This window comes from Lygodium microphyllum, chromosome 17, assembly GCF_053477565.2.
Source record: "Lygodium microphyllum isolate KBCC chromosome 17, Lygodium_microphyllum_v1.1.10, whole genome shotgun sequence".
Taxonomy (NCBI): Eukaryota; Viridiplantae; Streptophyta; class Polypodiopsida; order Schizaeales; family Lygodiaceae; genus Lygodium; species Lygodium microphyllum.
In genome coordinates, this window is record NC_141151.1 from 64,926,693 (window position 1) to 64,998,781 (window position 72,089).

The window sequence follows — 72,089 nt, forward strand, 5'->3', positions numbered from 1 at the left end:
TGAGTTACCCTAACCCTAACTCTATTCTTTGTTATTAGTTTGTACTTTATCGTATGATTAGTTCAGTGTTATTTGCATTTAGAGTATTTCTTCACACCTCAAACTCTTGTGTTTGGAGGATCGAGGCAAAGGTAATTGACAGGAGAGTGTCATACTCTTGATGGATCTTGAAACACAAAAAGGAAGCCTCCAAGATGTTGCACAACAGAAAATGCATCAGATGATGTGTTGATCAAACATCCAAAGGAGAGAGAAAACTAGCAAACGCAGATTCATGAGGTTGCCTATATGGTGCTTGTGTAGTAAACATAGACCAAGATGATGATGTGGCTGCCTATTGCTGCAGTAAACCGAGAGTTTCAATAGTCATCTAGGGCTAGGCGACAGCTAGCAAGTATGAACGCAACGGTAGAGTGCCATGTGGCAATTGGCGACAGCAAATGGATAGGCAACAGTAGCTTTTAGGGCTGGACAGCAGTTGTTGGTGGCATAACAACCAGAAACATTAGAAACAAAACATCAGAAACATGTTTCGTAAGTTTCTTTCAAGAGGGGGTAAAATAAGAAACACGAGTTTTTTTATATAGGGATTTTTAATCGTTTTGGCTGGGAAAAGAGGTTCTAAACCTCTATAGAGCTCCCTTAAACAAAGAATGGCTAATTGAGCTTGAGTGATAATAGAGTCAATTGAGAATAATACATTATACGTTACATATCCATGATCCATTATTGACTTGTCACCTATGTCAAAGTTAGTCTTTGGACAAGCTATACTATGGTTTAGAACTCAAACATTATGATTCATACATATCATACAATAAAAATTGAAATTAACATGTAAATAGACTATCTATAATATGGATTGGGTCAAGTTGCAACATCATGATTCTCATTTCAAAATAATATGACAGAATGTCAAAATCAAGAATGAATCCTAATATATCATAAATAACTTATAAATGAGACTAAAGTCATATAATCTTCAAATCTCAAGACAAGAATAAATACTAGATTGGCAAAGTCCAATAACTTTAAAAAATCACAAAAATATCAATCTCTCATCCAAAATCTTGAGCCCTCACAAGTCATTACACATCATCATCGTGTTTAACATTGACCAATAGTTTTTGTCAAAAAACAATGTATTGGGTTCCAACTCACCAAAAAATAAATTAATAAATAAAAGCGCCCACATTTTTTACTCTGAAAAACGTTTTGTAAGTTTCAAATTCAAAGAAACACGTTTCTTAGCTGTTATGGTCGGTGGTTTGGGCTGCATGATGAAGGTTGGAAATAGGCCTTGGATGGATGTAGATGATGTTGGGGCAGATGTCATTCGTGAATGGGGTGTGGGCAGCGAAGCTAGAAGGTTGAAACCTATAGAAACAAGATTGGGTTAAATGGAGGGCAGTCTATCCTCAAGACTATATCGCACGTGTATTCAATGAAGGGGAGAGTTGGGATCGACGATTGAAAAGGCACCACTCGTCTCGAAGAGATCTGGGACATTGAAATGGACATATGTGCAGTTTATCGGCACAGCCAAAGTAAACTAGGCCAAAATAGTAAACGAGGCCCAAAAAGTAAACGAGGCCACAAAATCAACTACTTAAGAATTCAACGAATACCTCCTCAAACTGCTCATTGATGAATTTAATGCTTTAGCCACCACTGATGTCCCTCGAGGGTTTCCAGTACTCTATTTCATCTTACAATCCCTACTTGTGCCATTCTTTCTCCCCAAGGGCACCCATGGCAAGCTATCATTCCCTTCCTTTCCCTTTCCCCTCAATAGCCTCATCGTTAGCTACCAACACATGGACTGACGGGTTGCGTCAAGTCTTAATAATGGAATGATAATCAGCTGTTGGTTGCGCTTGGATGCTTGATCAGGTCACAAGTTATAGTTACATCAGTTTCAACAGAACCTATTTTCAAGGCTGTATATTGAACATCACAGAGCGGACTTTAGTTTGGAAACATATATCAATCTACATAATCAGTACGTCTCTCCGCTTGGGCTATAAATCTAAATGTAGCTGATAATATTTTTAGATAATCAGTGGAAGCCAGAACACATAAGATTGTAACAATAGGGTCCCTTGTGCATCTCCCCTATGTAGAACTGGATATGATTGGAGTCCATGATGATGAAGCCATGGAGTAGGCCATCAGAGAGGATTAAAGTGAAGAGACAAAAGGGGGGTCAAGAAAGGGGGGGTGTGCTTGACTTTGAGCCCTTCCTCTTGTTTGTCATCCAATATATGTATTGATTGGAGTTTCTTTCTGTGCTTGACTTTAAGCTCTTTGTTTCTCATGTCAAATGCACGCATCTATTAGAGTTTCTTTATGAGGGTATGTTCTTGGCAAATTATAACTGGAGGGATGGATTCCCCTTCTGCATTGTGTATGTAGCAAAGCTTTGTTTGATTAGTAGGATTTTTGTAGCTTCTAAATGGTACCTCTACCTATAAACAACAAAGAGTGGTTTTTTATGAGACTGTCCAGTGATGATGATGTTGCATGTTGTAATACATTGACAGCATGGAAGAGTTTTCAACCTCCTGCTTGTATTGTAGTTGGCTTGTTCTCTAATGGAAATCTTTCATGCTTGTCATGTGATCATGCTCGATGAAGTACTTGTTGTGGCCACGCTGTGATCATGGTATACTCATGCCATACTGTTTTTTGTTCTGTTTAAGGGATCAAACCATATAATCTAGCTAGAATATGAGTTGTCTAACATTTTTGTGAGATTGCTTTCAAAAAAATCTTGTGCAATTTCCTTGTCTTGACATTGAGTCAAGCTGTAAAGCTAAATACATGGTAACCTTTATAGCTATGAGGGACTATGTTCAATTCTGCTACTTGTTACCAAATCTTCATGTATTAAATGTCTAGATTTGTAAATGACAAATTTTTTATGTAGTTATTCATTTGTAATAAGACTTGGTTATGTCAAGCGAATATCTTGCAGGCAGTGATGACACGTACACGCTCCCAAAAGAGATCAAATGAGGTTGCCTTCAAGGCTAAATATGAAGCCTTTGGAGCATTGACAACAGACCACGTTGATATCGGAGCATCCGATGATGTTGATGTGGGTTATGATGGGGCTACTACAAATACATACACTGTAAGTTTGTTTATTGACATTGAATTACATTTCTTTCATTATAGACATGAAATAGTTATTATGCTTAACATTGTGCTTGCCTTTGTGTTCTTTCCATTTCAGAAGCCTCTACATGAGGAGATTGTGTGCCCAAATGGTAGGGTGGCACAGTAGTGTCATGCTTGAATGAATTCAAAAGATTAAGGATAATACAACACTTGAAGAAAGAGCATGGCTTGGATGTGGGCATTCCTCTATGTAAGGTTGTAGTCCTAGTACAGATGATGCTATCCATGCCAATGTCGCAGAGTACTCTACCGATACCTCTATGCGACAGAGTCAGAAGTGCTTTTTCCAAAAGGAGAGAAAGTTTAAAATGGCAAGGAAGAATTTTGAGACTGCTACCCTTAAGAGGGTTGAATTTGCATGGGACTTGATCCTTGCAAATTAAAAGACTTTTATGGATATGGCTAGCTATATTTCACAAATTTTGAAGAAAGCCATGAGCAAATACATAGGTAAAAAGTCCATCAAGTTGAAAAGAATTGAAGACAGAATAAACAAGGGATACGAGAAGCATTTAAGCCATATTTCTTATTTTAATTGTTGTCGTCATCTTGTGTACACACACACACACACAATGAGTTTGTTTTATTCAATGCTTCTCAATATAGGCACGGAAAAAGGTTGTTCATGGAGACCTAGAACTTGTAACTGGGGGTGTTGCTAAGGGTGTTGACAATTATGAAGATGGTGATGATGGTGTAGTCAATAATGATGATATAGCCGAGGTTCGCAAGTGTTTACCGACTGTGCACCATGCGCTAGAGAGTCTTGTGAGCTTTGCAACAAAAATAGAGCTTATTAATGACTTGAAGAGGCTAGACGAGTTAGATCTAGTTGTACCTACTTGCCCTCAGCAACCTAATAGCATTGATTGCAGTTTCTATGCTATGACCTACATGAAGTTTTTGATTGAGGGGGCACTACAAGACAAGGTGTCAAGGCATTGGATAAGTGGTCTTTTTATAGCACATTATGTAATTATAGCACATTTGTTGATGCGTTAATTTGATTGGTGGTCTTTTAATTGTGCAGCTTTCAAAATCTTGGTTCACTCATTTAGCTGTAGAAGATTTATAGAGAGGTTTACAAGATTGGTGCACTAGTGTGCTGTAGATGGAGTCGTGTAGCAATACTAGTTATGGTTGCTAGAAGAGTCCATTTTCTATAGTGGATTTTCATTCCATTTTGTATGATCGTGCTAATGCTCATGTGCCTTCAAGGACCCCTTCCTATTTTCTCATGTCCATGCCACATACCTTATACATATGGGTTGTTTTGGGTAGTATTAAAATGACAATATCTCTTTTGCCTTTGTGTGGGGTTGTTATGATCTAAGGTTAGCATATGAGCTATTTTGGCTAGTATTAAAATGACAATATTTCTTTTGCAATTGCATTAAGCTTTTTAATATGGTTTTAGCATACATGATATTCAATATTTAATTCATTTGTACTTCAAAACACTTTTTATTATGTGTAGAGTTTGTGTAGGTCTTGCATGTACATTTTGTCCCATGATATTCGATCAATCTATATTGAAGGCTGCAACATCTCAAAGAGGTGAGGGTGTTTGCACATTGTTGTTGTTATATTTGCTAATTGTGGTTGTGCTCGTATTGAAGCTTGGCTAACATTCGTATTGTTCATGCAAGCCAAATTCCGATTATGGATACTATTGTTTGCAGGTGATTGTGTTGCTTGAACAAGGGCAGTGTATGTCAACAATGCTAGGGGGCAGAAATGCTCTCATGGGGGTATGTCAACAACGCAGAGAAATTCATTGAGGATGGTGGTTGGAAATTTTGAAAATTCTGAGGAATCGGACGAAGGATATTAGCCCTTTGATGTGGAAGAGCCTTTTGAATCTAAAGATGGGATCAATAGCTGAAATGGTTGACATTGCAGAAGCATACCAGATGTTTAATAAACCATCCATTGGATATGTATGCTCATGGAATGCATTGATTGCAGGATATGTATGCAACTATAAGGCATATCTCCTAATTCTGTGACAATTGTCTGCACTTTGAAGGCTTGTGGCACCATAGGATCCCTAGAAATAAGCCACAAAGTACACTCTGAAATTTTGAAAAGAGGATTGGAAATAAAACTTTATGTCAACAATACTTTAGTAGATGTCTATCCAAAATGTGGCTCACTAGCAGAAGCATGGCAGGCTTTTGGCAGACTGCAAGTTCGAGATGTAGTTTTGTGGAATGCACTTGTTGCAGGATATACTGAACAAGGGAATGATACAGAAGCATGGAACTACTTTCGACAAATGCAACTCGAAGGTGTGTCTACAGATGGTGTTTCAAGCTTTGTTGGACATGGCTTTGATTTGGAGGTCAAAAGTTGTTTCAAATAGATGCAGCTGGAAGGAATCTCAGTTGATGCAGTTACATTTGTTCTCTACTTGAAATCCTATGGTATTATAGAAGCCTTAGAAACTGGCCAAGTAATACATGTGGAAATGACCAAGAGAGGATTGGAAAAATAACATTTTGATGGCAAATGTGGGTTGGTTGGAGAGTGGATGTCTATCTGAAATGTGGCTCACTAGTAGAAGCATGGCATGCTTTTGACAGATTGCAAGTTCGAAATGTGGTCTTATAGAATGCAATCATTGCAGGATATACTGAACAAGGGAATGATACAGAAGCATGGAATTTCTTACGACAAATGCAACTTGAAGGTGTATCTACAGATGGTGTTTCAGGCTTTGCTGAACAATGCTTTGATTTGGAGGTCGAAAGTCGTTTCAAATAGATGCAGCTGGAAGGAATCTCAGTTGATGTAGTTACATCTATTCTCTACTTGAAATCCTGTGGTATTATAGAAGCCTTAGAAATTGGCCAAGTAATACATGTGGAACCGACCAAGAGAGGATTGGAAAAATAACCTTTTGTTGGCAAAAGCGAGTAGGTAATGTTATGGTAGATATGTATGGCAGATGCGGGTTGGTGAAGCATGGAGTGTATTCAATAGTATTCCTATCCGAGATATGCTAACTTGGAATGCAATGATAAAGGATTTTGGTGAGAATCATTATGGATACTTGGTTGTACAATGTTTTGAGGACATGCAAGAGCATGGTGTACAACCAAATTCCATCATGTTCGCCTATGTTCTTGCTGCATGCAACCATTCTAGTCTGGTATACAACGGCCACACTTATTTCAAGCTGATGAAAGAAAAATGGGGTGCAGGAGCAACATTAGAGCACTATGCTTGTATGGTTGATTTACTTGGCAGATCATGGCATGCCCTCCATGCTTGTAAGATTTATGGGGAAGTGGAACTGAGTGAAAGATGCTTTCAACAGCTAGTGGAGACAAATCAAGAAGATGCTTTTGCATACTTGCTGATGACAGACATGTATGCATGTGCTGGCAAGTGTTTGGATACAAAGAGAGTAGAGGAGATGAGATTATATGCAGGTGCCAAAAAAAAAAAAAAAGCAAGTAATGTGTCTCTTGAGGTGGATGGCAGTTTGTAGGTATTTGTTGTGGATATCGAGCAAAGCAAGGAGATAACCCAAATCCTATGCCTTGTAAGCTCTTCCACAAGGCATGAAGGTTATGTGCCAAAATTAGATATGACTGCAAAGTTCTCACTTGATGAAAAAGGATTGCATTTTGATTATACGCACCATTAATTTAATGATCAGTAAGTTAGAATTGCCATGAATGTAGTATCACCCTTCTTAGCAAAGTTTCACTCTGTCTATCATTGAAAGCCCTGGACACTTATGTTGGATGCTCGAATAGCATTAAAAGAGGGATCTAACCCTGATACTGAATATGCTATCTACTGCTCTGGAGAAGATTCTATAGCACCACTCTGTAGTGATGAGTTAAGAAATTTGATGTATGAAAGATTAGGGCTTTGTGATAATGTATTTTAAGGTTGGAGAAGTGCTAGCTTGGGAACCCTTTGCTAGTCTTTGTACTTGTATCATCTCTTCTAAGAATTGAAGCCTACATGTGGGCACCGAGTGGTTCAGCCATGGTTGTTAGGCATGAGGTATTAGTCTGTATCCTTTAGTAAGACCCCTCAATCTCTCTCTCTCTCTCTCTCTCTCTCTCTCTCTCTCTATATATATATATATATATATATATATATATATATATATATATAATCAAAGGAATTTTGTCGCATTATTAGCATGCACGTCATTCAATTACCAACGATCAACATCCCGGTATTGTGAGTATGGATAATGCCTTGTCTCGTTTGTATGTCTCACCCGGGACTAGCATCTTTACAAGTCTCTCTACAAGATGTTCAGTTCTATCAAATGATATGTGGATGATTCCACCATTCCTTCTAGATAGATGTTTGTCAATCCGATAGTAGGAATGTGATTGATAATTGTGGTTATCTAATCCCGAGCCAGGCTATGGAGGACATTTCCTTGCTCAAAATGAAATGGTCAATGGACTTTTCTTGTTGTTCCAGCATGCCTGAGTGCAAGACACTAAGAATTTAAGGTTGTGCCAAGTAACTCACACATGCAACCAGTTGTTGAGGAGTCTTAAAATGTACACTAGCACAAGTGAGAATTTGAGTCTCAACTTTTGTGTGTCTCACCTTCGAATAAAGAGGAGATTTATCATGAAACAATGCCTAAACCAAATACCCCCCCCCCCCCCAGAAACACACACACCCCCAAAAAAACACCCTCTTCCCTTTATCCTATAGAAGCTATTCCCAGGATGCTAGTGGCTGTGTTTGCATTTGTTGCCATCATGCTCTTGCATTGTGCTCACAAATTGACTCCTACTGCTCAAGTCTCTAACATCACATTCTTCATCCTCTTTGGAAGTGCTACTTGTGACAGTCCTCTATCATTTTCCTACCAGAGTAGTCTGCATTAGATTTCAACATCAAGCATTAGTGTTTTCAGCATTCATTCATTTCCTCCATTTTTGTTTCGTTGAGTTCATTGAGCTAATCTTGTTTGTGGGAATGTTTAAGCTATCTATACACAAGCTCAACTCAATGAATGCATAAAAGTAATTAGTAGCTTTTTTGTTAGTAGGTTCCTTTTGAATATCAGAACATCACATCCTACAATTGCAGCCTACTTAAGTACTTAAATGGGTATAGTTTCAATTATCGATAAAGAAATTGAGAACATATATTGCAATTTAAGACTACCATACACTAGATAATTAGGTGCTGCTGACAATGCTGATATGGTTTGACACCAACATCCAATCAGGGGACTTGGTACAAATGTGATTCTGGTCCAGACTCCTCTATGCTGCCTTCCTTGGCTCTTCTTAAGAGGCTATATGGTCATATGTTGCATTAGATTTGGGTATGTCTCAAAATATCTCACTCCCTACACTAGAGAAGGGAAGACTAGTGTAGCATTAATGTATTAAAAACATGCTAAGTGCATAGGTTTATGCACATTATTAAAAGGAAAGTGGAGGCAAATTTTGTGTTAATTACAGAACTAAAACATGACATTTTTCCTTCTAGACCCTACCGAACTGTTTTGTCAATGTGAGTGAAAATTTGCCTCTCTCTCTCTCTCTCTCTCTCTCTCTCTCTCTCTCTCTCTCTCTCTCTCTCTCTCTCTCTCTCTCTCTCTCTCTCTCTCTCTCTCTCTCTCTCTCTCTAGCTTTTGTAACTAAACAAGTTCTCTCCCTCCCACTCCTTGGCCCCCACAAGAGACTACCCTAACCACAATTACAACAGTTTGACCAACTCAAAATTATAGCGATGGAATATAAACTATTAACAAGATGATTTGCATAAAACCACAAATCATTAATAACATGTTGCATATAGGTTCTGATCACCAAACTCAGAAGAAATTGCCTAGATAGCAGGAACAAGAATAGATTAAGCACATCAAATCGGTACAAATTTTGTCTTTTTAGTAAGATAATAGTCATGGCTATACATTAGCTATCAATAGCAGTAGGTATTTGGATGCATTAACGTTTTCCAACACATGGCCATTTGGGAAAGACAAAGTAAGGTGCTGCTGATCATCTAGACTTGGTCCCATGGCAGAACAGGTGATTGTGCATGAGAAGGTGTGGTCAGCATCAACTAATTACACAACCCTCCCAATGAGTTGGGCACGGGAACAATCAAGGGTGTGCCTTCGAGATAGTGGAAGTAAGGCATGGCATGTGTGGCAAGCCAATGTGACTGAAGGGTCCAATAACAATGTCTTGCTGTAGAAGTGAGGGCAATAAATATGATGCCTATTTGGAAACCGCACACGACTTCTCCCTCTTTGCTGCTTGTGCCTCAAAACACCGGTCACACATGCATGCTTGCCAGGTTGGCATAATGTGTCATTGATATCTTGTGCACTTGTATCTGTTGCTTTCTTTCCATGCCCTAGTCTTGTTTGTGTGACATTTGCCTATACTTGCCATATGCCCCCTCTAACGAGCATGTCAATTTCTTTTGGAGCCATTTGTTTCAAAAGATTATCTCTTGATACTTGGAGTTGTCGAAGGGTTGCCTCCTTCACTTTTCTTGTACATTGTTGGAAGGCCATCTTGAATCTTTCTAAGTATCCTATTCAATTCGGCAATACAAGTATTTATGTCCCCATCAATACAATCCTCTTGACATGGATAAATTGGATCATCACACTCCAACATAACATCATCCTTTTGCATTATAGGCATGCCTTCCAAGGCATGCGCATTGTCTATGATGGGTAAAATGGAGTGAAGCTATGGAAAGTCCTCTTTTAGTATAAGGCGAATGCCATATAAATGCTTGCATTCTGAAGACCAATCTAGGCATTCACACTAGTTGGATTGCAAACTCACATTGTACCATTGAGAGGGAATAGAAGTGCTTTGTATTTTCAATAACATTGAAAGCTCATTCATGACTTGAAGACTTAATTGGTATTTCTTATACCTTTGTAATATCATCTCCCCTACAGCCAATCTAGATGTGTGGCTCTTGCTTGTATCGTACATACTAAAATGAGCCGAGTCCACTACAAAAGGAAAACTTAAAAAAAAAAACTACATGGTCATTAATATAATAAAAAAGAGGAATAATTGGGGTTTGATTTCAACATTTATCTATTTCTTGCTTCTATTTGAAAAATTCAAGTAATGTTCCTCCCATACGAGTCCCTGTACGAGAGTCCCCCACAAGGGCACAAAGCAAGTCTAAAATGGACCTATTTATTCTTGCATCCAAGAGAGTATGTTTCACATATTGCCATAACCTCTCAACCAAATTTGTTGTATCCACATTTCCATGTTGGAAGAGACGACCAAACCTAGTCCATCTTCTTTGCCATATGCAAGTCTTTGCACACCATCCATTGGACATGTAACATTGCACATTTAGATGGGAGGAGAATTGTTGCAATAACCCTTTATATTTCACATCAAATTTTGCCTTTGCAGAAGCGTGCATCAAACTCATCATTGAGCTATATATAACATCTCTCATGCCTTTTGGAACCTATACAAGCATGCCATAACAAAGATATCATTGGTTCATTATGAGAGAGATTAGTTCCATACCAAAAACAAAACTTGCATGATATTAAAATCACAAAGTCATACCTCTAGAAGTAAGTTCTCCACCCATACTTTTTTGACATGAAACCAACATAAAAGAACATGGCAATAAGTTTGCACTTGGCATCCTTGTTGATCTTTCTTGAAGCAATGTGGATCTTCATTAACGACCTTTGAGATTGCTTCAAGCTCTTGTGAACATTTGTCAATAACAATGGATTTAGGACAAGCACCATTCATTTTAGAGATATACCATCTTTAGTGTTAGTTCCAAAGCTAGTCTCTCTTGACTTGTGCTAGGGTCATTTGTACATAACATAAGCCAAATAGGAATCCCATTACCATGTTGGTTTGGTAAAATAATGGCATACAATGGAAGGCCAAATACATTAGTTTTGAAAGTGCTATCAAGTGCCCATGCATTATGTGGGGAGAAGCGAGCTGCCATTTCTAACATCCATTTATCTTGAATGATGGGAATGAATGGCCTATCCTTTTCTTCATTTGATGCATTTGGAGTATAAGGTTGTACATACAACAACTGCACAAATGCATTTGCAAGTATCTTATAGTGAGCACATTGGATATTTGTGATAACAATCTTTCCTGCATACAAAGTGATTGTATACATAAACCTTGTTTTGTGCCCTCAATTTTAGAGCCTTCGCATACATTGCCATCCAATCATCACTCAAGAGCTTTTCTATTCACAAAAAAAGGTTGTGACCACTAATGTATGATTCACATACATAGAAACATTTGTAGACAAATATGCTATTTTCAATTCAACTTGGTTGCGTATTTGATGTGACAACATTTGAACTTCCTTTGGGATCATGAAAAATCAAAAGGTTACCCGATCCAACAGTGTAGAGTTTTGTATATGAAAATTTTCCTTGGAAACCAACATCTTTGCAACATGACGACAAGTGCCCACATCCAGTCGTTTGTGCAACATTGAATGACTCTCGAATGCACAGGTAAGTGATATAGGTCCGCACGTGTGCCAGGAATATGCCCATCATGAATTGCCCATAATAAAATGGTCACTTCATCCACACCATCAATGTACTCTACGTGTACCTTGAATGGACAACCACACTTTTTTCGATTTCCTCAATCTTCGGATGTTATCTCCCTTTTGTTTAGTCCTTCCACCTCGATGGCATACATACTCATCAACTGCCTTGAGCATGACATTGTTCTTTGAGGTGTGGAGCAAAACATACTCATCAACTGTCTTGAGCATGACATTGTTCTTTGAGGTGTGGAGCAAAACCAATCTTACTTTGTGCTTGATGATTATATCGATCAAGCTCTCATCCACACAAGTTCTATTTATCAAAGTTGTTTTGCATGGTTGTATTTTGTTATCCTTCTTAGCATGAGAGGTACCATAGGCGATTTTCTTATTGTCATTTTTACAATTGCATGCATTCACTATCTCGTGCACATAAGGAATAGGAATACCATGCTTTCTCATGTCAGTGCACCATTCTAGCTTGATTGCATTGATTGTGGCAATAACACCTTGATGATGTCCATTTGAGCCATGGCATTGGCATGATATCTTGAATATCAAGCTCCATGAGCTTGTAGATTTCCCTATCAAATGTGAAATATTTAGGTGACACATAGAGAAATGGGCTCAACAAACCATGGGTTGCTACATTAGGCCTTTGACCACCGCACTCTAAAATCTCTGCAGCATCCTGATCATCGCTCGATGGACTGCTATTATCATGTTCAGAGTATTCTTTGAATTCAAAGTCACTAACAATTCCTCCATTATGGTCCATCATCTAGCAAAGTAGATACGAAACAAGTGCATTGCAATGAGCAAGCATCTCCCATCAATCCAAACTAGTAGACAAATCACAAAATACCATGATGTAAGAACTATAGCATCTCAATATTTCTTCAATAAGTGCATAAATTACAAATCATTTAGGCTCACCTTATTGCTTTGGATTCAAGCTCCCAACTCGTCTAGATTTGCAGAAACTTGAATGAAACCGTTTTGTGAGCCCTTTTGCCTGAAACTATCCCATAGACATCCGTCCTAGTTTACTTTTACTAGGACCCTGAAATTTTTAGGGATTAAAAGTGTAGCAGCTATAAAACCAATTACATTAATTACACCACATGTTCCCTCTTCAAAATCAGACTAGTAGGCTAAGTAAAACCAAGTTGCATTAATAGCACTTATTATAACCCATTCCACGATCCATCTCGAAAAATGGAAAGGAATGCCTGGTTTTTTGGCCTAGTTTACTTTGGTCGCGCCGATAAAGTGCACAGACTTCCATTTCAATGTCCCAGATCTCTTCGAGATGATTGGTGCCTTTTCATTTGTTGATCCTAGCTATCCCCTTCATTGAATACTTGTGCGATACAATGCTGAGGGCAGCCTACCTATTTATAAAAAGTTTTGGGGCCTTGAATTGTGCACCATTTTAAACTCTCTTGGACCACGCACCACTTTAGGGTTCTCATTTAATTAAGCATTTTAGCTTGCATAAACTTGGCTCGGCCACGTCTGCATCAATCCTGTGCAAGGTTTGCTCTCTCTCTCTCTCTCTCTCTCGTAATGCAACAGCAACACACAGACGCTCGTAATGCAACAGCAACACAGACGCGCACGCACAACACGCAGAGAGAGAGAGAGAGAGAGAGACGCTCGCCTGCGCCACTTTGCCTTCGCCTTAATAATCATCGTCACCATACCTTTTTTTTGTTTGTTTTGGTTTTGTTTTGTGTGAATCTGCACGGTCCTGATTCATTTTTGGTGTCTCATGCAGGCGTGCCTTGACTCGGGCTTCTTCTACGTCATCAGCCATGGCGTCGATGAGTGGAACGAAGCTTTCAGGCAGAGCAGGAGGTTTTTCTCCCTCAGCCGAGAGAAGAAGATGAAGGTCTTCCGCAACAAGAAGAATCGAGGCTACACCCCCTACGGCGGCGAGACCTTGGACCCTGCACGGCAAACCAAAGGTATCACAGAACCCCACAAATTAGCCATGAGCCTGATTAATGGGACAAGAATTATGGTTGATCCATAGTATCAGAGGCTTTTGGCTCATCCAAAATATAGTGCAGCCGCAATTGTTGAGTTCTAAAGCCGGTTTTGATTACCCATATGCTGGTTTTTGCTTCTTCAAAATCTCTTAATCATTCTCAAGTCAGGGTTGGCGGGCTGATTAACCGGCAGATTAAGTAAGTATCAAGGAGGTTTGTAGATTTTTTTAAATGGCTAATAGATGACCACATTCTTGGTTTCCGGGCACCACTTCAGAAATGGGAATATAAAGGTTAGACTTTTTTATGGAGTGATGGTGCTAAAATATTGCTCACACATGCCTGCTTGCCCACCTGCCTACATGCATTGCATGTGTGCACACCACACACACGTATAAAGTGGTGCATAGAGCAAGGCTCCAAAACTTTTTATAAATAGGTAGGCTGCTCTCCATTCAGCCCAATCTCGTTTCCGCAGGTTTCAACCTTCTAGCTTTGTTGCCTACACTCCATTGATGAAGGATATCTCAACTGAGGTTTGCCAACCTTATCTACATTCATTCAAGGCCTATTTCCAACCTTCATTATCATGCAGTTCACACCACCGACCGATCGTAGTAGCTAAGAAACACGTTTCTTTGAATTTGAAATTTATGAAACATTTCTTAAAGTACGAAACGTTTCTGAGAGTAAAAAATGTGGGTTTTTTTTTGGTGAGTTAGAACTCAAAACATGGTTTTTTTTTTTTTTTGACAAAAACTATTGGGCAATGTTAAATATGATGTTGATGTGTAATGGCTCGTGAGGGTTGAAGATTTTGAATAGGAGATTGATATTTTTGTGATTTTGTTTAGTTATTGGACTTTGTCAATCTAGGATCTATTCTTGTTTTGAGATTTGAATATTATACGACTTTAGTCTCATTTATGAGTTATTTATGAGATATTAAGATTCATTCTCAATTTTGACATTTTGTCAGATTGTTTTGAAATGAGAATCATGATGTTGCAACTTGACTCAATTCATATTATAGATAGGTTATTTATATTATAATTTTTTTTGTATGATATGTATGAATGATAATGTTTGAGTTCTAGACCATAGTATAGCTTTTCCAAAGACTAACTTTGACATAGGTGACAAGTCAATAATGGATCATGGATATATAACGTATAATGTATTATTCTCAATTGACTCTATTATCACTCTAGCTCAATTAGTCATTCTTTGTTTAAGGGAGTTCTATAGAGGTTTAGAATCTCTTTTTACGGCCAAAACTATTAAAAATCCCTATATAAAAAAACTCGTGTTTTTTATTTTCTCCCCTCTTGAAAGAAACTTACGAAACACATTTTTGACGTTTTGTTTTTGACGTTTCTGGTTGCTATGCCACCGACCACTGTTGTTCAGCCCTAAAAGCTATTGCTACCCGTCCATTTGTTGTTGCCACAATTGCCACATGATACTCTACTGTTGTGTTCATACATGCTAGCTGCCGCTTGATCCTAGATGACTGTTGAAAATCTCGGTTTATTGCAGCAATAGGCAGCCACATCACCATCTTGGTCTATGTTTACTACACTGGCACCGTATGGGCAACCTTATCATTAGTTGGATCTGCGTTTACTGGTTTTTTCTCTCCTTTGGATGTTTGATCAACACATCATTCGTTGCGTTTGTTGTTGTCCAACATCATGGAGGTTGCCTTGTAGCATTTCAAGATCCATCAAGAGTATGACACTCTCCGGTTCATTATCTTTGCATTGATCCTTCAAACATGAGAGTTCGAGGCGTGAAAAAATTCTCTAAATGCAAAAAAATATAGAATCAGTCGTACGATAAAGCACGAACTAATAACAAAGAGTAAAGCTTGGGTTAGGGTAACTCAGAGACAGTGAACACAATGAAAAAGGATCCTGAAATACTGCAAGGCAACGTTCGTGTGGAGAATAGTAGCAAATATAGTCTATAATACGAGCAAGTTTTGGAAACATGGAAGACTCGAGATTTGGAGTTTCAATCAAATTTTGAAAATGGGGAAATGATATTCTAGATTGTGCACAAAAATAAATATATTATTACATGGATATGTATATATATTAATCCTATAATAATATGTATTCAAAGTTTATACAAAACTTTTGAGTCTTCATGTCATATTATCGAAATCATGATTCATTATACGTGTCACGAGTGAAGACTCAATGGCTAAGACAATTTAACATAGTTAAAATATTTTTAAAAACTTTAAACAACAAAATAAATTATAATTTAAGACTTGTGAATCATCTAAAGACTGAGATCAAGAACGGTGGAACCAAGATGCATAATTAGTAAAATTAAGATACATGTAATTGTGTGATGTGAGTAAACTGTCCAAAGTCTAAATGGCATGACTAAAAATTCATAGAGACTAAATGTCGTATTAAAAGCAGTCTTATATGGATATCCTTTGGTCTAATTCTGATCTGATGGTATCCACTTTTCAAATCTATCATGCTAAACATTTTTGCTCCCTGTAATCGATCAAGAATATCATCTATCCTCGGAATCAGAAACCTATTCTTGATCGCGTTCTTATTCAAGGCTCTATAGTCAATACACATTCGCCAAGAGTTGTCATTTTTCTAAACTAGCAACACAAGTGAACAAAACGGAGAACCATTGGGCTGAATTAGTCTCTTCTCTAAAAGCTCATTAATGTGTATCATAATCTCTTTCTTCTGCGCTGCACTGACCCTGTATGGTGGTCTATGGACTAGTCCTTGGAATAAGATCTATGGTATGATCTTTAGGTCTCTCAGGGGGTAACTCTTCCGTTAATGAATCTGAGAAACAATCATTGAATTTATTCAAGAAGGCCCTTCTACTTTCTTCTAGTACATACATATTAGTGTCAGCTTCATTAACTTGCTTTGCAAAAACCAAGCATGCAGAAATATGATTTTTCAATATAGAAGTAATTGCAAAAGGAGAAACAATTGGGATAGACTCTCCTTTAAGCTTCACATTTAATACATGAGTCTTGCCCTTATGTACAAGAGTAATTGTTCTATTGTAAATATTCAAGATAGCATGCTTCCCGTGGCACCATGGAATACCCAATAGAACATCACAGCCCTGTAAAGGCATAAGATGGAACTCCTCCATATCCACATAGCTTTGAAGGTGCATACAGAGTTTGCCAAGAATGGGGGTGACAGGTTCAGTATGTCTTGGACATGCCAAATCAGCCTGTCCAACTGGTCCCATTTCCTCGGGACGTAAATCTAGCTTAGCTGCCAATGCCGGCGAGAAAGTTTCCACGAGCTCTAGGATCAAAGAAAATAAGCACTGTGGAATATTTGATTTTTCCCCAAGCTCTGCATAATTCTATAGCATCATTTGTTGATTGATCTCCCACCATATCAGGCACTAAGGCAATGCTGGGCTTCTTTTTACTTGGCGCATCTTTATCCTCTGCATCTTTAGAAGATTGCTGTGGGCACTTAGAAGCAATATATGGCCTTTTTGTTCACATATAAAGCATTTCCCAGCCATCATTAAAGCCTTTCTTTCTTCAAATGATTTGCCAAAAAGTGGCCTCTTCTGTCCTTTGCCCTGTTTAAAAGAAGCTTGAGGTTGTTGCTGAAATCTTTTCTTCCAAAAAGACTTCTTTGTAAAGCTGGTCTTTTCTGGAAATTGCTTCTTCATGCCATGATTCTGCTTAAACTGAGAATCCTTCTTTTTCAATGCCTTTAAAGTTGTCAGCTTTTCCTTTCAACAATGCATTTGCCACACTAACATTTTCAATTAATTGTACCATATTTGTAACCTTGGTCTTGGTACAATAATCCCTTATGGCTTCGGGCAAACCGTAACAATACTTTTCAATTTGTTCTGATGGGGGCTCTATCCTGTAAGAACTCGGGGGCAAAAGTGCTTTTCAAAATTTCTTATAAAGCATTACCTTTCAAAAAAGTTGCAACCTTCGGCACCTTAGAAGTCTCAATAAAATTCCCTCCAGTGTAAGCCGCATCAAACTGTTGTATAAATGTCAAAGCTTTCAGCTTATCTTGCATACCATTGAAGGTTTCAAACTTTAATGCCTGACCACCCTCTTTATAGTCTTTAGGCTTTGCACTTTTTGGTGTCAAGTTGTCATAGATGGGTGGCTGTAAAAAGGGGAGTCCCTTAGGCGCATTATCAGCAATAATTTCACCTGTCTTAGCTGCCATATGCCTACTAGGCTGAGAAAAACCAGCCGCTGCATTTTGTACTCCAGGCATCAAATAAGAACTCTGCAAAGTCTGACAACCGAGCTGTAGACTAATATTAGCATAAAGTGGGTTCATTGTCTCAATAAGCATCATTCTTGGTGGCCCTCTGGGCAAGTATCCCTCATAACTAGTGGGTAATCGAGCCATTGCTTGAAAAACTGACCCATTACCAAAGTAACTAAAATAAGTAGCAAATTGAGGAGAAATAGTGTGTTGTGCCACTTGTGCATTACTGCCATTCAGTTCTTGGACCTGTGCTTGTGCTTCTTGTTGCACTGGACTTGTCTTCATGTTTGGTGTCTTTTCTGCATGACATGCATTAGAGGTTTGCCTTTTTGAGCGCTCCATGGTATGATGTGATGACTCAGCTTGAGAATTCTCATTATGCGACTTCAAATTTTTTTGCATCCGAGGATTCTTTACAAGTCGTTCAAAAGAGCCAACCATATTGAGGAGTTGTGCCATAAACAAGTTCTCTTGTTCTTGCTCCTCATCCTGTGGTTCAATCTCGGTTCTAGAAGGTGTTGACACCTGTGCACCAATACTCTCTTCGGTGTCTATGAGCAGAAGAAAAACTCTCTTAGTCATGAGGGTGTTTTTCTTTGCCTTTGTCCATGTTTGCCATTTCTCTAGTCCTGTAATCTCTATAAGATTTGTGTGTATGGCCTTTTCACCTAAAACTGTCCGAGCTTAAATTCTTACAGAAAATAATTTAAATCTCGGGGATGGAACCACGAAACCGGTCTATGACTCACATAAAGCGATAGTCCCTTCAATTAATACCTAGTCTTTTCACATATACACACAAATAGAGACCTCACTCCCTCGCTCCACCAGATTGGCCTCGAAGTCCGGCATCCCTCTCGGTATTTCTTTATCGATTAAAAGATGGAAGGTTACAAAAAAAAAAAGAAATGTTCCAAAGTACAAAACCTGTGAACAGTTGGCTTTCATCTTTTCTGAGTAAATTTCAGTTGCATAAGGACAGTACATCATATCCAGAACAATATCCCAAGTAGGAAAACACTTTCTGTGAGCATAACTCAATAATTCAAGCGTAGAATTGTAATCTGCAGAACTCTATATTTACTGTTTTTCACTTGTTTCTTGATCTGTTCTCAGCCTTATTCCATTCCAGATCTGTTCCATACCAGTTGGACTAAAAATCCGCTGACCTTGGCATCATTCCAGCAGTAAGAAAGTCCCACAAACAACATCAAATCAGAGTTAAAAAACCCCTGTTCCTGTGTGGCGTGGTCATCACTTTATTTAGTTCCTGCATTGGAGATGTAATCAACTGCTCCTAATTCTGGACAGTGAGGCTCTTTCCTCAGCAGAAGTGCAAAGAAAACACAGAACTATACATTCGATGGAATCAGCCCATTACGCAAAGCATTTCCTTTGAGAATAGAAAGAGATTTGAGCAGAGGGAGCAAGCTCTACCTCCATACATGAGTCAGAGACAAAGAAGTACTCTTCATAGTTGATGTAACAGCTGCTCCTAAACTTGGACAGCGAGGCTCTTGCCTCAGCAGAAGTGCAAAGAAAACACAGAACTGTACTGGAATCAGCCCATCATGCAGAGCATTTCCTCCGAGAATAGAAAGAGAGTTGACCAAAGGGAGCAAGCTCTACCTCCATACATGAGTCAAAGACGAAGAAATACTCTCCATAGTTGATGTACTTGCAGAGCAATCTGTCCTCAGTCCTTGAAAACATAATGCTCAGATTTGTCCCTCTTGCCTATTACATTTTTTTCAAATGCTCTCTCTCTCTCTCTCTCTCTCTCTCTCTCTTTGGGAATTTGTGCCCAAATTGTGACACATGGCATACATGTGACAATTTTTCCGTTTAAACCTTCCGGTCTAAAATTCTCCATGATCGGTGCAAAATTTGACATCGGCACAGACTAGAGAATTAATCATCGTGCAAAAACGAAGATAATGACGTGAACAAATCTGGGGTCCAAAAATAGTAACTCCCTAAATTCTAGAGATGGTGACCCTTGCATTCCTCAAGTTGTTCTGAGTAACTTTTATCATTGCAACCACATGAAAAAGTGTAATGTGGCTCAGTTACGGTGACTTTTATTCTGCGAGCATTCTCACATGTGCATCTTCTGTGGCTGAGGATAAAGGTAATGAAGTAACCCTTGGTGTCTAGCTGCCCAACAAAAAGCAAGCTCTTCTTGATGCTTGGTTCATACCTAACATCATGAAGAATCAATTCTTGAACATTTTCAAGAGCCAAGTGTATGGTGCCCATTCCTTCAATATCAATGCATGGTTATTTTTTAGGTAGACTTTCCCAAGGTTACCTTCTGCATAAAAAGAAAAACACTTTAAAGATGGAGTTACATGAAATGAGACACCACTGTCAACAATCCATGATTGTGACAAACCATCATGAGTAGACAACAAGGCATCTATCACATCGCTTTTAGTGATATATATGCCTTCCACTATCATAGCATGTGGGTCTGAAGATGCAACCGGCAAGTCAACATCTGTATCTTCTTCTATCTCCTCAATAATAACATTAGATACTACATTTGTCTTTTTTTGTTTCTTTAGGGGTAGAGCTGCTATCCTTCTCATTCTTTTTGCCTTTTGCATTAGCTTGCTTCTTGCATTCTTGCTTCTTTTTAAAGTACCTGCAATCGGGCTTTTTATGCCCTTTGCGTCCACATTGATAGCAAGTGACATCTTGCTGTTTTTTCTTGCTTTTGTTGCGATTTTTGTTCTTATTTGTAGCATTTGATCTCTTTTGAGTTCATCCTCTAACATTGTAGGCCGATCCACTCTTTTCCCCATTTTCCTTATATCTAATCTTCTCATTGAGAATAGAACCATGCATGCCATCAAATGTCAAGTTGGGGTTGTTGCTCAATGACACAACCAGTGCTTCCCATGAATTTCTCAAAGTCATGAGCAAGAAAATAGCCCTCAGTTTAGGGTAAAAAGCTAGCAAGCTTGCATCTTGTAATTGACTCAAAATACCAGTGAAAGCATTTAAACACTCTGAGGCAAGCTTAGACTCATTAAGCTTCAAGTTTACTAACTTTCGCATGAGGTGGACATGATTGACAAAAGTTGTATTCTTATATGTAGCCTTGAGTTTCTCCCAAACTACATAAGCAGTGGTAAGTCCCTTGATATCAACCAAGATATAATTTGGGATAGCCATTTTAATGTAAGTAATGGCTTTCTTATTCATTTTAGCCCAATCCTCATTTGGCAAAGCAATAGGTTTATGTTTTGCCAAAGCATCATCACAATCCTTTAAAAAAGTATACCTTGCATACGATCTTTCCAAAGATCAAAGCCATTGCCATCAAATTTATGAATCTTAAAAAGATTCTTTGTGTCAGATGTAGATGCATTGCCAGCCATCTTCAGTAATAGAGGACTGCAATAAAATGCTGAATACTTTCAGCCAATGGCAAGGTTGCTGAATATAACAGCAAGTACACACACTTGTACTTCCAAAAGTGTCCAAGAAGTAGACATTTTACTGCAATTTCAGTCCCAAGAGCTGATTACAGCATGTACATGAAGCAAACTTGATACATATGCATAAATGACAGCTCCCACTTCAATATTACATCACCGTAATGCCCAAATGCAATGACTGAAGTGTTGTATGTACTACTCTTTCACTGCATAATGAGCATTCAGCAATACATGTACTGTTGATAAACCCTTCACCCTTCACCCGCAGTTTGCATTCTTTTGCCTTTCTGCGTTTTGCGTTTAGGGTTTGCATTTAGGGTTTGCAGCCCCAAAAAGGGGCGCCATCCTAGACTGATTGTGCCTATTTATCGGCCACTCTCTCATTCATTCCTTACGGCTGATTCATTCAGTCCGTCACTCTTCTCTCGAGCCTCTCCACTACCCTCACACCCCTTCAGGAGGACATTGCGGTTCGTGGTTCGTGGTTGTCTTCATCATCTTCCTTGTGCTACGGCACCCTTGAGGCTTGGTCCCTAGTATCACATTCACGCCATGATTCTGAACTTCATCCTTCCATTCATCAGAGTTTCTTCTCTCTTCTCTTCTCTTCTCCATGTTTGTCGAGTTCACTCCGTGTTCCTCCCCGCCAACCCTATTGTCTCATTGGTACGTAAACTTTTGACATGGTATCAGAGCCGGTTCTGCTCAGACAGTGGCAAAGATCCTCCACTCCAGTGAAGGCAAAGACCATTGGCGGGTTCGCATCCATTTCTTCTTCCGCTACATCAAAATCTCGTTTTTGCAGGTTTCAGGTGTTTTCAGCTTGCTGCCCATACCCCTTTCACGAAGGACGTCGCAGTCTTAGCTGTCCCTTGCTATCATCTACAGCCTGGCGCCTGTTTCCAGCCTTCCACCCGCAGTTTGTAGCTGTTTACAGCAGAGCAATTGTTGCTGATTACTCTCCATTCAGAAAACAATCTCGTTTTTGCAGATTTCAGGTATTTCAGCTTGCTGTCCACACCCCGGATGCAGAGGACATTGCGGTCCAAGCTGGCCATTGCTGTCTACCATAGTCTGGCACCTGTTTCCAGCCTATCACACTTTGTTGGGAGCTGATTTCAGCATATTGATTGCTGCTGCTGTTTTTTCCTGCGTTTTTAGTATTTCTCTCTCTTGTGACCCACGTTTTTAGTCTTTCTCTCTCCTGCAGGCTGTCTTGCGTGCGTTTTTAGTCTCTCTCTTGCAGGCTGTCCTACCTACGTTTTTAGTCTTTCTTTCACTTACTGCTTGCATTTTTAGTATTTCTCTCTCCTCACCCGCGTTTTTCTACTGGTTGCAACCTCTTACTGCTGGTCACATCATCCTCCCACTGGCAACTCACTTCCAGTCCTTCCACTATCTTCCCACTCCTTGAGGTGGACATTGCGGTTCGTGCTTCACACTGCCCTCACATCCCTTGAGGCGGACATTGTGGCTTGTGATTCATGGTGGTTGACCTCTTTCTTTTTCAGCAAGGCACAGTGGTATGCAGGGCTTTTTTACCAACAGATGTCTAGACTATTGGGTGCTCCTATTGTGGCATCACCGAACACACCACCGATGCTTGCCGACTTTGACCTTTGCTTCCCACCCCTCCGGAGTATATGCGTCTTTTACCAATCACTCCTTGTGCGACCTCTCCTTTTTGGGCCTCAAAGATTGTTCTGCATCGGCTATCAGAGTACTATGCTCAAGGCAATAAGACGCATCCGATGCGCACTAAGTCCTTTCGAGCATATAGAGGATCGATTGGCGCTACGACCTCTTGGAGATCATCGCAATGCGAGCGGTAGTCTTCTCCCACTTATTTTCGGGTACAATGGCTTTCCCGACCTACGGATTTGCAGTCTGCTCCATTGAGAGACAGTGATTGTTTGATATCTTCTCCTCATCAGTCTGCTCCTTCGAGAGACAGTGGCTCCTCGACTCCTTCCTCTTCTTCGGCTACCCAGTTTGCTCCACTGAGAGACAGTGACTATTACCCACCTCTTGCTCATTCTGAGCCCGGCCTTCCCCACCCTCGACTACTCAAGTTCGAGAGGCTACCTTTGGGAGCTTTTCGGGACCCTAGATACCTTCTTTGGCACGACCAACGGTACTTCCTTCGTCATTAGACATTTTGGAGTTCGTGATCCATGAGTTTTTGGATTCCGTCTCTATTTCAGAGGAGGATGTTATTTCTTTGCCCTCAGAGGGGGATCTACTTCTTCGACTTCAGCGGGGGCCTCTCCACCTTCCACTTCAAAGGGGGAACCTACTCCACATGAAATTCTTCAACCATCCTCTACTTTCTTGGGGTGACTGTCTTCGATTAGTCATCTCTTCTATTGATATCTAGGATCTTTAGGTAACCCCTAGATCAGGACCTCGAAGGTTCAGCCGGGACTTGGTGACGAGGCTTTCGTATTCCTTCCAGCATGGCTGTACGGAGCTAGTGACTTCTCTCCCACCGAGGTTGAGTTTTGGGTTCTCTAGTTCACTCTGTCTACTGTTCTTTACTGTAGGTTCCCTTTCCGGTGGAAATCTTGGATCTTAGGGATCCTCTACATCTTCTTCCTCCTCTTCTCTTCTTGCCTTGGTCACTTGGTCAGTATGAAGCCACCTCTCGAGATGGAGTACGGGCATATCCTTATGGTTCTCGGCACCACACAAAGTCTGACATTTCTCCTATGCATCGCATGTTTTCATGATCTTTGTACTAGGGCGCTTGGGCAAGCGAACAATTTCCCTACGAGCGACACTGTCCAAGTGACACTTGTTGCATGAGCATTCTTTAGCATGTAGCATTGCATCTCCGCCTGACTCTTCTCTTGTTCCCCTTTTTGGGCCTGAGAGGGGGTGTTGAGAAACCCTTCACCCTTCACCCGTAGTTTGCGTTCTTTTGCGTTTTTGCATTTTGTGTTTAGGGTTTGTTCTGGCCGACTTTGGCCAGATCTGGCCGATTGCCCAGAAAATGGGCAGACTGCATAAAAAACAGCCCAGTTTGGGCTGTATGACACCCAAGGCTGCTGGCTAACCAGGGCAGCCACAAAATGAACTGACAGAGCTCCTCTGTCTCCTGTCAGACTCTGACAGGAGCTCACAACTAGGAGATGACAGACTGAGAATGATAAAGAGCAGGCTAACATCTGTTTCAAAACTCCAAAACGTTGTTTCGAGTACTATGACATAGCCAAAGAGGTTAGATCTGATATAGACAAGTAGTGAGGAGAAAAAAAGACTAAAAACACAAGTACCTGAGCAGAGAGTAAAACTGCAACAAGCTGATGATGATGTGGCGGATTGACAACAACAAAAATGCAGGTATGATGACGAGGCAATCCTTACAACCACCATAGGAAGCAATGTGTTTCAGTAAGAGGAGATGGTTGCACAAAAGACAAGGGTGATACTGAAAACCAGTCTGCCCGTCCAGCACAGTGTGCCAAAATAGCATTTTTCCGTTTCTGGTTTAGTCTGAAACAACCTTTCTATTTCGAGATCCCTGAATTATCGTTTTGGATATTCTGACACAGCCAGAGAGGTTAGCTCTGATGCAAACAAGTAGTGAGGAGATAAAAAGACTAAAAATACAAGTACTTGAGCAAAGAGTAAAACTACAACAAGCTGATGATGATGTGGCCGATTGACATCAACAAAAATGCAGGTATGATGATGAGGCAACCCTTACAACAGCCATAGATCACAAATGAAACTTGTCAGCAATTCGCCACTTGTAGACAATGTGGCTGATCAACAAACGCAACAAAATCGACATGGACTACGAGATAGAGGCTAAAGACATGTGCTAGACTGATGTAGACAGCAATGGGCAGCTTGGGATGAGATGTCCTTTGCAAACAGAGTGTAGGCATTGAAGTTACAGGATCTGAAACTTGCAAAAAATGAGAGATTGAGAGAGAGTGTTGCATTGCATGCCTATTTATAAAAAGTTTTGAGCATCCAAATTAGGGTTTTTCATATAGGACACAGTAACTCTACACAATCGCGTTTCTTTTTAAAATAATAAGGATTATTTATTAATTAAGCATGTTTTAAGACTGTTTAAATCAAGCTCATGTATTTTTAGCTCAGCACTCCCTCTCAGGCCTAAAACTAAGCCATGAGAAACAAGCCATTTTGTTTATTTTCTTTTACTTCAAAGCATCCTGCCCCAAAGCAACTAAGGCATCAAGCAAATGGTGCACGTCGGCTGCCCAATGACCTGCCAAGACTATAAAAAAGGCGATGGCAATCTTACCAAGGGAGCCCAAGTATTCACCCCAAAGAGGCCAAGGTATCAGACCAAGGGCGCTCGCTCGTCAACTACCCAGGGGTCTACCAAGTCTTGTAAAGGCGGATGGAATCAACAATAGACCCTTTTTTTTCCTTTAAGGGCTATAGTTTAGGTTGTCACAAAATTTAGCATGAGGTAAGGATTTCAAATTAGTGTTCATCTCATTGAATCATTGTGCAACGAAGTATGGAAAATAAGTATGAATAGCCCCATTAGCTTCATAAAATAAGCAAAACAATCCCACACATTACTAGGATAAGTGTCTAGGGATTACCTAAGGACGTGTGTGTGTGTGTCAATCATAAGAAGAATATGTGGAGAGAAGCAATACAAGCAAAGCCAACATACAAGCATAGGAAACTACCTTTGGAACTCCTATGTGCAATGTTATGAGTATGGTGGATCTAGAGTCGACCATGCCAAGGGTGACTGAAAAGAGATAAATGCACACGAATGCATATTTACATGAATAAAATATTTCAAGTCCGATCAGCCTCTGTAGAAGCGCTCCTCCATGTTATGATAAGATCGTCCACATATAAGATAATCAAAACACACCTATCACTCTAAACCTGGTAGTAAAGGTTAGGGTCATGAGCTGATCTCCATAAGCCAATGTCACGAAAGAAGCGATCAATCCTCTAGTACCAAGCTCTTGAAGCTTGCTTCAGACCATAGAGGGCCTTTCTCAATCGATAAACATAGTTCTTCTTTCCTTGCACGAGAAAACCTAGAGACTAAGAGAGATAAATCTCCTCTTCAAGGATGCCATTTCAAAATGTAGAGTTGACGTCCATCTGATAAGCAGGCCAATGGTGATGGGCTACAAGAAACCATCTGCAAGATACTTGGTCTTATAGACCCACTTCACACCAATCACCTTCCATTGTCGAGGACGTGGAACCAACTCCCAACTCTGATTTCGCTCGATAGAATCGAGCTCATCCTACATAGCCTCTCTACAAATATCCAGGACAAGAGCCTCATCAATTGAAGTAGGCTCACTGTCACGAAGAATCCGTTGGGTGTAAAGGCCCTTACGCTACTCTCATGTGTATATTTATTTGCAGATGTGAGCGCACTCTTACGGGTTTAGTGTGCCATACCCTAAGTATATACATTCTATTATTCTTTGTAAGTACCGCACCGGTATACACCCATCTCTTGACTCTCCACTCTCTCTGCATTGCACTATTGAATACACCTCGACACGCACACTACCTGAGTTCTTCCTCTCGCACCCTTCAAACTAGTATCAAAGCATTGGCAAGTGTGTGCGCGCTTCTTGAGGACTAGACGGGTCAATCTCTGCATATGAGTGTGAGTTGATAGGCAATTGAGTTCAATCAATGGTCAGTCTGACCAATCTACGATAGGCATGACAAGTCTGAGATCAATTTCTAACCAAGCAACAACGTTTTACAGGTTGTCGGCACCAGGAGACGAACAAGTCTGCAAGCGACATGCTGGCATGGCTCGTCAACAACAGGAACATCAAGCATAGATACGAACAGCAAATGGGCAGCACGTCAGATGGACACGCGACACTAGGCAACCACGAGGCGGCAGCTTAAGGTCAATGGCAACATGTTCCTTAGTTTTTATTCATCATTTTTTTCTATTTTATTACTATTTTTTGCAATCTGCCCTCTAATCATTGGTACGGGTGCACTCGCCTATGCATAAGGCTCAGATCTATGAAAATTTACACCTGAAAATTTGGGGCTTTTTCCAAATTATTAGACATGCAGAACAGTGACATTTGACCCAAAAATTATAGACATTGTGTGCATTTGCTTCAAAAATTTGGGACTTTTTCTTCTACAAGTGAAATTTTGCTCAGTTGAGCCAATTTCACTGTGATTTGTGCACATTTGACCCCAAAATTTGGGGATTTTGCAGAATTTATAAAGAGTCTACAACATTTGCTCATATTTGACACTCGCGTTGATGAATTAATGCAATTCGTGCAAATTTATTGCAAAAACTTTGGGGCTTTTCACATCGGTGATGCATTTTAAGCCGATTTGTGCTTTGACAGTGAAATTACAGCAAATTCACTGCTGTGTGGGAGAAATTTGGACTTGGGATGTATCAAATGTTGTCGAAGGGCTGCTTCTCTTGATACATGTCAAAAGTTGACGTACCAGCGAGACAGTACGGGGAGGAACACGGAGTGAACTTGGCAAACATGGAGAAGAGAAGAGAAGAGAGAAGAAACTCTGATGAATGGAAGGATGAAGTTCAAAATCATGGAGTGAATGTGATACTAGGGACCAAGGATGCCGTAGCACAAGGAAGATGATGAAGACAGCCACAAACCATGAACCGCAATGTCCTCCTGAAGGGGTGTGAGGGTAGTGGAGAGGCTGGAGAGAAGAGGTGACGGACTGAATGAATCAGCCGTAAGGAATGAATGAGAGAGTGGCCTATAAATAGACACAGTCAGTCTAGGATGGTGCCCTTTTTTGGGGCTTCCAGTCTGTCCTGGTCCCCTCACTGACGCTCCGGGCTGCGTGCAGGGACTGTTTTGTCCATTTCAGTGTATTCAGCATTCATCTCAGTCAGTGCAGACTTTCTTCCTTCATTCTCTGCTTTCTCTCTCCTCTCCTCTGTGTTCGTGTTCTTCTTCCGTTGCGCACTCTCACATGGTATCATCGCCTGATTGAGAGCACGGAGGACATACCCTCAGGAGTGAGATACTCTACTGCTGCTGCCAACAGATCAACAACTGCCAGGCGACTGCTACAGGAGGCTTTTCAGCCTGCGTTTTGCTGCCCACGCTGACTGCAGAGGCTGCCACGTCATCCAGCGACGCAGAAACCCTGCATTTTCCACCAGGCTGTCCTTCCTGCTGCTGGGCGACCTCCCTACAGGCTGCGTTTTGCTGTTCTGCTGGTCGCTTCCACTCCAGGGCACTTCTCCTGCTGGCGACTTCTGTCCGGGCTGTTTCCTGGTGCTGGTGGTCTCTTCTCTGGTGCTTGACATCAGTTATCTTTGCGTTTTGCAGATCCAAGTGTTTGTAGGCATTCTCTGCCTGCGTCTTGGTGGTTGGTGACCACATTGCTGGTCCTATTTCGACAGCGGCACAACTTTTTTTGGTATTTTGCAGATTGGAAGATGTCTTACCAGTTTTCAGGCTTTGAAGACTCAGAGGATGAACTTCTCTCTCATCATTCCTCTGAGCGGAGGCGGGATTATCTTGAAGTTCGACATCGGGAAGAACCTCCTCGCACTCGTCCTTCTTCAGTCCATGCATCTCAGAGGGTTCCATCTACCGCGAAGGTTTCTTCAGTGAAGACTGCTTCAGATGTGCGGATGCCTTCTTTGATTCCCTCTATTCAGGTGCCGATTCTCCCTTCCTTTTTGAAGGAAGATAAGTTGGATGGTTCCAACTACTCCCTATGGTCATGCAAGGTGGCATGCATCCTCGATACCTTTGACCTTTGGGAGCTTGTTTCTTCGCCCATCGACCGTCCTCCCATGGATTCGTCCGATGGCACCTCTATGGACCGTGCAGCCTTATGGGATAGGCTCAACTCTCGAGCCCGTTCCTTTCTTTTTATGAGTCTCCATGATTCTGTTCTTGTACATGTTCACAGGTTACAGACCGCGGTGGAAGTGTGGACGAAGCTTGCGTCTTTGTATCAGCACAAGACATTTGCCCACAAGATTTCCTTGGAGAAGAAGTTGCGGATGCTCAGTCTTGATGGTTCTTCTTCCATGAAGGAGCACATCACGAAGATGGAGGATATGCGAGGCGAGCTAGCCTCTCTTGGTCGTCTGATATCGTCTGAGGATATGGCGATGATTCTGTTGACTCAGCTGCCATCACCCCGTTATGATGTCTTCTACACCAGCCTCATCACTTCGAGGACCCGTGAGACACTCCTATGGGAGGAGCTTTCCCCGCTTGTCTTGGAGCATGACGAGCGACTCAAAGAGGTGGGAGCCAGGGGCTCCACCAAGGCATTTACGGCCGGCACAGGTGGCGGCAAGAAGAAGAAACAAAAGAAGGAGAAGGCCAAGGACAAGAAGGATGCGAAGGAGAAGAAGCCCAAGTGTCCCCATTGTGGGAAGGGCACTCATCCCGAGGAGAAGTGTTGGTAGAAGTATCCCCATTTGAAGCCTAAGGAGAAGGACTTAAAGGCGGCCCCAGCCACAACAGAATCTGCGTTTGTGCATGTCTTTGTTGAGGAGGACACTGCCCTAGCTTCTACCACACAGGAGAAGCCTTGGCTCGTCGACAGTGGAGCATCTTCACATATGACCTTCCGTCAGGATTGGCTTCAGGATCTTCGTTCCAGAGGGGGTACAGTCACTATTGGTGACAATTCTACAGTTCCTGTTCGAGGCGTGGGGACTTTACCTATGTTTTCTGACAGGCGGTCTTCCTCCGCCAAAGTTCTCTATGTCCCTGATTTGGGTTTTAACCTATTATCTGTGCATGGGCTTACTCAGTTAGGTACCCGAGTCATTTTTACACAGGATGCAGTCACAGTGGAGGATGCTTCTACATGTGATGCTCTTTGGACAGGTACACAGGAGGGTGGGCTTTATACGCTCATAGCCTTGGCTGCGCGGACCTCCCATGAGCTTGGGCTGCTTTGGCATGCTCGGTATGGTCATTTGAACCTCGATTCTCTTCGCCGGGCTTCTAGGAGGAAGATGGTGGAGGGACTTCCTGATTTCCCTCCTCTACACACTTTGTGCCCTAGCTGCTTGAGGGGCAAGCAGCATCGGCAGCCTCACCCGCAGGTTGCTACCAGGCGGGCTACTTCTCCGCTTGAGTTGGTTCACACCGACCTTTGCGGACCTATGGGCACGGCCTCCCTTGGGAAGGCCAAGTATTTGATGCTGATTGTGGACGACTTTAGTCGTTATGTGTGGCCTTATTTCTTGGAGTACAAGAGCGAGGCGTACTCCCGTTTCTGTGAGTGGCAGGTGTTTGTGGAGACCCAAACAACTTCCAAGGTTCGTGGCGTTCGAGCTGATCACGGTGGCGAGTTCACTTCTCACCTTTTCTCTCAGTTTTGCAGGGATCATGGTATTCGGGTGGAGTATTCCCATCCGAACACACCATCAGAGAATGGTATGGTGGAGCGTGCGAATCGGACCATGATTGAGATGGCCCGATCTATGCTGGAGCATAGGAGTCTTCCTCATTTCCTTTGGGGTGAGGCGGTGGCTACAGCGGTGCATATTCGCAACCGCTCTCCGACTTCGGCGTTACAGGACATGACTCCGTATGAGGCTTTCTTTGGGACGAAGCCTTCCGTGTCCCATTTTCGCATCTTTGGGTGCGATGCTTTTGTCCATGTGGACAAGAAAAAGAGGACGACAAAGTTCGACTCTAAGTCGAGAAAGCTTATCTTCGTTGGTTATAGTACGACCACGAAGGGATATCGGCTCTGCGACCCGACGATGCGGAAGGTTGAGGTGAGCAGGGATGTGATCTTTGATGAGGCTTCGGCCTTTGAGGATCCGATTGATGGTTCCATTACAGATGTTTCTTCATCATCGACGGACCCCCCCCCCCCCCCCACCCCCCCACCCCAACCTTCTCTCCCTACCCTTCCTTCCAGGATACGCCTTAGCACCCCTCCTATTCCTCCTCCTTCGGCTTCCCTTTCCCCTGTGGTGGATGTGCCTCCGTCTACTACGAGCTCTTCTACCGCCACTTCGGGATCTTCACGGGATATACAGCCTTCTTCAGATGCGGAGGATCTACCTTCACTCGGTGAGGGGGAGTCCCTCTCCGATTTGGGTGCTTTGCAGGTTCCGGAGACCCCCCGGTCTCCCTCACAGCAGCAGGAGTCTCTCAGGATTCCTTTATGGTATCGCCGGCTCATGCAGGATTCAGGTATTACTCACTTTCCTGCTTCTTCTACAGGTCCACGTCGATCAGCACGTTTACAGGCCCAACGGGACAGTTCACTATGTGTGAACTATGCTCTTATGTCACAGATTCTTCAGGATTCTGAGCCTTCCACTGTGGAGGAGGCTCTTGCACAGGATATTTGGAGACAGGCTATGCAGGCCGAGCTCGATTCCATCGAGCGAAACCATACGTGGGAGCTTGTTCCGCGTCCCGCGAAACCGAAGGTGATTGGTGTGAAATGGGTCTTTAAGACCAAGTATCTTGCAGATGGCTCCTTGGACAAGCATAAGGCTAGGCTTGTTGCCAAGGGTTTTGCACATCGTGCAGGGTTGGACTACTTCGAGACTTTTGCTCCTACAGCCAGGATGTCCACCATCCGAGTTCTTTTGGCTCTTGCTGCTCACCACCGTTGGCCTGTCTATCAGATGGACGTCAAGTCTGCTTTTCTGAATGGCGTTCTTGAGGAGGAGATTTATGTTTCACAGCCTCCTGGTTTTCTTGTGCAGGGGAAGGAGGATCATGTCTACAGGTTGCGGAAGGCTCTTTATGGACTAAAGCAGGCTCCTCGTACTTGGTACCAGCGGATTGACCGCTTCTTTCTACAGAGTGGCTTTGCGCGCTCCGCTTATGATCCCAACCTCTACTTACGGGTTGTGGATTCTCTTTCGGTGTTCCTTATCTTGTATGTGGATGATCTTATCATTACAGGGAGCGACACTCAGCAGGTGGAGCATACACGGTCCATTCTTCAGCAGGAGTTTGACATGACGGATCTAGGGATCCTTCACTTCTTTCTAGGCCTGGAGATCTATCAGATGGCACAGGGCATTTTTATCTCGCAGTACAGGTACATCTCCGAGCTTCTTGCGGAGTTTGATATGGCTGAGTGTCGGCCTATCTCATGCCCCATGGACCCCGAGTCCAAGCTTTTGACAGCTGGAGTTCCTCTTACCGATCCCACCCGTTACAGGTGCCTTGTCGGCTCTCTTATCTGGCTGCTTCACACTCGGCCGGATATCTCTTTTGTGGTGGCTTTATTGTCTTCTTTTATGCAAACTCCTACCCAGGATCACTGGCAGGCGGCCTTGCGGGTTCTTCGCTATTTACAGGGGACTCGATCCTTCGGGATCATGTATGGAGATGGGATTACTCTTTCTGGATGGAGTGATTTTGATTGGGCAGGTGATGTGGATTCGAGACGATCCACTACAGGTTATGCTTTCACCCTTGGATCTGGTGCTGTCTCTTGGAGCAGCAAGAAGCAGCCTACTGTGGCACTTTCTTCTACAGAGGCTGAGTATCGGGCCCTATGTTCGACCGCTATGGAGGCAGTTTGGCTCCGTCGCTTACTCGCGGAGATTGGTTTTTCCCAGACCGAACCTACGGAGCTGCGCGTGGATAACCAGAGTGCTCTTGCTCTGGCCAAGAACCCGGTGTTTCATGCTCGCACGAAGCACATTGAGGTTCAGTATCACTATGTTTGAGAGCGGATCGTGGATTCGGAGCTGGTGGTGGTCTATTGTCCTACGGCGGACAATGCAGCTGATCTCTTTACGAAGCCTTTTGCCTCAGGCTTCTTTGCTTTATCACATGCGGTTCTTGGGTCTTCAGACTCTCCCAGGAGTTGAGAGGGGGTGTTAGCCTGCTCTTTATCATTCTCAGTCTGTCATCTCCTGGTTGTGAGCTCCTGTCAGAGTCTAACAGGAGACAGAGGAGCTCTGTCAGTTCATTTTGTGGCTGCCCTGGTTAGCCAGCAGCCTTGGGTGTCATACAGCCCAAACTGGGCTGTTTTTTATGCAGTCTGCCCATTTTCTGGGCAGTCGGCCAGATCTGGCCAAAGTCGGCCAGATCTGGCTGGTCGGCCAAATCTGGCCAGGTCGGCCAGATTTGGCTGGTCGGCCAGTTTTCTGGCCTGGGGGCTATATATAGCAGCCCCCCCAGTCATCCCAGCATTATGCTCTGCAGGTTCAGCACTGCCTCCGTCATCTCCATCTCCGGCATTGGTGCTGCCACTGCTTCCAGTCTGTCCTGGTCCCCTCACTGACGCTCCGGGCTGCGTGCAGGGACTGTTCTGTCCATTTCAGTGTATTCAGCATTCATCTCAGTCAGTGCAGACTTTCTTCCTTCATTCTCTGCTTTCTCTCTCCTCTCCTCTGTGTTCGTGTTCTTCTTCCGTTGCGCACTCTCACAACAGAATGGTTGTTTCGGTCTAGAACAGAAATGGGGAAATGCTATTTCGGCACACTATGTCGTGGACGGGCAGATTGTTTTTCAGTTTTACCCTTGTCTTTTGCGCAACTATCTCCTCCTCTATATTGAAACACATTGCTTCCTACAGCTCTTCCACCAGCACCACGTCCTTCTCCTCCTCGTCCTCCTTCCTTCCTTCCTATTTTTTCTTCTTTCCTCCCCCTAGGTTTTTCTCTTTGTTTCTTTTTTTTTTGAGTTCTTCTTTTTCTACCTTCATTTTTGAAAATTTTTTCCCCTCCTCCTACTTCAATCTTTTGTTATTTCTTAACTTTCTTTCCGAATTCCTATTTGGTATTACCTTATCATGGTGCTAGATCTGTTTTGAAGGTATGTCAATCCATGGATCCTCAAAATCTAGTAGAGTCATGACTCCTAGAGTCTAGGGACTAGACTCATGATATCTGAGAAGTCAGGACTTGGGAGTCAGTTTAGCATTACAGTTACTAGTTACTAGTCACTAGTCACTAGTGGCATTATACATGTCACATGCATATGATGATATCATGATTGTTCATTGAAGTTGATAGTTATCACTCATTATTTATTTATACTTAGTGCCGATTGGACTTTATTTTGTTGTTTAAAGTTTTTATAAATATTTTAACTATGTTAAATTGTCTTAACCATTGAGTCTTCACTCGTGACATGTGTAATGAATCATGATTTCAATCATATGACATGAAGACTCAAAAGTTTTGTATAAATTGAAGGAATCGATTAGGCACGGAGATAGAGGTAGACAGACCTTACGCTCAGTGAGGGAGACAGAGAGAGTGTGAGTGAGCAGAGTAGTGAGTGAACACGTTTTTTTCGGTACAATGATGAGTGTACCACTTCAGGTTTTGGATAGATATATGTATGAAAGTACAATGTGCTAAAGGTGTTCACACCCGTGCACATATAAAAGGCACGATGGCCCTTTATTCCCAACAACCTTCCACCTAAAGGCAATGTGTCTTAAGAGGAGAAAAGAATAAGCTAAGTCTAAGTATGTACAAAGTTGAAATAAATATATCTATCCAACTCCCATCATCTGTCGGCAATGAGCAAACCGCTTTGCTGGAAGACCCTTTGTGAGAAGGTCTGCAGGATTATCATCTGTATGCACTTTGACAAGCTCAATGCTCTTGTTGTCAAGTACATCTCTAATGAAGTGATACTTCACCTGTATGTGCTTTGTCTTTGCATGAAAGACAGGATTCTGTGCTAGCATGATAGCACTTTGACTATCACAATGGAGAACATGCAACTCTGTGATGCCAAGCTCTCCCACCAGACGTGAAAGCCATAAAGCCTCCTTGCATGCCTCAGTGGCAGCTACATACTCTGCCTCTGTAGTAGACAATGCAACACACATTTGTAGCCTGGAGATCCAAGAGACCTCTCCTCCTGTGAAAGTAAACAGATACCCAGAAGTGGACTTCCTATAGTCCGCATGATCAGTATAGTCTGCATCCGTAAAGCCAACAACAGATGCCTTCTGCTTTCCAAAGCAGATGCACAACTCCTTTGTGCCTTTGAGGTATCTCATAATACCTTTCATTGCATCCCAATGCTTCTTGCCAGGGGTTGCCATGTATCTGCTAACCAGTCCCATTGCAAAAGCAATGTTAGGACGTGTAGCAACCATAGCATCCATCAAACTGCCAACAGTTGAAGCATATGGTATCTTGGCCATTTCAGCCTTCTCATTATCAGATGTAGGGCTGTCCTCTGCACTGAGTTTCACATATGGAGGCAATGGAACCCCAATTGTTTTCCCCCCTTCCATATTGAAACGCTGCAAAACTTTGGAGATATACTCCTGTTGAGATAGATAGAGTAAACCTTTAGATCTATCTTTGAGTATTCGCATTCCAAGAATGTGATTTGCATCACCCAGATCCTTCATGTCAAAGCTGCCTTGAAGACTTTGCTTCAATGAATCGAAGGCATGAGTATCCCTCCCAGCAATCAACATGTCATCAACATACAAAACCAAGATAATCAGGTTGTCATCTGCTGCCTTCTTGGTGTACAAGCAGTGATCCACTTGACTTTTATGAAAGCCTTGGGATTGCATGAATGTATCAAACTTATGATACCATTCTCTTGGTGCTTGTTTCAGCCCATACAAACCCCTTTTGAGTTTACGTACCATTTGTTCTTTCCCTTGTTCAACAAATCCTTCAGATTGCTGCATATACATGTCTTGATGCAGATCACTATGTAAAAACACAGTCTTTACATCCATTTGTATAAGCTCCATATCCTCAACTGCAACCAAGCCCAAAGTGGTTCTCAATGTAGTCATCTTAACTACAGGAGAGAAAATCTCATCAAAGTCAATTCCATGTTTCTGTTTGTACCCCTTTGCAACCAATCTTGCTTTGTACTTTGGTGAGGAACCAGAAGTGACCTTCATTTTGTAAACCCATTTGCATGGAAGGGTTTTTTGCCCTTTAGGCAACTGCACCAAGTCCCAAGTGTCATTTTTTTCAAGAGATTCCATCTCTGACAGCATGGCTTTATACCAATTCTTGCTTTCCTGTCTGTCCATTGCTTCCCTGAAGCAAGAAGGTTCACCACAGTATGTCAACATGACATATTCAGCCACATCAATTGCGCCAGGAACAAATCTGTCAGGTTGTCTAGTAGCCTTAGACGATCTCCTAACCCAATGGTCATTGTTTGCTGGCTGTTCCTGCAAAGTTTCATTTTCACCATGCTGTCCTGGCATTTCAGCTTGCAAATCAACATTAACAGCTTGCTGTTCCTGCACATATAATGGCTCATTTTCATGGGCAATAGCTGGCTGGTCATTTCCAGCATCATTTCCTGCATTTACAGGTTCATTTACAGCAGGTATTTGCTATTGTACAACGGGCACATTTTGTTGTCCAAAAGGTATTTCTTCACGGAATACAACCCTACGGACCTCCTTAGTCTTTTCGAATTGTTTGTGCATGCGATCTTCCCGGAAGATAACGTCATTGCTGCGTACTATTTTCCTTTTCTCGGGATCCCACAATTTATATCTCATTTCACCCTCGTCACCATATCCTTGGAAAATGCATTTACAGGACTTTGCCTTAAGTTTGCTGCGTTTTTCTTTATGAATGTGCATAAAATCCTCGCAACCAAACACTTTCAAATGAGCATATGAAGGTGGTTTGCCCGACCACGCTTCTTGGGGAACTCCCCTCCCCCCCCTCCCCCCCAAAAGACTTGTTTGGTGACCGATTAATCAAGTGAACGGCTGTCATAACAACCTTTGCCCAAAAACCATGGGGTAGTGCAGTATGAGACAACATTGTACGGAGCTTATCCTGTATGGTTCGATTCATTCGCTCTGCAACTCCATTTTGGGGTGGATTATGAGGGGCAGTGAGCTCTCTCTTTATCCCTTTGCTGTCACAAAATGTCTGAAAGGCTTTGGACACATATTTCCCACCATTGTCAGAGCGAAGACACTTAAGTGTCTTATCTGTCTGATTTTCAGCCAATGCCAAGAATTTTTTAAACTTATCAAGCACTTCATCCTTGCTACGAATAGGGTAAATCTATACTTTCCGTGTAGCATCATCGACAAAGGTGACAAAATATTTCTTTTCCCCTAAAGATAATCTTGGCATTTGACATATATCCGAATGTACTTACTCTAGAGGAGAAGATTTCAAAGAAAGAGACTTTTTGTGAGAAGTCTGTGGAGCTATAAATACAATGATCACAGTGCTCAAAATCAACATAACGAAGACAAGGCAAGTAACCCAAACGAGAAAGCACTTTTATTCTTGTTTGACTCATGTGTCCCAACTGGCCATGCCACAAAGAAACATGAAGTGGATACAACTGGTCACGCACACTAGATACATGAAGTGGATACAACGTATCACTCTTGCAACCTCTGGCAATAACCCTAGATCCCTTACAGATCTTCCATTTTCCATCACCAAAGGTGGTATGAAAACCATCATCATCTAGCTGCCTTGTACTGATCAAGCTCTTCTTGAGCTGAGGTACATGCCGTACATGTTGAAGTGTAAAGACAGAGCCATGCTAAAACTATAATTGCATACTGTCAATACCTGCAATCTCACATGCATAGTTGTCCCCAAGATGGACAACACCATGTTGACCCCCTGTATATGCGGAAACCACTCACGATGAGGGGTGACATGAAAGGAAGCACCTGAATCAAGAATCCAAGTATGCATGTCATCATCTGTATCTGCAAGTAGAGCATGTGCACCAAAATGTGAAGAGACAAAGAGTACATCACTCCCACTGTCACTGTCATGAGTGACTACTTTCACCTCTTCAATTTTTACACTGCTCTTCTTAGGCTGACTGTCCTTCTTCTCTTCCTTGCAATCATCTGTCTTCTTGCCTTTTCCTTTCTCTTTCTTCCATTTGTAGCAGTCACGTTTAAAGTGACCCTTCTTGCCACAATGATGGCATTCAACATCTTTGCCACGTGATTTACTGCGTCCCTTGCCATCATATTTGCTCTTTTGCTGTGATTTGCCCCTAGTATGCAAAGCACTGGAAGACTTATTGGATGCATTGTTCTGCCGATTCATCTCTTCCATAAGTAGAGCACTCGCTATATCAGCATACAAAATGATCACATTAGAATTGCTCATAGCAGTCCTGAATGTATCCCAACTCTTTGGTAGAGTGCAAAGCAAGAAAGTAGCCTTAAATTCCTCATCAATCATGAACTTCAAGGCAACCAGCTGGCTGAAAATGGAGTTAAACTCACTCAAGTGAGTAGACATTGCTGTACCTTTTTTCATACACAAATCCATAAGCTTTTTCAGCCAATACACTTTACTTGCAGCACTCTTCTGTGCATATAGTTCTTCCAGTCTAGTCCATATAGCATATGCAAAATCCAAACCTTCAATGTTGAAGAGCAAGGCATAAAAAATTGATAGCTCTATGGTTGAGCATGCAAGCTCATTCAACTCATCCCAATCGTCCGGATCCATGTCCGCAGGCTTTGCCCCTTTAGTTTTGATCGGCTTTGCCTGCTTCTTTTGTAATAGGATATTGTAGCACTGTTTTGGCCACACTGCAAAATTATATGCACCTTCAAGCTTCTTTATATGCATCAAATTACTGCTGTCATTGCTGCCAGCCATGGTTTTCAGCTCAAAAGTGACCAAAAAACCAGTAAATGCAGGCCCAAATTGTCACCCAAGTGACCAAGGTACAAACAAGTAGCAATCAGCAATAAATGATTACGCAGAAGTACAGATTTCAGATCTGTAATTCAGTTTTCAGAAGCACCAAACCAAGTGCTACAGCATTATTCAACTGATTACAGCTGTTCCAAAGGGCATGTGCATCGCATTACATGAGAAATTCCAAAATTTCAGCTGCAATTTTTGTTGTACGTGTACCCACGGGCATACAAATTGACACGAACGGTCAAAAGCCCCAAATTTTTGTGCTCAAAAGCATCAAACACACATCTGCATTTCCTCTGTCATGTATAGGACTGTCCAATTTTGCCAAAATAAAGCAATTTCAGCAAAACCCCCAAATTTCACCAAGTGTTGATGTCCAAATTGCGCAGAATTCAACCTGCATGTACATAAAATGACCAAATGTTGCACAAATTTTGCCCAAATCGCAAAAGCCCCAAATTGCACGGGGTCCAATGTGCTGCCTCAATGTGGAGAAATCGAGTTAATTTCAGCCCAAATTGCACATGTACATTAAAAGCCTCAAATGTTGGGGACAAAATGTCAAAAATTCCTGCAATTTCTGAGACAGATTTGCTTGTTCTGCATCGAATTCCCAAAATCTGGGAAAAATCCCAAATTTTTGGCTCAATTTTGCACAAATCTGCACACTGTGCTTGCGCGCGCGAATGCCCGGAGGAGAGGAGTAACAAAAAAAGATTTTATAAAAAAAATTTGGATGATGGGTCCGTTGACCCGTCAGGCCTGTCCTCGCTTGCTGGTCTTGTCACGCGTCGCGCGTCCCCTTAGGCTTGTCCTTGCCTGCTGGTCCTATCATGCATTGCGCGCCTCGTCAGGCCTGTCCTTTCCCGCTGGTCCTGTCACGCGTCGCGCGATGACGAGTGGCCTCACTGCCATCTCAAGGCAGCGCGTTTACCGTTCTGCCACATTCGCCCGAGCCTTGGCGCACAGCCGGAGGTTGGCCCTTGCACACACTCCACAGCTTGTCCGCTTTCTGTAGCTCACGACTGCCTCAGCCTGACTGACGATCGTCTGCAGTACTTGTAGCACCTTATGCTCTGATACCAGTTTGAAGGAATCGATTAGGCACGGAGATAGAGGTAGACAGACCTTACGCTCAGTGAGGGAGACAGAGAGAGTGCAAGTGAGCAGAGTAGTGAGTGAACACGTTTTTTTCGGTACAATGACGAGCGTACCACTTTAGGTTTTAGATAGATATATGTATGAAAGTACAATGTGCTAAGGGTGTGTTCACACCCGTGCACATTTAAAAGGCACGATGGCCCTTTATTCCCAACATAAACTTTGGATACATGTTGTTGTAGGATTGATATATATACATATCCATGTAATAATATATTTATTTTTGTGTACAATCTGGAATGCCATTTTCCCACTCCCAAAATTCAGCAAAAAATCCAAATCTCCAGTTTTCCTTGTTTCCAAAACTTTTCTGTATTATGGGCTATGTTTGCTACTATTTGACACACGGAGGTTGCCTTGTTGTGTTTCGGGATCTTTTTTCATTGTGTTCACTGTCTCTTAGTTACCCTAACACTAACTCTGTTCTTTGTTATTAGTTCGTGCTTTATCGTACTATTCACTCTGTGTTTTTTGTGTTTAGAGTATTTCTTCACACCTCGAACTCTCGTGTTTGGAGGATCGAGGTAAAGGTAATGGGCGGGAGAGTGTCATATGCTTGATGGATCTTGAAACGCTACAAGGCAGCTTCCAAGATGTTGGACAGCAGCAAACGCAGCAGTAGATGATGTGTTGATCAAACACCAAAAGGAGAGAGAAAACCAGCAAATGCAGATTCAGCTAATGATTGGGTTGCCTATACGGTGCCTGTGTAGTAAGCATAGACGAGGATGGTGATGTGGCTGCTGTATCCTGCAGTAAACCGAGAGTTTCAGCAGTCCTCTAGGGCAGGGCGGCGGCTAGCAGGTATGAATGCAGCAGTAGAGTGCCATGTGGCTAGAAGGCTTGAAACCTACAGAAACGAGATTGGGTTGAATGGAGGGCAGCCTACCTATTTATAAAAAGTTTTGGGATCTTGTAATGTGCACCATTTTAGACTCTCTTGAACCACACACCACTGTAGGGTTCTCATTTAATTCAGCATGTAATGCTTATTTTAGCTTAACAAGAAAAGCATTTTTGGCTGTTTCTGTTTCAAGGATGTTTTAGGCTAAAAAATCTCATTTTGGTCACGAAAAAAAAATAAATTGCAAGTTGTTTTGGGTAATTCTAAGTCTTTTAAGTTGCAAGACTGTGTGAAATTGTGAATCATGCATTTTGCGTCTTTGAACTAGTCATATACATTATCTTAAGATTGCTGAGTGACTCTTGTACATTGTCCATTGTGTTCATGTTCGTGCCTTGAGTTTATTGTGCTTGCTTCCATGGTGCCCTCTCACAGGTTTGTGTTAAATATAAGGCCATGTAAATTGTTGATCTTCTTGTGCAACTTAATCAAATAGGAGATACTTCTACCTTTTGTTGTCATACTCACATTTGTCATGCTGCAACCACCTCTGCAGAACGAAGCATATAGAAGTGGATGCCCATCAGATGGTTCAGCCAAGCACCATTAGCTCGTGGTTTAAAAGGCTGGGCAGAAGAAGCCCTTTCTTTCATGTAGGACTGCCACTCATCTCTTTGACCATTGTAGGCTGTTATGGTCTTGCACATTTGCAGCAAGGAAGGTAATCTCTCTCTCTCTCTCTCTCTCTCTCTCTCTCTCTCTCTCACTACACGCCCTTTTTCATGCCATAATTTGTTGTTATGTAGGAAGAACTCCTTAGGATGTTACAACTGTAAACTGTCTTTCTCTATGTTTGTCAAATCATAACCAGTGAAGAAGAGCAGAAATGAACTGGTCATCAAACAGAATCAGAGAAAAGAATTGTTAGCGCCTGTTTGTACATTGCATGCATACTTTTTTTTTGTGTGTGGGGGGGGGGGGGGGGGTGAACACATATGTGCATGTGCACACTGTGTGTGTGAAATACCAGACGTGGTGAAAAAATACCATGGATTACAAAGGTAATAGGATTTTACCTAGTTCATTTAGAGACCAAGGACTACATGTAGAAATGGGAATACAAAGGTTAGACCCTTTTATGGAGTGATGGTGCTAAAATATTTCTCACACATGCCTGCATGCCCACCTGCCTGCATGCATTGCATGTGTGCACACCACACACACGTGCATGTACATCAAACATGCATGCAAGCATGCATGCACACATGTTTGTGACATGCATTGCTTGCATGCCCTCATGCAATCGTGCATGCACACACATGCACATCTATATTGTAAGTGAAAATTCTCTCTTTTTAGGTTGAGATTTAGGAGCCTTTGCAAAGGAGTGATGCCTATTTAGGCTCATTGAAGAAGATATCACTATTTGTCACCTCCTTTCACCTCTCTACGATAAAGAGGCAACATTTGATAACTACATAAAAGCCTCATTTATTGCCAATATCTGATGACTATATAAAAGCCTCAAAGCCTCACAGACAAAGATCAAATCCTCTATGCTAGACCTTTGATGTGCCAAGGAAGGCCCCGACTTGAGATAGCCTCCAACATTATCAAGTTTGGAATAGGGTATTGCAAGTGAATTGGGTACACCCCACCAACGACCCCAAAGGATATACCTTTGATCCATAGCATATGGTCCACACCAACTCCGTAATAGTAAAGTCTTGCTACTTGACTACACTATTTTCTAAGTATCCAAGCTCTTGAAGAGTCCCATAAGAGCACAATGATACGTAAAATGCATAGCAAGTAGATTCGCCACTAGGATCAGTTGAAAAAGAATCTTTTTTTTTTGTAATGAGTGATTATATTATATCAAATGAATACAAGTCACATGGGTAAAAAAGTATAGAGGTACAAAAGTCAAGGCAAGGTCATTGAAGAGACCGTATGATGCCTAGGTACTAAATCCTCTCTCTCTCTCTCTCTCTCTCTCTCTCTCTCTCTCTCTCTCTACACACACACACGCGTGCGCGCGCACACACAAGCACGCCCCCTATGGTCTTGCCATAGGCACAATCCGTAAGATGCTTGGTCTTGGGACTCCATGACTGAAAGTCTCAAGAAATTGTGAACATAAGAGTAAATAGAGCTCTTGCAACACCACCTATGTGTGCATGGACACTCACTAGTTGGCATGGATATGCTCTAGAGGGAGTGGAAAATGCTAGATTGTAGCCTTTCAATATGGTATGCTGTCAAGGTGAAGATGTGGCTATAAAAAAGAATTATTTAGTACATTGACTATGAACTCCCTTTTCTGAATTGCTTATAGTGCTTGGTGTCGGGGTTTGGAAAGGTCTAGGCCTAATTTGCTGGGGATCAAGGAAAAGAGAAGATAGATGGAAGAAAGAAATACTAGAACAAGGATTCTTGCATATACTGTAAAACACAAGAAACAGAGAAACCCAACAAGAAATTGTATTACTCTTGGAAACTTTGTACTATTGCAATAAATCCTTCAAGCTGAATACGTTGTGCCTCAGATGATAGCTTAGGCAAACTCAATGTGAGACGATAGCTCAACACCACTCTTTCAGCCAAGAAGAAATTACAACAACAAAATACAAAGGAAACACTTTGAAAATATTTAAGAATACCTTGTCAAAATAGCTTGAATATGCATAACACAAGTTGGAACCAATTCAACCCATTTTCTTTGAAAAATCAATGTGGGATCTCTTCAATTACAGCCACACAAATATTCTCGGTTCTCACGTACAGCAGTAGGCAAAGATTTCTTTAGATCTGTCCTAAAAATACCCTTTTATAGGTAGGCCTTTCAGTGCTAAAGGTACCTGTAAAGAGGTAGAATCACTTGTCTTTTACTTCAGCCTTGTTAATAACAATAGTAAATCACTTGTTTATTTGCCCAAGCTTGTAACAATGGTTCATATATCTATTTATAACAATTACCATAGTTTAGGCCTGCTTTTCACTATTGCTTTTCATGCTTTTTGCCTTCCAAACTCTTGCTTTTTGCTTTTCTTGCAGTCCTTTTCTTTCTATGCCTAGCTGTCACTTGTGTCAACCATAACTTTTGCATACAAACACAGAATAGGATCATTAGGGTTCTCAAATTGAAGTGAATAGATCTGGTCGACAAGTCAACATGGTTAGAAGTGCGAATTTTTTTTGAGAATAGCCGAAAACGTTGCTTTTTTGTAAACATCACTTTTTGATATTTTTCAGCTTGGAAGACTTGTACCACTCAAAATAAATCTTGGCACATTGGTAATGGTCTTTGATACCTAATTTTGGTCACTTACATGTCCAGCATGAACTGGTACTTTACACTATCATTCATTGACTTACTCTCGACAGGTCATATAAATCACTGAATAACTCATCCCATAGTCATACACTGAAATCTTGTAACATTGAAGAACCTATTTTTTTTCACACTTTAGACATTCAATGCCTTGACATCCATTGCCTTGAAGGGGAAGGATTTTCCATCTGGTTTCTCTCTACAGCCACTTGAGCAATGGAGGTCATGATGCAGTGGTGCTCTCCTAGCCCCTCAAAACATGGCTTTTCTGTTATCGTGGGGTTAAGCGGTCACACCCTTTGAGGTGATGGCTGTGGAGGTCATGTAATGCAGTTGTGCTCTTCTAGCACCTAAAAAATGGCTCGCTTTTTATGGGGTCTAGCATTCACTCTCTCTGTAAGTCTACTGAAGAATTGTAGTTGTACTCCTAAAGGCCTAGTCTGGTCTGTTGTACTCTTGTAAATCCTCTAACATACCATCTTGGGGTGATGGGGGTCGCAGGTTCAAATCCTGCTATTCCGACTAACAATGGTTCTAAAGTTTTAGCCGATGTAGTATCAGGAGAAACAAGGAAGAAAGGAAAATTCGTGCTATTTCGTCTTATTCTCCTGTTCCTCAATTTTACTTTTCATTATCCTTATTGCTCTTTATGAATTGTTCGTTAGTTTTCGGGACAGATTTCAATCGATAAACTAGACATTACATTACGCAAAATCATCCAGATATGGATCTCTTAACTGACTCTATTAACAAATTTCAACTCCAAGATAAAAATTTTGAAATGTTTAAATAATCAGGCTTAGAAAAAAAAAAGGAAAATTTTTTGTTAGTTTATAATAGAATTCGCGGTTATAGATGGATATGCCTTTTTAAACATATAGGAACAGATATTTCAAATTATGTATTCAGATACTACGCTTTTTCCTATTTTATAGATTCTTCCAATAAAAATATTTTCAAATAGTTTTGGTGTGTATTCTCAAAAAAAAAGCATATCTGATACTTTGTCCTCTACTCAGCAGGATTGATCCCGGTTTTACCGGGATCATCCGTATGTGAAACATAGTCAAATTGATTTACTGTTTTCCCATAAAATTCAATTGAGTAATAGCTTAAAAAATGAAATTTGATGAACAGACTGTGTCGTTAATTGGAATCATTTTGTTCGGGAACGTCCTTTTTCTGTTGTTATAAACAGTCTATGGATCCATATAGATCAGAATTTTACTATCTTCCCTCATTCTTACCAGGCTGATTTGTGAATCAATGTAACTGCTATAGAGTGAAAAGGTGTTATGTTGCTGTTGTACTCTTGTAAATCCTCTAACAGTCTATGGATCCATATAGATCAGAAATTTACTATCTTCCCTCATTCTTACCAGGCTGATTTGTGAATCAATGTAACTGCTATAGAGTGAAAAGGTGTTATGTTGTTGAACTTGGAACTTTCAATATGCTATGCCTATAAAATGGTTTCATCACATCTTTTTTGAAAACTTGGATCAGACGAGATGTGGCAGCTGCACGTGATGAACAAGAGTGGGAGAATATAAAAGACAGAGAGGGGCTCACTCGTGAAGGTCCTGTGGGTGGTAGAATGCTTCGGAAGAATAAGAAAGTAGACTTGGAGGAAGAGCTTAAGGTGATTCATTTTGATCCGTATAGAGCTTATTTCATTATGTTATGTATAAGGTTGATCGTCTTACTAACAACAGAGGACAAGCTAGTCATTGTTGAGTATGTGTAATCTCTGTCCCTCTCTCATTTCTAATGATGTCAATCACTAGAGGAATAGGCTTTGCTGAAGCTCTGAATGAAATCTTCGTGAACCTTATTGCATAGTGATTAAGGTTTGCCATGCCTTTTGTGGTGGAATGTGACACCAAAATCTTCTTCCTTTTGGTTTAGATTATTCCATAACTGTATATTATGTTTTGAACATTGTTGGGGTTTCTGGTTTCATGGAAGTAGCCTTGCAAACTCAATCTGATTTTAGTGGTGTTACTTTCTTTTCACCACAGGCAATGCAGCAGAAGATAGATATTAATTCCTTTGACTACAAAAAGATACCACGGCCTGAGGTGAAATAAGCTTCTTATGTTCCGAGCTATTGAAGCATAAGATCATGTGGGCTGCAGGGCAGGATAACTTAACCTGCAAATGGCTTCCATTCGATTTGACTTGTATGAAACTGCAAGCAGTTTAGCCAAGTGTCCACTTTGTATATGATATGATATTTTGATCACAAATATTTGTGCAATGTGAATCTGGGTCTTCAGAAAATTGGGCCTGTTTTGATCAGATTTAGGAGTATCAATTGTTCCTCTCTTAATGTTTTGATATTTTAGAAGTGAATTGAATGTGGAAATAGGCATTGTGGCCTTTGAAATGAGTTAAATGCATTAATAGCCTTCGTGGCCAGCATGTCCCACACGAATAATGCCATTGAACCTTGGAATGAGATGAATGTGTTATTCTAGTATATACCTGACTGAATGAATCCGGGCATCACTTATCCCCTCTGCAGCACAGCAGCTGCACCCAAAAAAGGAAAGTTGCTGAAGGATTTGTCCCTGAATCCTTACAACATAGGAAGTACTTGTTGCAGAATCAAGAATAAACTTACTGTTTATCTACCATAAGCCTGGCCAATGGAACACGTAAATCAAAGTTTGATGCTCCTCTTCTGGGTATCTATCTAAATAGTTACCTGTAAGTTTTGGAGGATTGCTGGAGGAATGCCTGGGGCACTTAACAAGATATCAAATTGAAGCTGTACAGAACATATAGAGTGCTTGTGAGTGGATCAATTGAGCAAAGGTAAGATGAGTCATCTAAGTGAAAGCTCCCTCCCCACCATCAGTCTTCATAAGAAGATTGCCTTAGGAACTGTGGAAGTTGCACTCATGGGTGTGGTTTTCTAGTATCTTGCCTAGCATGACTTCTCAAATCCTTCTGGCTTTCTTTTGTAGCATGTCGACTATGGCGCAATCTTGGCAAATCAGCAAGAACTCCTGAACTCCCTAGTTAAACCATGCCTTGTATATGTCCAAGGATAGGATTGCTATCGAATTGCAGCCATGATGTGCCTAGCAACCTTCAATTGTAACGCAATCTTCCTTGTATCTCTATGGGAGATCTGTAAAGAGAGAGTGACCACACCTCTAAGGGACATTCCTAAAGAAAGAGTAGCCATGCTTTATGAGATACAGGACTATGGTGCAATCTTGGCAAATCAGTGAGAACTCCTGAACTCCCTAATTAAGCCATGCCTTGTATATGTCCAAGGATGGGATTGCTACAACAGTGCAGCGATGATGTGCCAAGTAACCTTGAATTGTAATGCAATCTTCCTTGTATCTCTAAGGGAAATTTGTAAAGAGAGAGTGACCATACTTGTAAGGAACATTCCTAATGAAAGAGTAACCATTCTTTATGAGATACGAGAGTATTCTTAAGGCACATCACCCCTACAGTGCATTTGGTAAATTGCCATGTGGCAAATTTCTTCCCTCAGGCAATACTTAACTTGAGGGGATGTCAATATTACAAATAACAAAAAGTAACATGTAGGTTGTGGATAATCCTAATCTATGTGAGATACACTGGTGATATATAGTGACCATCTACTTGTTTTCTACATGCATTTGTGGGTAAGGATGGTTGGTTTTAAGCAAATGTCAAGAAAATGTGAATGAGAATTAGTATGTCTTAAGTGGTTCTAAGAATCGGTTGTGTTCAACTATGATGAATTTAGTGACATTTTACAAGCCTCCATAGTTTTGAATATCTAGGTCTCCTAAAGCTCATTTACATTTTCAAAGAAACTATTATTCATTGTAGTGTATAAAGGCCATCATATATCATATATGTGAGTGAACAATACTATTATTGATATACAATAGATTTGAAAAGAAACCCATTGAAGGATATCCTTGGCAAGATTTTAGTAGTTCTTGCCTTGAGATAAACTCATAAGAATGTGTTATGATCTTTGCTTTGTAAAGGAAACCTCAACTTTTAGTTCTTCAATAGCGTTTGATACATAAATGAATGCAATTGAACATCAAGTCCAAAGGCTCATTTAACACACACACACACACACACACACACACACACACACACATAAATGAATGCAATTGAACATCAAGTCCAAAGGCTCATTTAACACACACATGCGCGCGCAGTGTGTGTGTGTGTGTGTGTGTGTGTAAGCAAACTATGAATTTCCTCGTGTCAATTCTTGGAAATCTAGACATGCTTATAATGTTCTCTCTCTTTTACTGACTCTTGTCATTGCCTATTGTTACCTTGAATTTCTCCACTTACTTTTAATCAAGTGAGAAATCATGTTTGTCCTCAACTTTGTAGCCCTTATGATGTTGTATTGGATCCACAACATGGATATTGTTCTCTAAAATAAGCTTATGCATCTTTGACTTGGAATATGCATGAGAGGAAGGGGTTTCGTAAAACACTCGCCTTTACGTGCTTGCCTATGCTCACTTGTACATATGGTTGTCTACTGGATGTCCTACTTGGATAACATACCTCTTCTTGCACATGTGATACGCTTCCATCCACTTACCATGCATTTGGTCTTTGAGTGATGCTTTTGCATGTTCAAAGTTAATGTGCTGAGATCAGTGAAGTAGTCTCTTTGAAGAGGTTAGTGAAGTAGTTGCTATTTTTAATAGATGGTTCACATACGAGTCAATGTGGAATATATATTTGCATTTATTATAAGTGATAGATATATAGGAGGGTATATTTTTTCTAAAATTTTAGAGAAAAGCATCCATATAGAGGCCCATTAATCATGCATTAGGGGTTATGAAAAAGCTTTAGAAAATTCTTGGAGTTTCATGATGAAGCCTTGGTGTGAGTTGATAGATGATAACTCATAAGGATAAGAGAGGAAATGATGAGCCTGAATTGGAGGGTAAGGGACATATTGATAGTGATGATAGAGAACGGTGTGCTACTAAGAGTAATAAAGATTTATGGTTGGGAGAGATTGCTAGTGCTAATAGATGGCAGCCCTGTGATGATAATAGTGATGGACTCTCTCTCTCTCTCTCTCCAAAACCCCACCCTTGACCCACCATAAAGCAATGAGAAAGTAGTCCCAAAAATATTATCAAAGTACTTGCAAAGCAATGAGAAAGCAATAAAAAGGTGGTAGCAAGCACTTGCAAAGAACTGCCAAAGTAAGTATATTGCTTAATGAGATAACTCTTTGAATATTTTAAACCATTCACAAAGTTCTCACAAAGTTAAAATACATGATCCAAAGGATAAAAAAGCTTGTGCTATTGAATGTAGCTACAATGAGTCCAAGAGGGATTGACAGAGTAGTCCCATAGCAACCACAAATTGGTGAGGAAGTTAAAAGCAACAACAAGCACTCACAAAGCATTGCCAAGCAAGTAGCTAGCTTGCTTCATCACATAACTCTCAAAATTCATCAACAATTTGACAAAGCTCTCATATATCTTTTAGATACATGATCAAGAGGCTCAAAAGGTTGTATTTTTGATCATCTGACAATAGCCACTATCCTAACTAGTGTGCCATGGTATACCTACCATGTTGCCTCTTTTGATCAAGACGTAGACTTTTGTTGGCTTGCTCATTAGAATGCAACATGATAAAGTCATCGTGCATCACATGCAAGCAAGTCATTGTGCATCATATCCCTATAATGCATATTGTTAATGTATATGCGACCATGGATGATCTTGAATGCATGTGCCTTTAATTGTCATGGAGTGCCTTTGCCTAACTAAGATTCAAGGGGGCATAGGGTTTTTGCATGTCACCTTCATCAATAGCGAAAATTGGTATAGGCTAACTCCATTCCAATACCTCATTATTAGCATAGGGTCAACTTTGATAGCAAAAATTGGTACAGTCTAACTCCATTCCAATTGCCTACCTCATTATTAGCATAGGGTCAACTTTGATAGCAATAATTGGTCCAGTCTAACTCCATTCCAATTACCTTCCTCATTATTAGCATAGGATCAACTTTGCTGCACATAACATCAATAAGGAAAATGGCCGCATGATGAGAATTGGGAACAATAGTTGACTACATTGCTGCACATGTATCCAATGATAACCCATAGGAGGTCTCTCAATATGATCTATGTTGCATAATTCACCTCTTGGTACATTAAGTGTATGCCTTGTGTTTTGACACCCTTGCAAATGCTCCTATTGTCTTTTCAACCAAAAACTAGATGTGCCCTTCTAGAACATTTAACCTCTCTATTACTAAGAATGCTACAAATTGTTTCTTCTTCCCCTTCAACTCAACATAGAGTTCATAGGCAACACTTAGAGGTTAGCATGGATATATTATTCTTGTTGGCAAATAGCTTTCATAAATGATTAGCTAATACTCAAAGCACAAAATTTTCATGTGTGAAAGTAATATATCACATGATTTCTATGTGCAACATGTACTCTCAAACTACTAGAAGTTCATAGTGCTAGCCCACATAGATGATAGGGAACACGTGCCACAAAAATTGAGGACTCTTAAACCTGATAGAGTGGTCCTAGTTCACTATGTGACTAGGGTATATATGTCAAGTGAATCTAGGTTTTTGAAACCTAGCATTCATAGTCCTAGGATGCCAACCTGTGTGACTAGGTTATGCGTGAGGTTTGCTAACCTAATTATAGTTCTTGTGAACTTATGTGCTATGGTACGCGCATTGAGAAATCTACTTCTAATAAACCTATCAATCATAGTCCTAGCTCACAAATGTGACTAGGGTATACACATCATGCAAATCTAGGTCTCCTAAACTTGTAGTCACAATCCTAGGTCAAATATATCACTAGGATACATATGCTAGGAGAGTTTGGCTATTGTAAATGGGGTGATTGTAGTCCTAGACAACATATATGGCTAGGATATATATGCTAGGAAAATCTAGGTTCTCTAAATCTAGTGATTGTGTTCCTAGCCCATATGTATGACGAAGATACACATGCCAAGTTAACTATTATTATTCACTAAAATTACTTATATTTACAATCCTAGTTTCAACTTACATACATGATTACAATAAGCATGCAAAGATATGATAATTAATATAATTGTAATTTGTATTATTTATTTATCAATATTTTCTTTATGATCCCATTCTTATCTTGCATACATGGCTAGGATGAGCACATAAAGATAAATTAATTATTTTATTATTTTCTATATTTTATAATACTTAATGATAATAAATATTTATTTGGTGTCATTCTTAGCCTACATATGTGGGTAGATTGAGTGCATCAAGATAAAACTAATTTTTTACACTTCATATTTTGTTATTTCCTTTTTTTAAAATCAATTTTCTCCAAATTCCCATTCCACTCCCATATATGGCTAGGATGATCACATAGAGATACTACTAATTTATAATATACTAATTTATAATATATTATATTATGTTACACTATATTATATATAATTCTTTATAAACCTTGTCCTAGCCTATATACATGGTTAACATGAGTGCGTAGAGATAATATTAACTATCTAATTAAGTTTATGGTAAATCAAATAATAACTTTAATTTAGTTAAAAAGTACAAATTAAACATAAATTATTATTTAAAATTATCAATGAAATACTTACATGCTTATATAATTATTTTAAATAAATCATATATTCATTAGATAATATTATTTATTATAACTTATTTATTTTTTAAATAAAATAAAAACAAAAACATAATGTACATTTTCAAAGCAAGTGATCAAAGATGAGGGAATTAAAGTCAACGGGTAATATATATATATATATATATGTCTCTCTCTCTCTCTCTCTATCTATCTTTGTATTATCTCTCTCATCTCTCTTATACCACACAATACACATGTATGCATATCTTTACTCTCTCTCTCTCTCTCTCTCTCTCTCTCTTTATTTTTCTCTTTGTATCTCTCTCTCTCTCTCAAATCCCCCCCCCCCCCCCCCCCCACCCCCCCAACACACACACACACACACACACACACACACTATGTGTGTGTGTGTGTGTGTCTCCCTCTCTCTCGTAAACTTAAGAGAGAGTGAATTGAGAAGGAAAAAGGGAGATATATAGACATGTACTTGGAATAAGTTGGAAGTGTATGGCAATGGGTAATATATGCTGGGATGGCAAATACGATCGATCACCTATCTTACTCATTCATCCTAGCTATACATGTACACACTCATTCATTGTTCTTTGAGTGATAAGGCAATAAGGTGTTACTCCCAAGAGAGCTATCAACGCACCAAGAAAGGTGCATATTCTCTCTCTCTTTCTCTCTCTCCCTCTCTCTCTCTTTATGTATTTCTCTCTCCTCGTTTCTGTGCATTCTCCTTGCTCCGTGTAGCTCTATCAACTAGTATCAAAGTGGTTGGGAGCCTCTAGGTTGCACCACTAGAGAAAAATTCTTCATGATCTCCATTTTGGGGGAGACTCAGTATGCATGAAGTAGTTGATAAATTCTTCGGGATAGCTCATAAGGGCTGAATTTGCTTTGTTTTTCGATCTGAGGTTGTTTTGATTTGGTTTTTGACTTGTGGATATTGCAAGCATGTTTTGTCTTTTTCTGTAATTTCTCATATACTATTTAAAACTTGTAAATCAAGTCACAAGTTATAGTGTCCACTGTATAGATGCTATCTATGGGTTATTGAGTTAAGATAATAGGCTACAGGTTGCTAGATACATGTTGTATCAGATTGTAGATTGTTTTATAGAGGTTGTAGATTGTAATATTTACTGTTTGGGGTTTGCTATTAGTTTTTGTTGCATGTGGAAACCATTTATTGGAGCAAAGATTGTGATGTATATACTATCGTAGTATATGACCTACATATACTATTAGCTATGAAATACAGTCTATTATTTTCAAGGTGTTTGAATAGTATTATATACCTCATTGCTCATCAATGGTTCATTTGGCTTATTCTCGATTTTGGTTATATTGAGATTTTATTATAGAAACTCTATTAGTTTTTTAGTGTAGTTTTTTAACTTGTTGCTTGCTTCTCCTTGACAATTAGTTGTAGTTTGTAAAAATGGCTTCATCATCCTTTGTGGACATGGAACTCTATAATATCAAGAAAATTGATGGCACAATAAGTTGTGGAAATAGCAAATCCAGGGTGTTCTAATATAAAAGAAGCAGTTGAGGCCGATAAGAGGCATAGATACAAAACCTATAGATATGCTTGGAGCTAATTGCATGGGGTTGGATGCATTGGCTAAGTCCACTATCAAATTGCACTTTGTAGAATCATTTTATTTTACTATTGTGAATGAAACCACTACGCATAATTAATGGAAAAAATTATGCAAAACATATGAGAAGGAGATTGACTCAAACAAAGTATACCTAATAATGTGACTATTTGAGTTGTAGATGAAGGAGGGTACTAGTATTGCCTCTGAACTCAATGAGTTCAACACAATATTGAGCCAAATGCAGGTATAGAATTTGACGATTGAAGACGATATTAAGGTGATCTTTCTGTTTTCCTTACGTGTGTCATGTGGTACATTTAGGACAACCATCAGTAATTCCAAATGGTGACTTGAAGCTCAATGATGTTGCAAGTAGTTTATTAGTTGAAGAAATACACAAGAATCCATGAACCAAGACAAAAATGGTCGGGCATTGGCAATTTAGGAAGAAAGAGGGAGAAAATAGTGTAAAGGCAAGAACTAGAACCATGGCTGGTCACACAACAAATCCACATCCAAGAAAGATATTGAATGCTTACATTGTGGTAAAAATGATCCTATTAAGAAGGAATGTTATAAATGGAAATGGGAAGAGAAGTATAGGAAGAAGTATAATAAGGATGTTGATAAGAAAGAGTGCAAAGACAAAGTGAAGATTGAGGAAGTGAATACAATACTACGCATGATGATTATAATAAAGTGCTATTTACTTCTAGTATTCCTGCAAATGTGTTGATTGCATAAAATTGGCACTTGAACCAAGATTGGATACTTGATTTTGGTCCTTCTTTTCATGTAATTCCTCATGGGGAGTGGTTGTGTTCATATAATAGTAGTAGGCATGGATCTATTTACCTTGGAAATGACTATGTGTGTGACATAGTTGGTGTAGGAGATGTGCAATTTTCATTTCATAATGGCTCTACCTTCCCTTTGGCAGTCAGTCATGGAAATTCCACAAGAGCTTGCTTGTTATAGTAGCTAGAGGAGCCAAATGTGGAACATTGTATCCTCTTCATGCATCCACTCTAAAAGATCATGGAATCGCAATAACCAAGCAACCAAGTGTATCTTAGTGGCATTACCATGGTTAGGCCATATGTTCTAGAAAGAAATGGAAACACTTTCTTGTTTGGGTTATCGCTTTTTGATTTTGCTGATTTTTCTATATGTGAGTATTGGATATATGGTAAACATGCTTGTTCAACCCATAAAAAGAAAAGATAGTGATCCACTTGACTTAGTTCACAATAATATATGTGGGTCTATGCCTACAAGGTTTTTGGGAGAGCATCCTATTTTGTCACCTTTATTGATGATGCAACTAGAAAAGTTTGGACTTTTCCTATGGCTAGGAAAAATGATGCATTATGTTGCTTCCAAATTTTTTTGGCACTCCTAGAAAATCAATCTAGAAAGAGACTAAAGTGTTGTAGGACTAATAATGGTGGAGAGTATATCACTCACAAATTCAAAAACATTTGTAAAGCACTTGGCATCAAGATGGAGCTTGCTGCACTTGGTAATCCATCACAAAAAGGTGTGGAAGAATGCATGAATATGATCATTAATAAAAGGCTTGCCAAGTATGCTTCCAAATGATGATTTTACTCAAGGTTTTTAGATTGAAGCTATGGTGACGGCTGTACATTTGGTAAACAAGTCATCAAATACTATACTAGATGATGGTATTCCTGAGGAGGGTTGGATAGGTAAGAAACCTTCATATGATCATTTAAGAGTGTTTGGATGTGGATGTTATGCGCATGTGCCAAAAGAAAAGTGTAATAAGTTGGAGACTAAGCCACAAAAATGCATCTTTATAGTCTATGGACAGAGTGGTGAAATGGGTTATTACCTTTGGGATCCAAAAGCTAAGAAGATCATATACTAATAATGTAATCTTCAATGAGGAAAAGATGCATAAATAGCTCTTCAAGGAGATGGAAACAAGAAGGGTTACTTTCCAAGATGCATCGCCACCTCTTCTATCACCAAAAAAAGGCAAATGCTAGTAAACCAGATGTGTGGAGATAGGGCTCAAGTAGTGCTTCTTCTAGTGAGCAAGAAGTAGGTAGATTTATTGCATAGTAGGTTGAGATACCTATGACATTTCACGAGGAAAGATTAGAGGCTGAAATTCCCACTAAAAGTTAGCCCATTGTATTACGAGACCTACTCACATCTATTGTCCCCTTGAGAGATTTTAGCTTGGGGTTGAGTTTATGTAGCTTTCACAGAAGCCACATTTAGATGCAGTGTGGTGCACATTGCGCTATGTCAAGTCCACATTAAACTATGCCTTATTCTATGGTATAGGTGTACCATTAGGCTTGCATGGTGACACAGATGCAACTTAGGTCCGTAGTAGTGCTTCAGACATGAGATTTACTAGAGGTTTTATGTTTCCCTTTGGGAGTATTGCTATTACTTGGAGTAGCAAGAAATAGCCGACAATTGCCTTGTCTAGTACAAAGGTAGAGTATAGAGGTATTGCAATTGCAACATGTGAGATAGCTTGGTTGCACAAGCTACTTGGTGATTTAGAAATATAGGTTGATAAAAAAGTTATCATCTACTATGATAACCTTAGCAGCATTCAATTGGCTAGGAACCTAGTGTATCATGTGCGTTCCAAACACATAGAGGTCCATTACCATTTCATTTGGGAGCGGGTTCTAGCAGGTGATATTGACTTGGTTTATGTTAGCACAGAGTATGAAGCTGCCAATTTTAACCAAGGCCTTGGGAGTTGAGAAGCTTCGATGCTTCAAGTCTATGCTTGTAGTTCACGAGCTCATGTTGAGCTCGAGGGGGAGTGTTGAGATGTGGAGCTCTACATGAGCTGTCAGCCCACTACATGCCTTGGTGATGTGGCACGATATTATTCATTGGCATGTTAGGTGACTAATGTGAGGATATGCTAGTGATTTTACAACTAGACTACACCCACGTAGTTCATCCTTAGTTATGGCACATTTATTGTGCCATCTATTCTTTCCTAGTGGGTTCACACTTAGTGACCAAGTGTACATACATTGTGGTACTTTCATATTAGTCTTTTATCATGTTGTAGACTTAGTTCTTTTGTGTGGAAGAAGAAGATTTTAGCCCTATCTCTATGTGTGCTCAAGTCTCCATTACTTTTGTGTGTGTACACGCTCTTGGTCTCTTCATCTCTCTCCCCTCTTTTCTATTTTGATGAGAGAGGTTGGTTTTGAAAGTTGAAGTGAAGGAGGAGGAGGAGCAAGAATTCAAGCAAGTAAGCAAAGCTCTCCCATTCTCTCTTTCTTTCCCTTGTGGATAGTACATGTGGAGGCACCAAAAGCAAGGTAAAGCAAAATCTAAGATTGCTATGAGATTTAATGTGTTTGCAGAATTGTGTATATTTTGCAAATAATGCTTTTCGGGCTTATCTGCTATGTTTTTGGCCATTTGAGGCCATTTGAGACCCCATTTTAGCTCCACAAGGTTGTGGAAAACAGTTTTAGGGCATACTATAATTTTGATTGTATCAGTTGTTCCTTAGTGTATAGGTTATAGATTTCGAATCTGTAAGGTCTACGGTGTTTGTCAAAAAGTAAAGATAAGGCTTGTCTATAAACATGTTGTAGATTGTATGCATTTTTGAGTAGTTAGGGAAAAAGTATATCCAATTTATTACCGTATATATTTTATGAATGATTGCAGAAGTTTTGCTTGCTATTTGATACTCACTTGTGTAACAGTGGCTAAGAACAATGGAAATCCTATCATCAAGAAGCTAGAAAAGAACAATTACCCATCATGGAAGTTCCTGTGCGATGAACTTTCTTATTAGAAAAGACCTCTATGAGTTTGTTTTAGATGAAGAAAAGAAATTAGAGTTAAGTTATCCTGTGACTATAGAAGAATTAAAGGCATGGAGAGAATGGAATGCGAAAGACAAAAATGTACTATATTGGCCATCTTTTGTAGTCATTGATAGCACTATGTTGGGGTATATTAGAAATGTAAAAAATTCACTTGTAGCTTGGACAATCTTCAAAAATATGTTTTCAATAAATACAAAGACATGAAAGATTCAACTCAAGTAAGAGTTGAATACTTTGAAGAAAGGGAAAATTTCTATAAATGAGTATGTTTTGAAGGTGAGAAGCATTGCAGATGCCTTAACATCTATTGATGCAATGCATGATGACAATGATTTACTTTCATGTGCCCTTAATACTGAGAAGGCCTAGAAATATTTTGTTACTTCTATATATTATAGAAGCTATTTCTAGATTTTGATGAGTTAGTCTCTCCCATGATCATTGAAAAAGTGTTTGTTAGATATTTTACATGTGCTATACGTCATAAATAATTTGGTATCTATTGATCAAATGGTAGAGCAAGGATTGTAGATTAGATTTAATGTAAAGGGCTACTTTGTTGAAGACTTTTAACAATAAGTGTAGGTTGATTGCAAAGGGAAGCAGAGTTTGCCACATGTTCACTTTGGATACTGGAATCCTTGCTGAAATGCTATTATGTATTCTAAAGGCAAAAGTGTGGTTGTAGATATTGAAATATGTCACAAACGTATTGGACATGGAAATCTGTAAAGACTGAAATTAATCTAGTTCAAAAGGTCTTGCCTACATTCAAAGTTGTAGAATTACATAAAGTTTGTGAAGCATGTCAATTTGGGAAGCAGGAAAGGCAACCATTTTTGCATGATAAAAATGTAAGCAAGAATATACTTGACGTTATGCATACAGATGTTTAGGAGCCTATCTAGAATGTATCTCGTAGTGGTAGTAAGTATTTTATGAGACTCATTGATGATTACTCTAGGAAACTCTTGGTATATTTCATGAAGGAAAAGGGTGAAGTGTTTGAGCACTTCAAAAGTTTCAAGGCTATTGTTTTGAAATAGAAGCATGCTTGAAAGTTAAGTGCTTGAGGTCAGATGGAGGGGGAGAATATCTCTATGGTGAGTCCAGTGACTTTTTGGGACTTATGGGATAAAGTGACAGGTTACATGTAGGTATATTCCACGACAAAATGGGATTTTAGAAATGAAAAATGAACATATTACGAAAGTTGCATGAGCATCAATGGGACTGAAAAGAATATAAATAAGCATTTTTGGTCTAAGACTACTCATATTGCTATCTATACAATGAACATGTCTCCCACAATTACAATTCATGATATTACTTTTGAAGAATGTTTTACATGCAAGAAACCTAATGTATCATACTTGAAAGTGTTTGGCTATATTGCATATGTTTACATCCTGATAAGTTAAGGAATTGGACCCCAAGGTTGAAACATGTATTTTCATAGGATACTCTACTAAATAGAAAGGATATTGTTGTTTTAACCTTGTTCTTAGTGGTGAGTTTTGGGTGAGCAGGGATGCTATTTTTGATGAGATGAGCAACCAATATACTTTTAGTGGAGATGTATTAGAGGATATTAGTAATCGTGATAGTCACGAGCAAGCAAAAAGTAGGAATTGTAGACTCTTAGTGGACCAGAGACATCATCTGGTAGTAGATCTATAGCCAATCCTTGATCTGGGAGACTAAGGGTTAGTCCCATACCTTTAGGTGCATCTACTAGTATTGCAGGTAATGACAAATGGGGAGAAGAAAGTGTTAGATAGTACTAATGCATCTATTAGTCATCTAGTTTTTGATGGAGACTCTAGTGGCTTAAAGAGTTTGGATGATGAGCTTAGTATTCCTTCAGTCAAGTTACCAAGTGTACAGATAACACATGGTAATGTAAAGATTCTATTGAGTGATCTAGTGGTATGTAGAACTAGTAGGGTAAGATATCATATTAAAAGATCTGGTTGAGGGTTATGCAACTCACCATCATGCTTATATAGTAAATTTAGTTGAGGATGTTGAGCCCACTTGTTTTGAGGAGGTTGTTGGTTATGGTCATTGGGATGTAGTAATGGATGAGGAGATGATTGCATTAGATGCCAACATGACTTGGGATCTACTACCATTGTCCAAAGGCAAGAAGCTATTGGTTCTAAGTGGGTCTATAAAATAAAGCATAATGTAAATGATTTTATTAGTGGGAAATTATGATTTTGAAGAGAGATTTAGCCTAATTTCTAGGATAGTAACTATAAGATGTGTGATTGCTTTGGCACCAGTAGCCAAAGGTTGGAGCTTACAACAAAAGATATTTTGAAAAATATCTTATTGCATTGTGATTTGCAAGAAGAGTTATATATGGAATAACTAACAAGTTATGAGGATCTAAATCAACCCACATACGTGTTAGGTTAAATAAGGTGCTTTATGGGCTAAAACAAGCACCTAGAGCATGGTTTGACAAGATAGGAGAGTATCTTGTCAACCTTGGATTTTATATTTCTGATGCAGATCACTCACTTTATGTGAGGGAAGGTAATGAAAGTTTGGTTGTCTAGTCATTTATGTGAATCACTTGATTATTATAGGTGATAGTGACAGTGGGATTATTACTATCAAAGGCCTTTTGAAACAAAATTTTGAGATGGACTTGGATGAGTTGAGATACTTTCTTGATATTGAGGTGATCAAATGTGTAGATGGCATATAGTTGTCCCAAAGGAAGTATGGCTTGGATATGTTATCCAAGTATGGTACGATAACATGTGAGTCTCTATTAACCCTCAGACAAACAAGATGAAAAATCCAGAAAATCTAAAGCAGAGGACAAGGCCAAGCCAAAAGTGGAATGGAAGACGAAGGCACACCAAGAAAAATTGGGAAATACAAGAAGTGTGAAAAAGTCCTAAATCAAGGAGAGGCACACAAGAAAAAGTGCAAGTCAATAGTTTCGTAAAAGAGTGCAAGGTGCACCTTGATTTATTTTAAGAGCGCACGGCCATGCAAATTGTAAGAGCGTTGCTCTGACCCACCGACCGTGCAAATTGTAAAGGTAGATGGGCGGTAGGAAGAAAGCTAGGAAGATAGGAGAACAATGGAAAAAAGGGCCTAAGGCTATGGCTGGCCATGTAAAAAGGGGATGACTGTCCAAAGGGGATTTAGGGCTTTGTATATAAAGTTCAAAAGATGAATGAGAGCTCATTCTTTGGTGTGTGGCAAAGTGGACTCTTCTTCTTCTCTTCTTCTCTTGTCTTCTCTTGCTTGCTTGTGAGTGCTTGAGGGAGGGAGTGTGAGTGAGTGTGTGAGGGTGAGGGATCTTGAAGGTGAAGCCCTTATCCATCTTCTCTCTTCTTCTTCTCTTCTCTTCTCTTGTCTCGCACGTGGCTACAGAGGATGGAGCTTGGAGATGGAGGTTTGAGGATGCTTGAGCTTGCATCCAGAATCATGGAGCTATCGGAGTGCTTGAGAGAGGAAGTAGCTCAATCGGGCATCAAGGTAAGCTCACTATACTCGTAGAGAGAGATAGCGCATCGGCTATGTGAGAGATAGCCATTAGTGCTTGCTTGAAACACTTGAACAATAAGTGGTTTGTGGGTCTTGGCAGTTGACGCCTCTATATTTTGGTTCTATTGCTGGGACGAATGGATTCAAGCTTGAGCACTTGGGCACTTCAAATCGAGCATCAAAGTGAGGGTTTCATCCCTGAACCAGAGCTTGAGATAGATAGGAGGTTTTGGTTTTAAATCCGTGTTACAAGTAAGTATTTTTGGATGTTGATGATTAGTTGAGTAGAAGGAATCGATTCAGTACCTTGCTTTTGATTCTTGTCGCATTTAGAGTAGGATGCGAAGGAGAAATCAGAGTGGGAAGCTTATAGTTTACTGCTGTAAAATAGTCTTGCACAGGGCAATAACAGGAAAAATGGGAAAAAGAGAGGGCTCAGATGTCTCGGAGTCGTAGGTGGAGTGATTAGGAGGGCTGAGTGCTAATAACTAGCTAGGGTTTAAGGTCTTGGGTGACCAGGGAAAACCTCATTTGCACTTCTGATTTTGAGAGAGAGAGAGAGAGAGAGAGAGAGAGAGAGAGAGAGAGAGAGAGAGAGAGAGAGAGAGAGAGAGAGAGAGAGAGAGAGAGAGAGAGAGAGAGAGAGAGAGAGAGAGAGAGAGAGAGAGAGAGAGAGAGAGAGAGAGAGAGAGAGAGAGAGAGAGAGAGAGAGAGAGAGAGAGAGAGAGAGAGAGAGAGAGCTTGCAGGTCCAATCTATGTCAGATTCGATCGAAGCATATCGGGGCTTCTAGTGAGATCCATGTATAGGATGCCCTTGGCCTACACTCCTTGATTCCTAGAAGTCCTTGTAGCTACTAACAACATTTAAGTGAGGAATTTTGGCAAAAACGCGATTGACACACACTTCGGCCGGCAGAATTAGACGCTCTCAACAGTGTCTGATTCCCAAAATCAAACCAAGCGACCCGTCTGATTCCCAGAATCGGACTTGAACAAACCCACCTGATCCGATCGGACACACCTGTTTGATTTTGAAAATCTCACCAACTCCAAATTAGATTTACCACTTCTGTTTGATTGCGAGAATCAGATGAGAAGAAATCAAACACCACTTCATCCGATTGGACGCTTGACTTGTCCGATCACAACAATCAGATCATCACAGAATCGGACCAATAGACTTGTCCGATCATACATACCTTCTAATCAGACCAAGCACCCCTGTCCAATTCGTAGAATTAGACATATCCTAATCGGACCAACTCAAGCTGTCCGATTGGACACACTTGTCCAATTGTGAGAATCGGACTCGACCCTGTCCGATTCTTAGAATCGGACACACTGGTGAATCGGATGTATGATTTTCAAAATTAGACACAGCCTGAGAAGGAAAATCTGGGAATTTGATGGAACCCTGGATAACGAGAAGCGTGACGCGCGCTGGAAGAACCCACCGAACATCTCATAAGTAGTTACAAACTTAGAAATCGTGGCCGAACAATCGTAAAGAGTGTCTAGTGTTGTGGGCTAATTGCAAGTTCCTAACTCGTAACAAAATAGAATAGTGTAGCAAACAAACCCGAGAAGGCGATGAGAACAGCTAGGAACCAAACACACGACCCTATCAAGCCAACCTGTAGACAAGAGCGTCGAAGCTGTACATATTTTTTTTTTCTCACTCACTCAGATTTCCATCACTCAAAGCACACTTGAAAAAGAGCTAAAAGCTTGATTTTGCATGGTGCACGAGAATAAGCACATACATGCACACTCACAGAGTGAGGGTAAGTTGAGGATTGGTTGTAATTAACAAGGAACTCACCTAGACTTAAGAACTTGAAGGAACCCACCAGTAAGGAGAAGACCCAAAGACATAGACAGGTGATGGAATCCCGAAAAGTAGGACCAAGCGAGGAACACAGCTGAAAAAACCAGACACGCAGAACAGAAAGCCTTGGACATGGAAGAGGAATAAATATGATGCTCAAACCTGGCTAGAGTATCGTGATAGACCTATAGAGGACATCATATCAGATCTCGAGGACGAGAGGAAGCTAGCACGTAGGGCTCTGCAAGGCCTAGGTAGGTACAACTAGGATCAACAAACCAAGAAATTACACCAGAGCTTAGAAATGCTAGAGATCTAGAGAGTACTAGCCCTAGCAGGTAGAAATAGGTTAGAGAGTGAGAGTGCTAGAAGGAGACCTCAGGCTGAGCGAGCTCCTGACGAAGCGGCTGCTAGATAACACGGCTGCAGAGAACAAAGCGCTGTAGCATTGGTAACATTGCTGCTGATAGGGTTGGGAGTTAACCAAGGCTCTAAGAGCCAATCGAAAATCCTTGTGGTAGCAAAGCAGCTGGACAAAGCAATCGATGACCCATACAGCTTTGTGGTAGCAAAGCCTGCAGCGAGTCACATGTTAAGAATCGCGTGGTGGAGGGGGTTGCTCAAGATGCTGCGCCAAACACACACAGAATGCACAAGGAGAAGCTCACTCCAGAGACAAGAAGAGAGATGGAGGCCAAAACGTTTTCTTGCTGATTTCTTCTTCTTCTTCCACACTCTTTACAATGTACACAAAGTATAGATAAGATACAACATAAAAGGAAAGTGGCCTACTAAGTCAAACAATGCATAACCGACTACACTAGTCGACTGACGCTATAACTATGCCAGCTGTAAATAGGTGTAACAACCTAAATATAATAAGTAATGAGTCAGTGGCCATGTGAGGTGCATAATGACCACCGACGTGCTAAGTATAGACGTGTGGACCCATCTAACCAGGCGGTCCATCATCCATGTCCACATGTGTTGAGCTTGCCATCTCAACATCACACTGGCAAGGGTCTTTGAGGAAGCTATTAGAGTGGATGACTAGCTCAAGGAAAGAAGCTCTAGAGGCTTGAATCGAGAAGAGTCTGCTACTAGGGGTTTTGAGAGGGCCTCAATATCAAGTGAGAGAGCAGGCCCAAGCGGGCAGGACAAAGGGAAGGGCACTGACTGCAGACAAGAATTAGTAGAGATTAGGATGGATATAACCAAATTACAGGAAATGATGAGACGACCAATGCGCCCACATGTCCAATGTGTGCATTGTGGTGGAAACCACTTGCCAGTTGAGTGTCAGAATCCTAGGTCACGACCTTGTGCTACTTGTGGTAGGTTCGGCCATGATACCATGCACTATCGATTACCTCGGAGACTCCCATACCCACAGCCTTACGGTTAACCCTACCTTGAAAATAGGCTCTCCCAACACCTAATGATGCTAAGCCTCCCATCCCTGGGATGGAAATAAATCCTACAGGTATCCCTAGACCACCTGTGCCCTATGTGATCCACCCACCGAGTGATACTCCAGTCCACTATGTGGACAAGTCTAGTGGCGATGAGCCTTACGTAAACCCATACATGTCGTACAATGAGGAAGGCAACGCAGTCCTTATGGACTATTGATGACTAGTGCCTGTGATGGCATTAGGGAGGGGGAGAGGCAGAGATCTAGGAGGACAAACCCAAGAGCTAATCGTGTGTTGGAGTTGTGGTCACCCAGGACACATATCTTTGCGCTGCCTCGAGAGGGAGCAAGCAAATAGAGATAAGGTTGACTTGAGATGTGTTGAGTGTGGAATCACTCATCTCTTTGTCGATTGCCCTAGGCGGAGACCATCCTCTAGTTTTTTGGAAAACAAACCATCGGTTCCGTTGGGGTTGTTCAGCGTCGAGACACTTGATGGGGAGGCCCTTCCTATCCCGTTGCATGTCATGACCCACGTGCAAATGAAGAAGGATGGCATATCATTGCTAGGGCCTAGCAACCTTGACGCAACCTCAGTTGGAAAGAAGAGTAGGAGACGAAGGAAGACAATACCAAACACTAAGGTCACCCTTAAAACCAGAGTGCCACAACACTACCTGTGGGGAGGAAAGTCATTGACACTGAGGAAGAAATGTCAGCTCCATGGACGACTGAAAGGGGAAGTGCTAAGGTCGACCCGAAGAAGCGCCAACTCGAAAGCCATCGAGAAGGTGAAAGAATGGGTGAAGAAGGCCCATGATTACCTAAAAGACACTAAGCCCATACTAGAAGACGAGATCGATGATCTTTCAGGCATGAGTGTGCCAATCTCTCTACCACGACCGAAATCAAGAGAGGCGATAACACCCCAAGAAGAGTCAACTAGACAAAGGCTAAATGCTTCGAGCCGGCAAAATAGTCAAGGCCATTGGCCAAGAACCGTAGACTTAGGAGAGAGGCAAGTGACTAGCAATCTCCTCAATACACTAGTGACCACCCCTGTAACTCTAAGCTTGGGAAACCTGTTTAGGTATCATCCAATGTTGTGGCTAGAGCTAAAACAGTGGGTCGAAGAACCAAACGAGCCAATTACCACAGACTTACTTGAGCACGATGCAAAAACTCAAATACTGAGTCTGACGCTGCATTCCATGTTTAAATCCTTGAACGTCAATATTTTTTGGGAAGACACAAAAATGCATGCAATATTTCGAGTCCTAGCTCTGGGGGATATCACCAAAAAGGGGATTGTAGACATAGAGGCAAGAGTGAGTGTGCTAAGCCATGCAGTACTCCAAACCTAGGGTAACCCATTGGTCGAGACTGCTAGGTTCAATGTCATGTTGGCTAATGGAATGAAGGTGAAACCATTTGGAGTGTTGAAAAATTGGCTAGTGAAGATTGCAGGATTCCAATTCTCGGTTGACTTCATAGTCATGAAGGGACTGAACTACGACATCATGCTAGGCCGATCCTGGATGTGCAACGCACGAGTCGTAGAAGAATGGGGCAACGGTCTTATCTTCTTAGGCAATTGAACAGAGGCTGTAAGAGTAGAGATGGACACTTGGAAGACTACGCCAGTCGACCTAGATGCCATCTCCACCATTCTGAAGGGTGATGGACAGCAAACTAGGGGATCCTATGGGGCCCTTACCAAGTATATCCCATGCCCTAAGGATGAGTGAGACTGGATGAGTGTTTTTGCTACCATCGACCTACCGTTCTCAGATAACTGAGGAGTACGAACAAGCCATCAAGATGTGTGGCAAGCCCAATGACACACCCTTAGTACAAGTCTACATGATGGCTGGAAGCCCACTCAAAAAACCCAACCCTGTTGCATTCCAAGTCCCAAACAATAGACGAGAGCTCCTAGATATCCTAGGGTACTTAACCATCAAGTTGACTGGCAATCTAGCAATGAGTCTTAAGCCACTTCAAGACCTCTTGGATGAGCCTGAATGGCGATGGTCCAAGGTACATGATTTAAACTTGAAGTACAATTGGGCCTTAATCCTCGACCAACAAGAAGAGAATTATCAAAACCAGGATTAATGAGGAGCAACCAAACAAAGACAGCTCTGATGATGAATATGAGGATTGCTGTTCCTTCAGTGACGAGAGCGAAATGGAAATTGATACTCTAGAGTACAACACTGGGGGGTGCATAATCGAACAAATACGAGTAGACCCTAGACCACACAAGTAGAGTGCACTTAGAATAGAAAAGGGAGTCAGACACAAGGACTACGATCAAACTTGGTTGGAGAACACTAATGCAATCGACTACAAGCAGGCAAGCCTAGCCTAACCAAGTGATGCACCATTGCTGGGAACGGACTCACCTTTCGAGCTACAACCACCAGGAGAGAGCCCCTCTTCTAGCGAAGATGGAGAGTTCAATTTTGAATCAGAAGTCAGTTTAGATAGTGATCGTGAAATACCTCGACCTTCCAGGACTAGATGCACAAAGGGGGATCTACCCATCCACCTATGACACCAACAGGTAAGGGAGGAACAAAAAACGCTGAGCAACAAAACGCGGATGCAAGAATAACAAAAACCGCAAGACTTGCCAAAATGATGCACGAAGTTCAAAAAGGGAGATAGGGTGGTGATCTTGTTGGGAGCCAAATGATAGGGGCAAGCAAGCGAATTAATCAAGGGACCCGCCAAGGTCAAAGAGGTCATTTTAGCCAGGGAGGGGGAGACCTCACGACATGTCTTTATAGCCAATGACTTGGCTAAGCAAGATGAATCAAGTCTCATTACTCTCTTGCAAGAGTATGTAGACATCTTTGCTTGGTCCCTAGAAGAGCTCAAAGGGGTAGACCCGAGTGTGGTGACTCACAACATACCCATGACACCTGATGCAACACCGATCAAGCAACGACCATATCCCATGAATCCAAAGCACGCCCATGCTGTTAAGGAAGAAACCGATAAGCTAATAAGAGCAAGATTCATCTACAAAATTGAACACGTGGACTGGGTTTCCCCCATAGTTATCATATTAAAGAAGAATGGAAAGATTAGAGTGTGTGTCAATTACAAGAAGGTAAACACAGCTACAAAGAGAGATAATTATCCACTGCTGTACATCGAGCACATGCTCAAGAGAGTGGTTGGCAAGAGGCCTACAGTTTTTTGGATAGTTTCTATGGATATAATTAGGTGCAAGTGCACCCTAATGGTAGGCATAAGACCTCATTCGCCACTGAATGGGGAGTCTTTGCCTACATAGTCATGCCTTTTGGATTGACTAATGCGCCAGCCACTTTCCAACGACTGATGTGTACAATATTGAAAGACATGTTGAGGAAGGAGTTAGAGGTCTTCATGGATGACTTGTGTGTTCACTCTACTTGGCGAGAACAGTTAGATAGGCTCTGAGGGTCTTTGAACGATGTCGATTATACCGTCTCTCATTGAACCCCTTGGAGTGCCAGTTCTGGGTGAAGCATGGATGTATCCTAGGACACATGGTGTCAAAGAATGGCATTGCCACGGATTTCTCAAAAATCAAGGTCATTGCCGATCTTCCATCTCCAACTGATTACAAGGGTGTTCAGTGCTTTTTAGGACATACAAGGTATTATTGACAGTTTGTGTTAAACTATGCATTAATTGCTAGACCTCTATACAAGCTATTGATTATATTTGAATGGACCGATGAATGCCAACGTGCGTATGAGGAACTAAAAAAGGCTCTAACCATAGCACCGATACTACAAGCCCTCAGATTGGACACTCAAGCTTCATGTGCACATCGACGCTTTGAAATTTTCCGTAGGAGCTACTTGTTCTAAAGTGAAATCAATGATCTCATTTGAAGATTTTGAAGACATTCTAGCTACCTTCCATGGGTCTTGGCGGGTCAAGTGTTGATGTTTGTGATGAGATAGAAGAACCTATTATGTTCGGAGTTTGATTTATATGACCATCATAAGGCTAGACTTGATGTCAAGGAGAGAGTTGAGAGGTGAGAGAAAGAAGAGCAAAGGAGAGAGAAAATAGAAGAGATTGAGTGATGAGGAGAGAGAAATACTAAAAAGTTAGGAAAGAAGAGAGAGAAGCCATGAAAGCTGTGAACAAGAAGGTAGGATGGAGACAATAATTGTATTATTGCCAAAAGATATGAAAGCCATGAAAGCTGTGAACAAGAAGGTAGGATGAGAGACAATAATTGTAATATTGCCAAAAGATATGAAAAACTACATGCCTCACACCTTTTATATCTATGTCAGTGTGACTAGGTATTATTAACAATCTCTCACAAAAATATATCTTCCAAGCTTCTTACAATTCATCCCTTTCCAAAGGTTATTCGCTACAAAAACAAACTTACAATGGCTAAGAAAACGATGGATGAAATAGAGTGCTATGCTGATTTTAGGTATACAGAGTATAAGAAATGAATGAAAAAGTGAAGGTATATTGATTAAAATGAAGACATTAAGAAAAGCCTCAGCTATATACATGAACAATCGGGCCTTAATCCTTGATTAGAAAAAAGGAAATGCTAAAACCTGGAGAATGATGAGAAACCAAACAAAGACAGCTCTGATGAGACGAATATGAGGACTATTGTTCCTTCAGTGATGAGAGCAAAAGGGAAATCGATACCATAGAATATGACATCGGGGGATGCATAATCGAACAAATATGAGTAGACTCCAGACCACACAATTAGAATGTCCTTAGAGTAGAGAAAGGAGTCAGACATAAGGACTGCGATTGAACTTGGTTGGAACACAGAGATGCAATTGACTATGAGCAAGCAGGCCTAACCCAATGGAGTGACACACCATTGGGACGAACGGACTCACCTTCCGAGCTACCACCACCAAGATAGGTCCCCTCTTCTAGTAAAGACATAGAGTTTGATTTTGAGTTGGAAGTCAGCTCAGATAGTGACCCTAAAATACCTTGATCCCCCAAGACTAGACACACCAAGGGGGACCTATCCATCCACCTAAGACGTCGACGATTAAGGGAGGAATAATAGAAGATACCTAAAGAAACGCAGATAGAAGAACAATGAAAATCGAAAGACCTACCAAAGCGATTCATGAAGTTCAAAAATGAAGATAGGGTGGTGGTCTTGCTAGGATCCAAATGATAGGGGCAAGCAAGCGAACCAATTGAGGGACCTGCCAAGGTCAAGGAGGTCAATTTAGCCAGGGAAGGAGAGACCCCATGACCTATCTTTATAGCCGATGACTTGACTAGGCAAGAGGAAGTAGGTCTCATTGCTCTCTTGCATGAGTATATAGACGTCTTTGCTTGGTCCCTAAAAGAGCTCAAAGGGGTAGACCCGAGTGTGATGACTCACAATATACTCATGATACATGATGCAACACCATCCCATGAATCCAAAGCACACCCATGCTATCAAGGAAGAAATCGACAAGCTAATGAGAGCATGATTCATCTACAAAATTGAACACATGGACTGGGTTTCCCCCATAGTCATTGTATTAAAGAAGAATGGAAAGATTAGAGTGTGTGCCAATTACAAGAAGATAAACGTAGCTATAAAGAGAGATAATTATCCACTGCCATGCACCGAACACATGCTCAAGAGAGTGGCTGACAAAGAGGCCTACAATTTCCTAGATGGCTTCTCTGGATACAATCAAGTGCAAGTACATCCTAACGATAGGCATAAAATCGCATTCGCCATAGAATGGGACATCTTTGACTACATGGGTTGACTAATGCGCCAGCCACCTTCCAACTACTGATGTGTACAATATTCAAAGACATGCTGAGGAAGGAGTTAGAGGTCTTCGTGGATGACTTGTGTGTTCACTCTACTTGCCTAATTCTTAATGAGAGATGAGAAAGTCATGAAATGAATATTGGTTGTTGTGGCTCATATATAATAAGCTAAGCCACAACAAGCTATGATCTCTCTAGTGGTCTATGGTACGAGCTTACCAAGCTTTCTAGTTTGGTCAATAGCCACAACCATAGAGGTTCCACTCCCAACATGCTCATCCTCAAGTAATAATCAAGCCTCATGTATGTAGTGAACACTGGTTTATCCTCATTGAGAGGGTCTTTAATCAACTTGGGCAAGGTATGGGTAACATTGGATGTTGAGTTGCCATTGGCAAACAAGATCAGTATTCATAAAAATTATCCATTAAGAAAGACTAAAATATGATTCACTTACCACTTCTTTACCTATTTAACCTTTTACCATTGACAAGTCATGATATTCTCAATGGTCAATTTCCTTGAAAGAAGGGTGGTAGATGGAAGATTTGAAGAATAGCTTTAAGCTCTCCTCCCATTATTGTGTTAACGGTGTTTTGAAAAGACTACAAAAATGAAAGTGCCAGCTACTATTTTTTGGTGGATATTATTTTTGTGGAGCTTTAGTGCATTATTTTTGGGCACCTGGATTATATTTGTACTTCATGGACATCACCACATTATCATGGATGTATTACTTTTGTGAGAGTCGGGCTCACGTGCACATTGTATTCACCACCCACAATTGTGTTTAATGCACTCGCAACTATTGCATGGGTTGCACACATGTATTTGTAATTAGAATATTTTAGGCTTGCTCTAACCAGGCTAAGGTTTAGGCTAAGGTTGAAGCATGCAATGATGATTGACCGGCTTGGAGCCCACTAAATGGGTAGGATGCCCAAGAGAGGATGCAAACCCTAAAACACAAAAGGGGTGCAAACCCTAAATGCAAAATGTAAAAGGGATGCAAACCCTGACCCTAACCCTAATTCTTGGTCTATATAAGGGTGGGAGGTCTCAGTTGTATTCACCCTTTTGGCACATCCATGCTACGGAAGCTTTATCAGTGTGACTACTCAAGGTTTCTATTCTATCTTTCCATTCTATCATCTTGCTTCCATTGTGTTGAGAGTGACTAAGAGGGAGAGAGTGAGAGGTGTGTTGAGCAAGGGACTGAGGGAAGGTGAAGCTCTTCACAATTGTCTTGCTTTTCTCGTCTTCTCTACTAGTTCTTCGACTTGTTGGTGTGTTGGTTATGGATGTGAAGGAGCGACGACATTGGATCGTGTTGATCATGGTCATGGAACCATCTTCAAGCCTTCAAGTAATCAAACACAAGAAGGTAAGTTATGTGAGTTCACTAAAACTCGAGCTAGTCTTGTATTCTTGCTTTCTTGGGTTGGAGAGGAGGATGCTTGGTTAGTAAGAGTGGAGTGTTGAAAGACAAGGTGAGAGATTGTCACTGAAGTGAGTTGCAACTTTTGAAACAATAGAAGTCCGTCCAAAGTCCCCATTGTTGGTGCATTATGCTCAACATTTTGGTTCCATTACTAGGACCTAGGACGGTGCATCCGCCAAGGTTCTCATACTCCTACCGTGTGGAAGAATAGGAGGCTTATGCATAGGCATGGATAGGATCGATGGGTTTCGATCGTCTACATTTGTGGCCAGCCTCTTGAAACCCGTGCAGCTAGGTTAGGAATGCTGAATCAAAAGGAACTGGTTCATTGGATTGAGATTGTAAAGATACTCGTTGTTAGGGTAAGAAAAAAACATAACACGCAACCTTTTAAAAACACACACATAAAACCCAAAACTCAAATATCAAACACAAAATGCAAACTCATACTCTCCTCATTGGATTTCTTGTGTGACAAGGTTGCACATATGCTATTAATTTTTGTCTTCTTGGAAAGCTTACAATTCATCTAATGGTGGAAGAAGTATTAGAAGAACATCGAAAAGAAGGAATGAAGGGAGAAGAGATAGGAGAAAAAGAAGAAGAAGAGAT

The 72,089-nt window shown here is 40.8% G+C and overlaps 1 protein-coding gene across 3 annotated transcripts; it reads left to right on the top strand.

Annotated features, from left to right (window-relative positions):
- Window positions 1-13,149: 13,149 nt before the first annotated feature.
- LOC148021981 (cytochrome C oxidase assembly protein) lies at window positions 13,150-46,692 on the top strand. Of its 3 annotated transcripts, none has more exons than XM_087697530.1 (5): window positions 13,150-13,265; window positions 13,508-13,697; window positions 41,614-41,778; window positions 45,898-46,033; window positions 46,413-46,692. In XM_087697530.1, exons 3-5 carry the CDS (start codon window positions 41,645-41,647, stop codon window positions 46,479-46,481), a joined length of 339 nt encoding a protein of 112 aa, XP_087553656.1. In that variant the 5' UTR covers window positions 13,150-13,265; window positions 13,508-13,697; window positions 41,614-41,644; the 3' UTR covers window positions 46,482-46,692. The 3 variants fall into 3 exon arrangements, with proteins under 3 accessions (XP_087553656.1, XP_087553657.1, XP_087553655.1); XM_087697531.1 differs by lacking the exon at window positions 13,150-13,265 and adding an exon at window positions 27,173-27,322 and having other exon boundaries at window positions 13,275-13,697; XM_087697529.1 differs by lacking the exon at window positions 13,150-13,265 and having other exon boundaries at window positions 13,277-13,697.
- The last annotated feature ends 25,397 nt before the right edge of the window (window positions 46,693-72,089 follow it).

Bases quoted from the DNA above. Each gene is read 5' to 3' on its own strand.
- LOC148021981 (XM_087697530.1), top strand. From the start codon at position 41,645: ATGGTTCAGCCAAGCACCATTAGCTCGTGGTTTAAAAGGCTGGGCAGA. The intron at 41,779-45,897 runs GTAATCTCTCTC...AACTTGGATCAG, and splicing joins GCACATTTGCAGCAAGGAAG to ACGAGATGTGGCAGCTGCAC. The intron at 46,034-46,412 runs GTGATTCATTTT...TTTTCACCACAG, and splicing joins ACTTGGAGGAAGAGCTTAAG to GCAATGCAGCAGAAGATAGA.